Consider the following 72,089-nt stretch of genomic DNA (forward strand, 5'->3'; position numbering starts at 1 on the left):
GCAACCGATTGAAGATTATCAGCCTATGATGTTTGAGTTCCCTGACGAAGACATCATGTATCTTAAGATGAAAGATTGCGAAGAGCCTCTTGTCGAGGAGGGACCGGATCCGGATGACAAATGGACACTGATGTTTGATGGGGCCGTGAATATGAATGGTAACGGTGTTGGGGCAGTATTGATCAATTCTAAAGGTGCTCATATACCTTTTTCTGCCAGATTGACGTTTGACGTCACCAACAACGAAGCTGAGTATGAGGCTTGTATCATGGGGATAGAAGAAGCCATTGATCTGAGGATTAAAACTCTTGATATATTTGGAGATTCCGCTCTAGTGGTCAATCAAGTCAATGGAGATTGGAATACGAATCAGCCGCATTTGATTCCGTATAGAGATTACACCAGAAGAATACTGACGTTCTTCAAGAAGGTGAAGTTGTATCATGTCCCCCGGGATGAGAATCAGATGGCTGATGCCTTGGCTACTTTGTCGTCAATGATCAAAGTTCATTGGTGGAATCATGTGCCACATGTTGCGGTGAATCGACTTGAGAGGCCTGCGTATGTGTTTGCAGCCGAGTCTGTTGTGATTGATGAGAAGCCGTGGTATTATGACATCAAGAACTTCCTCAAGACTCAGGAGTATCCTGAAGGTGCGTCGAAGAATGACAAGAAAACCCTGAGAAGGCTAGCTGGAAGCTTCTATTTGAATCAGGATGATGTGCTGTATAAGAGAAACTTTGACATGGTCTTGCTCAGATGCGTGGACAGACCCGAGGCGGACATGTTAATGCAGGAAGTTCATGAAGGTTCCTTCGGTACTCATGCCGGCGGACATGCAATGGCTAAGAAATTGTTGAGAGCGGGTTACTACTGGATGACTATGGAATCCGATTGTTTCAAGTATGCTCGGAAGTGCCATAAGTGTCAAATTTATGCTGATAAGGTGCATGTACCACCAAGCCCTCTGAATGTCATGAATTCGCCTTGGCCGTTTGCCATGTGGGGCATTGATATGATTGGGAAGATTGAGCCTACTGCTTCGAATGGACATCGCTTCATTTTGGTAGCGATTGACTATTTCACCAAATGGGTGGAAGCAGCTTCCTATGCTAACGTTACCAAACAAGTGGTTACCTGGTTCATCAAGAAAGAAATTATCTGTCGTTATGGAGTTCCTGAGAGAATCATCACTGACAATGGTTCGAATCTCAACAACAAGATGATGAAAGAGCTTTGTAAAGATTTCAAGATTGAACATCACAATTCTTCTCCTTACAGACCGAAGATGAATGGTGTTGTAGAAGCGGCGAACAAGAATATCAAGAAGATTGTGCAGAAGATGGTCGTTATGTACAAGGATTGGCATGAGATGCTGCCTTTCGCTTTGCATGGGTACCGTACCTCAGTACGTACGTCGACCGGGGCAACCCCTTACTCCCTTGTGTATGGTATGGAAGCTGTCCTACCTGTTGAAATGGAGATTCCTTCTCTGAGAGTTTTATTGGATGTCAAGCTGGACGAAGCCGAGTGGATTCGAACAAGGTTTAACGAGTTGAGCCTTATCGAAGAGAGACGGCTAGCAGCTGTATGCCATGGACAGTTGTATCAGAGAAGGATGAAGCGAGCCTTTGATCAGAAAGTGCGTCCTCGAAGCTATCAGATCGGTGATCTAGTTTTGAAGAGGATCCTCTCTCCCGGTGTAGATAACAGGGGCAAGTGGACTCCTAATTATGAAGGTCCGTATGTTGTGAAGAAGGTCTTCTCCGGTGGAGCCTTGATGCTTACAACTATGGATGGTGAAGATTTTCCGTCTCCTGTTAACTCAGATGTAGTCAAAAAATACTTCGCATAAATTGACCCGCTGGACAAAAAGGAAAAAAAGAGTCCAGGCAAAAAATGGGCATCCCGACGAACCAAAAAACAGAAAGGAAAGGTTCGGGCAAAAATTAGGGATAAAAATGAAAAGATCGTACACCCGGTAAGTCGAAAACCCGCAAGGGCGGCTTAGGCAAAAATGGGTATCCCGGTGGATTGAAAACCCGAAAGGACGATCCAGCCAAAAGAGGGATTAAAGCGAAGACTACAGTCTGAGTTGTCTGTACTTCATCGAGCTTTGTCGTTTGCCATCTCGAAAGATGTGATCCGTCCAGTCATTCTTCCCTGAAAGCAAGGAGTTGGGAGGAAAACTGATGATCTGTGAGTTATAACAGAATTGGGAAATAGTGGATGCCGTGTTCACATTGCCATTAGGATAGATTTTTCCTTTTACGCGCAATTACCTCTTTCTAGGAATTGCTTCCCAATGTATTTGCCTTTTCAGGCGCATTTTCAATCAATAAAAGTCGTTATTCAGATAAATGGCTCTTTTGCTTTTATTTTTTACTGTTTTGTTTGCAAAAATGTCCGAATTTTTGATAAGCATTGCATATAAAAACATGGAGGCTGCACAATAACGTGCAAAAAGATGAAACATTTGAAAATCATTTTGAATGTTGAGGACACTTGAGCGTATCTTGTCCATGTATCCCCTGGGGGCATTTTGTTGTGCTGTTTTTCAGGTTGGCATCTGTGAGGACGTTTCCTCAGCAGATATTTTCCCCAAGCAAGTTTGGAAGCTATCAGAGCTATGTTCCCCTGCGGAGACGTCTGTGGATAGTGCCTTCTATTCCCCAACAGATCTAAGGATTGCCTATCCCCAGCAGGCCTGTATTTGTCGATTTCCTCCTCGAGTGAGGCATGTTCATTGAAATTTATCTCCAACATTTATCCTATCTGTGGACTGAAGGATATCCCCAGCTGAGTTTACCTTCCCCAGCAGCAGTGCTATTCTCCAACATGAGTGAGAAGTCGTTGCTCTCCTTGCAGAGTCTCCCCGCAGAGTTGGAGTACCCGATCAGTTTTGGCTCCCCAGCCGGAGTTTTTCATCATTTTTGCATTCTTGCATTTTGGTGATCTTTGCATCCTCAAACTGCGTAGCATTCCCATTCAATATGGAGCATTACGCCATAGAAAAATTCAAACATATGCATTCATGTGTTAACCTCACCAGACCGTATCCCCGGCAGAGGCGGATCATTTCATTCAACATCAGCACAGCAAGTCTGCTACAGTTGCTCTTGACAGCATTCAGGATTGATATCCCCACAGAAGTTTATTACCTCACCCGTTGGTGACAGGAAGTTTGTTTCTCCCCAGTGAGACCCCCAGCAAGTGGTCAACCTTGTCTTGACATATCTAAAAAGTCGTTCTTGTGATACCGGTAAGTGTCATACTAGCACCCGCGTGTGTTTCTTTGTTCGGTGTCGGTAAACACCATTGTTTCGGTGTCTGTAAACATCGGTTATTCTCCCCAGTCATCAGTAAATGTCTGGTCATCATTCTTGGTGTCGGTAAACACCATTGTTTCGGTGTCTGTAAGCATCGGGTTTTCTCCCCAGTCATCGGTAAATGTCTGGTCATCATTTTTTTGATGTCGGTAAACATCATCTTTCGATGTCGGTAAACAATCGAGTCCTTCCCTCAGTCATCGGTAAATGTCTGATAACTCCCCAGCTAGAAATCCCCAGTAGAGTCATCTGTAAATGTCCTGTCTGGTTTCCGGTTGCGAATATTTGTTTTTCTCTTCCCAATAAATTTCTCATCCCAGTCATCGGTAAATGTCTGGTCGTTTTTGGATGTCGGTAAACATCATCTTTCGATGTCGGTAAACGTCGAGTCTCATCCCAGTCATCGGTAAATGTCTGGTCGTTTGTTTTGATGTCGGTAAACATCGAGTCTCATCCCAGTCATCGGTAAATGTCTGGTCATGCTTTGTTTCCTTGTTGATAAAATCAAGATCCCCAGAAGTCGTCGGTAAACGTCTTGTCTGATTACACCACAAAGATTTTGTTCCTCCCCAAGTGGAGACGCCATCGGTAAATGGCCCCGTATGCTTCGATATCGGTAAATATCAGATCCCCAGTTGCAGTAGCCATCGGTAAATGGTCAAGTTGAAGTTGATATCGGTAAATGTCAAGTTTCTTTGAAGCCACCATCGGTAAATGGTCTTGCTTCCTTTTACGTCAGAATTGTTTCCCAACAGCCATCGGTAAATGGTCTTGCCGAAGTTGATGTCGGTAAATATCAAGTTACCAGTTTCTAACCATCGGTAAATGGTTTCGCTTTTCTGAAGTTGTCAATTGCAGGCGTCATCAGTAAATGACGTGGTTCTTCTTGTATCATATCCGGCAGAGTGCAAATTTCTACGGTTCTTGGTATTCAATCCCTGCTTACCCTGAAAGTCTGACAGCCGTTGCTATCATCCATTCGGGTTCCCAGCTGATTGAATAGGGGCAGCTGTAACACCTCAAATTTGCACCTATCATTGTACATACATTCTCATATTAGGTCATAGCATAACATGGTCCACTGCATAGCATTGCATTGTCCCATTTGCCTCAAGTGCAAGCCAATCAAGAAATTAGGTCAAACTGGTCAGGAGGTCAGTCAGTTAAGCAAGCAAGGGTGATTCTCAAGGAGCCAAGGCCCTAGGGTTGGTCCAACATGTTCACATGACTTGGGGATCCATTTGAAGTGTTTAGGTCAAAGATTGGATGTTCAGAAGTCATCAGTCAATGCACAATCAGTCAGAAACCCTAAAAAGTCAAACTTGGTCAACTGTGTTTGATTTTATGGTTTTGATGGTTGGATTTGGTTTGAGAGAACTCATTCATGTCCATATAGGCCTCATATATCATGTCAAACACCATCATGGAAGAATTTGAAGCCAGATCAGAAATTTCCAAAAATGGAAACTGGACCTGTAATTGAAACCTGCCCAAAATGGAAAGTCTTGATCCTCAAACTTACATCATGATACAAGCTTCAAATGAATTTTTGCCCAACATGAAAGTTGAAGATCTTGTTCTCCCATTTCCAAAAAGTCCAAGAACTCTCAATTCCCATGTATGGTTGGCAAGTTATGATCAATTCATTTTCAAAAGTTCTTGAACTTCAAAAGGCCATATCTCTCAAACCATTTGGCCAATTTGGGTGGGGTTTTTTCCTACAAGTCACATTTGATGCCCTCTTTCCAAAAATGTAACTTTCATGTACCAAAACTTTATGGATCAAAATGGCATTTTTGAACTTGCCTTAATTAATTTCAAGTGAGTTGAATTTTGACTTTTCAAAATAATCATTCCCAACCATTTCTACCATTCAAATATGTTCTGAAATGTTGATTAAAACTTGTTGGAGGCCCATTCTTGTGCAGTACATACACACATTACCAACTTGCTTGAAAATGGGACAAAAGTACACTTTTTCAACAACTACATCCCACATTTTCATGAACCATCATTTGTACCCTTAAACAGCAGATATATTCATCATTTTCTGTCACTTGGAAACCCTAGTAGCAGCCATCTAACCACAGAAATCCACTCTCTCTCAAATTCCATCTTGCTTGCATTTTCCAAAATCAGTCAAAAAGCTCCAAAGAACTCGAGCAAGCCATTGTTTATTCACCATCCAAGCATCATTGTGGACACTTTGCAACCATATTTCCCCAACTGAAAGCTCCTTTCCTAGCACTGTTTTCAAAGAGCTCATCCATGGCAGATTGGATTTCGAGTAAAAGCAAGCATCCATGAGCCAAGTTCCTTTTATCATCCAACTGTAGGAAGCTTCATGGTCATCTGTTTCAACCATTGGAAGCCAGAAAACCATCGAATCTCATCTGCTCTTCAGAACTGGTAAGAAATCGACCTCTCAATTTCTCAAATCCATGCCTTGCTTAGTGTAGATCTCTCCATGCTGAGTCTCATGATATGTTTGTTTTTGAAAATGGTTGACTATTGCTCGAGTTATGCTGAAAATAAGTTTGATGTTGATTTATATTTCTGCTCGATTCATGATGTATATGATGTTTTGATGAAAATCAATGCTGGATTCTTGTTGTTGGTTGTTAGATGATCATGTCTGTGTATTTGATTTTGATTTCTGGGATTTTTTTGTGAAACATGATTTGGGGACGATGAACATTGTCCCTGTTCCCAGAAAACCCTAAATATCTTCATCCATGCCCAGAATTCTGGAACTGAACGCGTGCATGGCACTGTTGCACCATGCCAACCAATCATAACATTCCCTTTCCGCGTCCAAAACGCGGTCGTTTGGTTTAATGAAGGCCATATTTACACAAATGCCATTCTCGTTCATTTATTCAAAATTAATCCATTTAATTTCACATATTATTTCACTTTGATCATCAATTTTGCAAAATTCATAACTTGTTCATTTCAATTCCAAATCCAGTGGGAATTTTTGCATCATGTTCATATGATTGTCTAGTTTTTTATCATCATTTTTCCAGATTTTTTTTGATCAGTGAATTTTAAATGGCCTTAGGGTTTGTAACATGTGACCAAATATTATACACTTTGCCAAATCTCTTGTGAAATTGTGATAATACATCCATTTGATCTGAAATTTTTTGTGCTTAATCTACACTCATCCATGTTTGTTTTGATGTAGATTTCTTGAATTTATCTTATCTGGTCATTGAGTTATGAATTTTGGAAGTAGGGTGTGATAACTTGTGTCACACCATGGATGTGCAATTTCATGAATTTTGATGACATGCTCCCTGACCTCCAATTAATGGGAAATTTTGCATGAATCTTCTCTCATATGTCTAGTTTATGTGTGAATTTTCTTGGATTTAATTGTGCCATTTCCTATTTGTTTGAGATTTTTCTTCCCTGCCTAGTCAAATGTTGACTTTGTGTGACACATCTTGCCATTTCATTTGTGAAATTCTCATACTTTATTAGATGGACATGAAATTTTACATGAGATAACTAGACATCCTCATATTGGCCATGGTTTTAGTCCCATTCATTTATCATACACCATCTCTGACTTATGATTTTTCTAAGTTGATGCATGTTTGGTTGACTTCTTTGAGCATGTTCAAAATTGCCTTGCCTTTCTGATTTTCATTGACTGCCTTCCACTTGTCCAAATGAGATGAAATTTGACATGCTTACCATGCTATGTATTAGGATTGATCATGATTTATTTGGTGATTTTTGGAAATGTTTGAGTTGACTTTTGAGTTAAGTCTTGCTGTTGACTTCTATGAGCTTCTGTTTGCAACACTTTGACCTAAATTGTTCATGAAATGATGATGATGATTGATATGAATGTGAACCCAATTGGTTGTGTTTCTTAATTGTTTGAACATGATTTTGGATGCTTGCCCTTTGCTGTTTTGACTTTTTCATTCCTTTTTGACCCTGGGCTTGTCCTAGTGGTCCTGTTACTCACCTTTGAGCTCATGTTTTCAGGTTGACCAACAAATGACCAATGAGACCAATTCTTTTTGATTGAGCTTGCTTAAATATCATTGTCTAACTTGTTTGTTTTGTAGGTGGCTTGGCTCACATGCCTTAAGCCTTGTGCCTTGCACATCCATTTGCTTCTGATTAACTGTTAATGTCTGTTTCCTTTTGCTTTGATTTGAGTTGCATACTAACATCTGCTTGACTATTTCAGGTGCTTTTAGTTGCTTAGTTCCTTGTGAACTTTTGCTTTGCTTTGCCTATATAAGCAATTTGCATTGAGGTATATTTCTAATCTTCATGTAGTCTGGAAGACCTGGCCTGTTACTTGGCCAGGCAACTGTCTGAAGCCCTCCTTAAGAGGCAATGTTTGTGACTGTTTACATTTGTCCTTGTATAGAGTCAAAGACCTCCTAAGTGAAGAGGCAATTGGCAGAACCCAAGGGATAAGCAACCTATCCCCTACTATTCTGTGTGTCATCTGCTTTGCTCACACCACTGTGTTGAAGCATTGCAGATACGAACCCAAGATCTTGTGCAATTGTACAGTTGAGTCAGTATCAAATGTGTAGAAGGGTTCCCACTTTCTGAACCCACACATTCTTGTCTTAAGCTCTCCCAGGCCAGGGATAAGAGCTGTGAAGTCTCATCTTCACTCACCTTTCATCTGCTTCACCTGGGCTCTCAATGTCAAGGTTAAGAGCACATTCACCCAGTTCCAGAGGTTTGTTTGTTGAGGTTGATATGACCCCTCGACTAAAACCTAACCCTTGTTTGAGCCACTTGCTTGTGTATAGTGTGTGCTATCTGTGCTTGTATGTTTGTTTGACTTGCTTCCTGTGCAAGTTAGGGTTAGTTTAGACTTGCTTCCTGTGCAAGTTAGGTTTTGCTTGGCTTGCTTCCTGTGCAAGTTAAGTGTGTGTGTGGCTTGCTTCCTGTGCAAGTCATGACTAGGATAGGCTGGCTCCCTGTGCCAGTTAGCTAGAAACCTTAACTTAGGGATGATTTTGCATGATAACATCTAGGCTCGAGTCGTAGTCTCCCTAGTTGTGTCTCCCTCTGTCATCTGGTTAGGCTAGTCCTGTATCCCTCCGTAGGGGAACTACGTCGCCCTGATCCTCATACCAGATGAGGTACGTAGGCAGGAGATGAGCTGATCTCTCCGGGCGCCTGTGTCTTTGTTTTGTCTTGTTGTGTGCTTGGAAGCTGATGTAAGTCCATCGAGTGGCATTCGGGTTCCAGTGTGGGTTTGTTGGTTCGGATGCTGATGTAAGTCCAGTGATTGGCGTTCAGGCTCCACGTTTGCCTCTTTGTGTGTGTTTTGGTTCGGATGCTGATGTAAGTCCAGTGATTGGTATTCAGGCTCCATGTTTGCCTTCTTGTGTGTGTTTTCTGGTTCGGATGCTGATATAAGTCCAGTGATTGGCATTCAGGCTCCACGTTTGCCTTTGCCTGTGTTTGTTTGTGTGCGTGTCAGCCGAGCTACGAATGCTCTGATTCTTCTTCGTCCAAGAAGATACGTATGCATAGGATGCGATATCCTAGCGAGCATGTGTCGTTTCCCCAGTCCGAACTACTTCGACTCTGATGTCTATGCCTGATAGACTAAGTAGGCCCAGGATGCGATATCCTGCCGAGTCAGTTTCAGTTTTGTTTTCTTGTGTCTCTTTCAGCCAGTGTGTGTGTGTTTGAGTAGTGTTTAGCAACCATTTTCCTTTCTATTGTGCGTGGATCCCGTCGAGTACGACGGATGCGTAGGGGTGCTAATACCTTCCCTTCGCATAACCGACTCCCGAACCCATTCTCTTTGGTCGCGAAACCATGTTCTTTCCTAGGTTTACTCTGAGCGTTTCCTTTCCCTCTTTTGGGATAAATAACGCACGGTGGCGGCTCTGTTGTTCTTGTTTTCCCGCCGGTTTTTCGCGTGATGCGACAGCTGGAAAATCATTAATTGTGCCAAACAACATCGCCCTCAAGTTGAAACTTTCTTTCCTATATCCATCATAAACCTCCACACCGGTCTCCCACAAAATCTTTAAATCTTCGATTAAGGGCTTCAAGTACACGTCTATGTCATTCCCTGGTTGTTTAGGTCCAGAAATCAACATAGACAACATCATGTACTTACGCTTCATACATAGCCATGGAGGTAGGTTATAAATCATAATAATCACAGGCCATGTACTGTGTGAGATACTCTGGATACCGTGTGGGTTCATTCCATCAGTAGATAATGCCAAGCGAAGGTTTCTTGATTCTTCTCCAAATTCAGGATAATCATTATCAATTTTCAACCACTGTGGTGAATCTGCCGGATGTCGATACTTTCCATCTATAATTCTTTCATCTGCATGCCAGGTCAAGTGTCTTGAATCGGTTTCACTACGAAACATGCGTCTAAATCTCGGAATAACAGGAAAATACCACAAGACTTTTGCTGGAGACAACTTGTTCTTATATCGCGAGACACCGCATTTAGGACACTCATTTAACGATGCATACTCATTTCGAAACAAAACGCAATCGTTTGGACATGCATGTATCTTATCATAGCTCATGCCAATAGAGCACAACATCTTTTTGGTCTCATATGTTCGATTGGGAAGAACATTATCCTCAGGAAGCATATCTTTCAAAAGGGCTAATAACTCTGTGAAACTTTTATCCGACCATCCATTGCCCGCCTTTAAGTTGTACAACTTTAATACCGCAGACAATCTTGTGAATTTAGTGCAACCATCATACAAAGGTTTCTCTGCATCACTTACCAACCTCTCAAACATTTCGGGACAATCCTTAAGATCTTCTTCAAGTGCTTCTGCAATCTCTTCAACTCGATCACAATCGTATGTATCTGCGCCACTATAGTTTGAGGCATAGGTCGTACTATCCCCCGGTTCAACATTCTCGTTACTTTTCTCACCATGCAAATTCCAACATGTATAACTTCGATCAATTCCATGCCTCATTAGATGCGATGTCAACTGAACTGCGTCAACCCGTTTCCCATAACAACAACCCAAGCAAGGACATATCATTCTACTGGGGTCTTCGGCGTGCGCAACGGCAAACTTAACGAATTCTGATACCCCATTCTCGTACTCTCTCGACAATCGATTGGAAGACATCCATGTATTATCCATTACTAATTAGAATAAACAAAAAACAATTTCAGAAGAGTTCAAACACATCCGGACCTAGGTTTCTAATGATACTGGTGTTGACACAAAATCATATGTTCATAGGTCGTATAACCCTAACTACTGGGTAATGTAGTCCCATTGCATGCGCTATCATGGTCACTAAAAACCAACCGTCAATTTCCTATTGCATGCGCTATCATGGTCGAAACAAACGTAGCATAGACAACAATAACATAAAACAGAAATTGGGCAAAGCTAAAACAAAGCAATAACATAAAACAGAAATTGGGCAAAGCGTGTACCTTTGATTGGTAGAAGGAGGAAACGCGCAGTAATAATGTAGATCTAACAGAGGTGGAAGGAAAACGCCTTAGAACCCTAACGTGAAAAAGAACGAAAATAACAGATAGTGAAATAACAAAACGCGCAGTATGTTATAATTTTAATGTTTACTAAAGGGGACATTAGAGGGCGCTTGTGGAAAAAAAGCGCCCTCTAAAGGGGGCCTAAGAGGGCGCTTATGAAAGCGCTCTCTAAGGCTTTCCAGAAGCGCTTTATAAGCTGGAAATGCACATGGACTTATAACAGCGCTTTATTAAAAGCGCCCTCTAAGGGTAACCTTAGAGGGCGCTTTCAAAAAAGCGCCATGTATTGTTGTCCCTCTATCTCCTCCTTATTTTTTCGTTTCACCTTAGAGGGCGCTTGTGGAAAAAAAAGCGCCCTCTAAAGGGGGCCTAAGAGGGCGCTTATGGAAGCGCTCTCTAAGGCTTTCCAGAAGCGCTTTATAAGCTGGAAATGCACATGGACTTATAACAGCGCTTTAGTAAAAGCGCCCTCTAAGGATAACCTTAGAGGGCGCTTTCTAAAAAGCGCCATGTATTGTTGTCCCTCTATCTCCTCCTTATTTTTTCGCTTCACCTTAGAGGGCGCTTTATTACAAAAGCGCCCTCTAAAGTGCGCTGTCTATTGCTCCTTATTTTTCGCTTCACTTTAGAGAGCGCTTTTGTAATAAAGCGCCCTCTAAGGTGCGCTGTCTATTCCAGTTTTTGGCGTAGTGTTTTTTCGCACCAATAAAGGCATAAGACTCACAATAGCACCTAGATCGCATATGACATGCTCATAACTCATATTCTCGATGTCACATGGAATCAAGAAATTTCTTTTATCTTTCAATTGGGAGGTGGTTTCTTTTAAATTATTCCACTACATTCTTTAGTTAAGGCTATTGTGTCATTGTCATCCAACTTTCTCTTATTTGATAAAAAAAATTATTTTATATATGATAGAATTTGGGATAGAGCTTCTATGAATGGAATGTTGATTTATGATTCTTCAATATTTCTATAAACGTTTCAAGTTGCTTATCTATCTTGTCTTTTGTAATTCTTTGTGGAAATGGAATGGGTGGTTCGTATGGAGGATAAGGTACATAAGATTTTTATTTCTCTTCCTCATCAATGTCATTGGATGATTGTACTTTTTCAGTCTCCTCATTCATATCTTTCACTTTTTTTCTCATCAATTTGCTTTCCATTTCTCAAGGTAACAATATTTACACGTCCTTTCAGATTTTGTTCAGTTTGCCTTGGAAATATTCTTGAAGTTTTTGATGATGAAACTTGTTTTTGTGCCACTCTGGAGATTTGGGTCTCTAACATTTTGTTGTGGGTGGCTATTGAGAGTACCTTATATGCTAGTTTTCTAAGTATTTTGTTCGCTTGTAAATTCTAATTTTTAAATTTTTATTTTGTTTACTTTGGGCCATGATAAAGTTTTCCATCATGATTTCGAGGTTTGACTTTATTGAAGCATTAACACCCATTTATCCTTGAAAGCTAGGTGGATCAACTGCTTGTTGGGGATGATTTTCTCTAAAATGAGGAGAGTTGTTATTTTAGGAAAAAATTAGGTTGCCTCTCCATCCAGGATTATAAGTGTTGTAGTAAGGATTTCCTCTCTGATCATTGTTAATATAATTAAGATTTTTCTTGGATAGGGTCCTCCAACTTACATAAATTGGAAATTAATACTAGTATGGTCAATGATTCCAAATATTTCATATGGTGGAGCAACATAGGCATCCTCTATGTTTTTATTCATGAGTGTCTCACCATCAACATTGTCTACTGTCATTCTCGTTGTGCATATAAGACCTTTATAAAAACGTATTGTAGAGTAATGAGGACATAATCTTAACATTTCTTAAATCTCTCACATGCTTCGTAGAGCGATTCCTCATCATTTTGATTAAAATTGGTAATTTAATTTATTAGTTGAGTTGTTTTACTCGGTGGGAAATATCTTGCTAGGATGCACAATACCAGAATGAGTTTTTTTTTATTGTTCGGGGATGCATAATCCCTTAAAGTGTGATTTTAATCTATCGCTTCTTGTTGTTGTGGTTGTCTATGTCTCATATCCAAAAATTATTCGATCTAAGAAATTGGTTGAACAAGATACCCCACAAATGCGATTCTTTCCATTTAACCAAAAACGAGAAAATTTTAAAAGTAAATAATATAATTTTTTATCTTAGTCTATTCGATGAAAGCATAAAGATAAATATCTAAAATAGTCATTGACAATGGCGCCAAAAACATGATAAGCCGCAAGCACACATTTATATCAAAGTAGTTAAATATCGTTCCACTAAGGACTATTTGGATTACTCATTCATAATTGTTCGATGATTAGCTAAATTGTGTTTTGGTTGATTAGAGATATTGTGATTAACTAAAATTATGATAAGAGGTAGACGTAGGATTACGATTATCTATTTATGACTAATCATGCAAACCTATATTTCCACTATATTATGAGAACTTTGCAGATTTCAATAGATAAATTCAAATCATATCTTCATGCAGAGTTTATGATCATATCTTCAAAATAATTAATCTCCTATTTTTGTTGAGTGATCTATTTGTTTAAGACCCTTTAAGAAAACATGTCTTTACAAACATAGAATTTTCTTAGTTGAACTAGAGACACTTTCATGTATTGGTTTAACCGTCAAGCTTTTTAGCTCGGAGAGCGGTGCTCGGTTTTTAGTGTATCAACCAGTATCTGAAGCATTCTCTATTTTCATAGAGACATATGTGAAAAATATAAAAATTCAGAGCAATATTATATATTCTCATAACGATGTTTACATTAAGGGTTTATGTGAGATCTGTCATTTTAAACAATCTTCATAATCTTAAGCATATTAGGAAACAACACACTCATAAAACAAGATAATAGAACCTCTTATTAAAAATTAAAAAAAAATAGAAACACCTGAGTTTTCTTCTTCAAAGTGCAGATATAAAAATGAAATTGTAAAATTTGTAGAGTGTATAATGTATATGAGAGCCTTTAATAGATGTTTGCAACATGTTTATATAGACTTAAACCCATTATAGTGGGTAATAATTTGCAGTTCAGCCTTAGATCATCAGTTTATAACAAATGGAAATAAGAAAGGTATGAAAAGGAAACAACAACAAAAAATAAAATCCAAGAGTCATTGGGGCCATTACAGACGTTATGCCCATTATAGGTTGGTCTTAATTGCCTCTGCATTACTCTAATTTTTTATTTTTGGAAACTTGAAAATCCCGGGGTCATTGTGGTTGTAATGCCCATTATAGGTTGTTCGTAAGGCCCTGTTGAGTGTAGTTTTGAGTGTCGGGTTTTTGTTATCGTCTCCACAGGGATTGTGAGATATCACCGTCGTTCGACAGTTGTTTTAATTCTTAACTCGTAGTAATAAGGGGTTTTGATTTTAGTCACGGTAGCTTGCATAAAAGTGTAAGAAAATGCGGTAAAAGTTTTGGTTTTTCTATTTGAGAAAGATTGTCAAAGTTAGGGTTCGACGATCACTTTGCATGTATATGTTCGATCAACAAAACTTATAAACTCCTTTAGATGATAAACTATTTCACAAAGTCCTCCCAATGTGTTTATCTCTAACACACATTATGGGTTTTCCCATTTTGATCCATTGTTTATCTCTAACACAATCTATCAAAATGACAACTTTTTGGTTCAACTTTATGGTGAACAAAATCATTCATTACTATCTCTAGCTAACAAACAAGATTGGATGAAAACCTAGGTAAAGATTTGGTAAACATCTCTCAATCATAAACCAACACAAAGAGTTATCAATAAAATAAAGTTTTCACCATATATTCATCATTAAAGAGTTTACAAATGAAGATCATCCCATTTACACACAAAGCTAATGATCCTCTGCATCTAACCTTGACAAAATGAAGGACTTAGCTAGTCATTTTCATGGTAGCTTGGTCAACAAGTTTCAGAAGAAGGTTGATCAACATCTGAGTCGAAGAATCGAGATTGGATGGGAATCCACCTTCTTTTTGTAAAATATTGCTAAGAGAAGATCAAAGATGAAAAATGGGTTTCTAGGTTACAAAATATCTCTAGAACAATGCTGGAAAATATCTAAAAAATGCTAAGTTATGAAAGTACAAAAGTATAAAGTATGGCTTCCAAAAAGTAGCCCCTGCTACTTTAGTACTGCAGTCTGAGTTGTCATGCTCGCTAGGCGAGCAGAATGGTTCGCCTAGCGAGCCCCAAAATAGGCACCAGAGGCACCTGCGCCCAGAGAAAATATCTTGGCCAGATTTCACCTGTTCGCTAAGCGAAGAAACCTTCGCTAGGCGAAGCCCACGCTTCCACCTTCGCTCCAGCGAGTTTAGGTGGTTTTGCTACTGGTATTGTTCGCTGGGAGCTCGCTAGTGGCTCGCCTAGCGAGCAAGTGCTGGCTGTGCTTTTGACCAAGTCTGGGCGTGTTCGCTACCACCTTCGCTGGCTGCTCGCCTAGCGAGTTTGCTGACTTTTGCTACTGTAAAATTCTGGGAATGCTCGCTAGCAGCTCGTTGGGTGCTCGCCTAGCGAGCACTTCGCTACAGCACTCGCCTAGCGAGCATGCTGATGAATGCATTCTTTTCTTGGTCCCTTTGCCAACTTTCTTGTGCCTTCATTTTCTATTATTTCATGCCTAATTCCTGCACAATAACGCACAAATTAAAGGTACCAAGATCGTTTATCATTATATTGCAATTCATCTAAAACAAAGGCGGTTTCGAACACTTTAGCAACAAAAAGGAGTGAAAGATGCCCACATTTGATAGCTCAAATAAGCACTTTTAGGCATCTAACAACTCTCCCCAACTAGATTCTTGCTTGTCCTCAAGCAAAGTATGCCTCTTGAAGGACAAGAGGATTTGCTTAAAGAAAAAGGTTTCTCCGAAGTCGGATAAAACGACTCAAACACAAGCGAATCAACCAGATACAAATTCCCAATGGTTAGAATAACATAATACACAAGAACTAAAACTTAATAGCAATGCAAAATATGTATTTATCCACAACAATATTATCTTGAATGAATCACCCTATCTCTCCTCTTCGAATAAGGATTGAAGAAATTACGCGTTTGCAACCGCGGGAATAATCTCACTCTCCAACAAACAATGAAGAAATCAATTCAATTCATACAATGTCTAACAATTATAAATGGAAATGCGGAAGCACGAAGATCACTAAGGACTTTTCGGTTGTAGCTTGGTTAGGTTTACAAACAAGGGTCATTTCTAAGGCCATTGAAAACGAACTTGCCGATGCAAAAGAGACATTCACTGTACATGTTATTTACACATCTCAACTTCGTTCCCTTTGTTTCTCATTTGAAACCTTCACAACTCTTATTTCACAACTCAATTTTTGTTTTTCACTATTTTTCTTCCAAGCAAGCATTCATTTTCATTTTCTCTATTTTTTTCTTTTCTTTTCACATCGTATTCACAAAACAGATGTTTCTCTTTTCTAATTTTTTATTTTTTTCAATGCTTGCTCGGTTTTTCAAGAGTTGTGGCACTTACCGATTCTCTTTTTCGTTCTCCCCAACTTATTTCTTACTCACCCTAAGTGAATGCTCTTGACTTTTTACGGCAAAAGAACAATTATCAAAAATTTCTGGGTTTTAAGAAAAAAAGATTTTTGACATCTCGCTTTATTTCAAGCTGAGATTCAACTGTTTAAGCTCAAAGGGGTTAACGAATACTCTCTCTGCTCACAGGTAAGTTGTATTTGGAACTGGTTGTGCTCATAAGAAAACAAGCGCCTTGATCATTTCTAATTGCTTCCACAAATTCACAATAATAAAAGACCAAGCATGAATCAAATGAATCAACAAAGTTTGTTAGAGTCCAGCATTTAAGTGTACAATGGAGGTTTCCTCATAATTTGTGGTTTTAAGTCCTAGATGAAACATTCATTCAATTATGTTGCAAAAAGAACAATATTCAATTACAAAAAAAAGTAAAGTTCTTAATGCATTCTAAAATTCTAACCGGAGGTAACCATGTACCTTAGCATTATTCACTTGTTTATTTTTATCATTTCCATCCAAGCTCGGATGCACCTTCATTGGATACTTCTTTTGAGGAGCAACCAATCTAGAAGGTTTGACACTCAATCAACCAAAAATTTATTAAAACAAAAGAAATTTAAACCAAACACACATATTAAAAACATAAACAATAACTATTACTTAAAAATTTTAAAAATGTGCATGGGGGACAAATCACCCAAAAAGTACATAACTAATACCAAAATATTACATATCTGAAAATACAATGAAATAAAACAAATCATGAAAAATAAAACAAACTTAGCCCTCAAAGGACTCAGAACCCTCATCACTACCGGCTTCAGAACCGGTAGCATCATCACTATCATCATCATCGTCATCACCATCCTCAGCACCACCAGAAGCACCAGCACCAGATGCACCGGCACCCGCCCCCTCTCCGAAAATAGGCTTGTCCACAGGCCAGCTAGCGTGCTGCAGAAACTACTCACGCGTCATCATCGAGTGCTCACCGGAGGGGTCACGCACCTGCAATTGTAACAGCTACATAGAATCATGAATATCAAGCATGGCGCGCTGAGTTGCCGCCATCCAATCCCAATTATAGTTGCAGACAGCCTGCTGGAAAGGATCGGATCCCTGAGCAAAAGTACCAGGACCATCAGAAGTCCCGGTAACATCAGCAGCTGAACTACTCCTTAAGTTCTTCGGTTTGCAGTACTTGGCCACGTATCTGTCATCAATAGCTGGCGGGATCCTCACTTGACTCCGGGAGGGTAGCTTTACCCTCGCATGTTGGCACAAAGCCATGATGAGACACGGGAAAGCAAGTGGACAGTTAACTCGTGCGCTCGACTTTAGCCCGCTCTCAATCACGGACTTCAACTCTAAAGCAATTATCCTCGTCACATCAATCTGGATATTCGTGAGAATGCAATGAACCAAGTGTGCCACTGGGATCGGTACGGTTGAGGTGTGAGACTTGGGTTTTATATTTGTCAGAACCAACATAAGGATCAGTTGAGCCAAGGGAATCATGTCTTCCCTATGGTATCTCATCGGAACCCCAGATGGGTTTAACTTAACTGATTTCCCTTCAAATAGCAGGGCAGCAGAAATTGAATCGGTATCTCTGTGTAGCCTCAAATCCCGATGGTATGTGTCTCTCTCATTCGCTCCCAGATGGAGCGGTTCACCCAAGACACGGTTAATTGTGTCCCGGTCGAAAGCAACAGTACGACCGGAGACTCTAGTCGTCCATGTGAATGGCTCGTCATCGTTAGGCAGCGCGTTCGCGTAGAACTCACACACTATTTCGATGTCATAATGCTCAAGGGGAGAAATCAACCGGTCCCACCTCTTACTATGAATCAACCCGGCAAATGTACGGTAGGTGCCTTCGGGGTTGATTATAAATCTTTTCTCCGGCAAAATCTTTCTCTTCTCCAAAGCCACATATCTAGCCGCTTGCTTTGCCCCGACAAATTTGTCGGTGTCGAACTGTATGGACACGGTACGGGAAGTGCTCCCGGCCTTTCTTTTTTTCGAAATGCTGGACTTGGATGCCATCTGCAAAGACATAGAGAAGAAACAACACAAACACAAAACAGATTAGAAAGCAAAACAGAATTCCAACTACAGTCATGGTCGCTGCTGCTTCGCCTAGCGCGGACCTAGCGAATGCTCGCTACAGGTTCGCCTAGCGAAGTGGCAGCGAATGCTCGCCACTGATTCACCTAGCGAGATACTAGCGAATCTTACAGGTTTAGGGTTCTGCAATGTTTAACAACCACATTCCAGAAAAACATAAGTCTCATGGTATCCCTGTTATGCTCGCTAGGCGAGCAGAATGGTTCGCCTAGCGAGCCCCAAAATAGGCACCAGAGGCACCTCCGCCCAGAGAAAATATCTTGGCCAGATTTCACCTATTCGCTTAGCGAAGAAACCTTCGCTAGGCGAAGCCCACGCTTCCACCTTCGCTCCAGCGAGTTTAGGTGGTTTTGCTACTGGAATTGTTCGCTGGGAGCTTGCTAGTGGCTCGCCTAGCGAGCAAGTGTTGGTTGTGCTTTTGACCAAGTCTGGGCGTGTTCGCTACCACCTTCGTTGGTTGCTCGCCTTGCGAGTTTGCTGACTTTTGCTACTATAAAATTCTGGGAATGCTCGCTAGCAGCTCGTTGGGTGCTCGCCTAGCGAGCACTTCTCTACAGCACTCGCCTAGCGAGCATGCTGATGAATGCATGCTTTTCTTGGTCCCTTTGCCAACTTTCTTGTGCCTTCATTTTCTATTATTTCATGCCTAATTCCTGCACAATAACGCACAAATTAAAGGTACCAAGATCGTTTATCATTATATTGCAATTCATCTAAAACAAAGACGGTTTCGAACACTTTAGCAACAAAAAGGAGTGAAAGATGCCCACATTTGATAGCTCAAATAAGCACTTTTGGGCATCTAACAAGCCCCTTATATTTTCTTGATTTCACTTCTTTATGTGAGAATAAAATTTGGTTCTGCATCTAGCCTTGTGTTTTGATCATAACTATTTATAGACTCTTAGAGAACAATTTTGTATCCAAATCATTTTGTTTAGTATGCAGATACTGGATACAAGTTCTGACTTTGAGTGAATGACATGTGATGTCATCAAGTTCAGTGTTGAGAATACCTAGGAGATTCCCATAGGCCTTCTCGAAATCTTCTCTATGATCCAGAACCAGATGAGTTCCCAATCCCTTCAAAGCCTTCAACTGGGTTCTACAAACTTATAACTAAAACCACCTCTTCTTCTAGGATTCATGCTATCTCTGAGTACTCGACAACAAACTAGGCACTCGGATTCCCTGGAAATTCATATGAAAAAGGGTTATATGATGTAATGATGATTTATGATATGCAAATGATAAGCAACAACATGGCACATTCTGGATGATCAGAACATTTTGCTTGATGTAGGTTCAGAGGTTCTACGTTACATGAGAACCAGGGTATGTAGGAGTCTGGTTTCTTCCAAAAACCCAATATCCCACTCACAGGTGTGTAATAGTGTCCAAGGGTGATCCCTAAAAGGCTTTCCAGAGTCATGGATACAAGTGAAAATACTTTGTTGTAATGACACAAGTCAAGACGACTATCCACGAGTCTTTCTTGTGTGTATACTCAAGTTCGGGTGTAGAGCTTCTCTCAAGTAACATCGGCCCAACCCAACAATAGCAAAATACAAATATCCAGAATGGGCTAGCAAATGAATATCTAAAGCAATAAAATAAATGCAACAAACAAACATGACGATAAAAGCAGACAAACATAAAAATAAACACACAAACAAATAAGAAAGCAAACGAAACTAGGCTCGACTCCTTCTTGCAACTAGGTTGCATTCCATAGCAGAGTCGCTAGTTAAAGCTAGTCGGAATATACCCGAACACGTCGCATGATCGAACATACAACAGAGTCGTCACCGAACTTTATTTATCCCAAAAGAGGGAAGGGAAAATATCGATAAAACCCAAGGGAAAAAAGAGAAATGGGTAAGGAAGTAGGTTATGCAAGGGAGAGGTATTAGCCCCCTTCAAATCCATGGTACTCCATGGGAACTATTTTGATTGCTCTTGCTTGGATGGGTCTTGCTATCTTCATGTACCTGCAAAAATAGAAAATGGATTAGAGAGAGTGCTCGAGGAGGATTAGGGCCCTCATGCCTATGTATTCTCATAGTGCAATGAGAAAGTTAGAGTCTCGTAGTTCGTGGAACCAGAGAGATAAATGAGGGAAAAGAAAGAAAAATGCTCGCCAAGGATTCAGATCCTCGTGCCTACGTATCCCCATAGTGAAATAAGAAAGTCAAAGCTTCGTAGTTCGGATGACTAAGACTGAAAGAAAGATAGATTAGGGGTGGTGTTTAAACGGGAAAAAACTAGAAATTGACTGAAGTGGTGTTTAAACCAAGGCAAAAAAGAGAGTAGAGAAATGATGTCAAAATCAAGAAAAGGGTGTTAACCATGAAGGTGATTAACCCAAAAAATGAAAGAAAATGATGCTGTCAAAACCAAGAACAGAAAGATAAAAGTGGTGTCAAACAAAGAAAGGGGTGTATTAAGCATGAAGGTGATTAACCTAAATTCTGGTGTCAAAACCAAGAACAAAAAGATAAAAGTGGTGTCAAAACCAAGAAATGAGTGTATAACCATGAAGGTGTCAACCCAAATTGTGGTGTCAAAACCAAGAACAAAAAGATAAAAGTGATATCAAAACCATGAAATGGATGTATAACCATGAAGGTGTCGACCCAAATTGTGGTGTCAAAACCAAGAACATAAAGATAAAAGTGGTGTCAAAACCAAGAAATGGTGTATAACCATGAAGGTGTCAACCCAAATTATGGTGTCAAAACCAAGAACAAAAAGATAAAAGTGGTGTTAAAACCAAGAAAAATGGGGTGTTAACCATTAAGGTGATTAACCCAAATTGTGGTGTCAAAACCAAGAACAGAAAGATAAAAGTGGTGTCAAAACCAAGAAAAGTTGTTAATCATGAAGGTGTCAACCCAAATTATGCTGTCATAACCAAGAACAAAAAGATAAAAGTAGTGTCAAAACCAAGAAAGGGGTGTATAACCATGAAGGTGATTAACCCAAATTGTGGTGTCAAAACCAAGAGCTGAAAGATAAAAGTGGTGTCAAAACCAAGAAAAAAGGGTGTATTAACCATGAAGGTGATTAACCAGAATTTTGGTATCATAACCAAGAACGAAAAGATAAAAATGGTGTCAAACCAAGAAAGGGGTGTATTAACCACGAAGGTGATTAACACAAATTGTGGTGTCATAACCAAGAACAGAAAGATAAAAGTGGTGTCAAAACTAAGAAAATGGGGTGTTAACCATAAAGGTGTTAACCATAAAGGTGTTAACCCAAATTATGGTGTCATAACCAAGAATCGAAAGATAAAAGTTGTGTCAAAACCAAGAAAGGGGTGTCTAACCATGAAGGTGAGTAACCCAAATTGTGGTGTCAAAACCAAGAAAAGAACTTGAGATGGTGAGCCACAGGGCTAGCTGCAGACTTGATAGTGAATTGACTTGAACGACACTAAAGTATATGAATAAAGATAAATACTCTAAGCAACTGGGTCATTCGTCATGTACCCAAAATATTCAGAATGAGGATATGAATTCTCCCTCTCACCCATTCTCTATTGCTTAAGGCTCATGGCATCCAATCCTTGCCAATGTCTGACAAGTTCTTAAAACAGGTTCTCAGATATGCTCTATGGGGATGAGGTAGATGGCTGATGCCTTGACTTGAGCTTGAGGTCTTGTACTTTTTAGGAAACTTGAGTTCTAAGGTAACAAAGACAAGTCCCATCAAGTGACTAAGAGACTTATGGTCACTTGACAAAGACAGAGGGAATATGTGCAAATCAAAGGATCTGGTTGATAAAATGGGATTTGATCAAGCTAAACCAAAGGGAAAAGATGGATAGAACACAATGCATGATCATACAAAGACTATGCTAGGGTCTCATTGTCTCATTGTTAGGTAGCCCAAGAGTAAACCATATGTGTACTAATGTGTGTTAAGCCTAAGTCTCATTGTTAGGTAGCCCAAGAGTAAGCCATGCGTGTGCTAATGTCTGCTAACCTAAACAAATGAATGTGATAAGCAGAGGTATAAGGCAATGAACAATAAAGAAGATCACAAGATCACAAGTTCAAAAGTTTAACAGGTAAACAAGGTGTAATTGATCAAGAGGTCAATGAGTCCAAGGTCACTCCAAATCAAGCATAGGCCCAAGTCCTAAGTCCAAAGTCTAAAGTCTTTAACATCACTCCAAGTCAAGCATGGGTCTTAAGGATCAAGTCTATCCATTTTATCATATTTTGATTCATTGATATTGTCAAGCAAACCAAACACAAGATAAGAAGTATAAGATTAATAAGACAAGATGAGTAATGTATGAAGTGAGATGATGAATCAGTCATAAAAGTAAATGGAATAAAGTAAAGGCATAAAAGTAAATTGTATAAGGGAAATGTTAGGACGTTAGATATAACAAGTTAGTTATCATGAGATAAGCAATCTACGTGGCAATCATGTTAAAGAGTTGATACAAAATACAACTATCAAGACATGAAGTACAATTGTTCAAAACTTAAAGAAGAGAGGAGAGAACAAAATGAAAAAAGAAAGTAAGCTTAAGTGTTTGACTTAAGATCCACTATCAAACAAGTCAAGGGGCCCAAACATATGGAACAACTTAGGCATGACCTATCACTAACTCAAAGTGTCAAAAATATGATCAGATGATCACCTATCAACATATTAAAGTAGAGAAGGTTGAATCAACCTAAGAGACCATATATGGATGACTTGAAATGTAGAAGCATGGATTAACCAAGTCAAAGGCATGACAAAACTTGAATTAAAAATGAAGTAAAAAGGATTTAAAATGATTAAAAATGGGAAATTAAAGAGAAAATTCCAAACCATAAACAAAATAATGAATAAATGGCCAATAAAAATACACAGAGTCCCAAACATTACACATGAATAGATCTTATAAGTTGGATGCAAAAATGTTTGAAAATGATTTAAAAATAAATTGCAAAAGTATATAAAAATAAAAATGAAATAAAAATGACCAAAATGCAAAAATGATTTAAAAAAAGTGAGAAAAATGTATGATGCAAATTATTTTTAGAGACCTTGTGTAAAAAAAATGGATCAAATTGAATTAAAATTGAGGAAGAAATTAAATGGAAAAGAAATGAAATAAAATAAAATAAAATAAAATAAAATGAAAATAGAATTAGGGCACCAACGGTCAAGAGATTTGAAAAAACACGCTGACACAATTGGATGGGTATGATTTGAATCTTGGCACCAAAACACGCTTCAACTTCATCTTCAACCTTCAACTCAATTTATGCAAATCATAAACTCGTGTTTTAAGCAACACCCAAGCATGGAGTTAGCTTCGCAACACATCATCGTTCATGTCTCCCTGCATCAGAGTCATTGATTGGCTCTGAGCAGGGAGAATTTTGCTCAAGAACACGAAGAACCCTAGGTGTTCAAAGTAAAATTAAATGACTAGTATAAATAATAAATGAATGGTAATTGAGGGCTTTTGATCAGCGGAACAATACGAAGAGAGTGGTAACTTGTTTGCTAAAGGATTTAACTTGTAACTACCTTTCCAGTTGAAACTTCGAAGGCCAATAATGGCATAAATGGGGAGCACAATGCAAGAGGCTCCAAGGCAAAATGATGATGCAGTTAGCTTCATAGGATGCCGATGAAGTTTTTCTGGGCAAAGATTTGAGGTTGAAAGCGCTTGAATTGAAGAAACCACAAACTGGTTTTAGAGTGTTATTAGGTTCAAGTGAGGCTGGGTTTTTCTGACTGTTCAAGCTTGCAAATGAAGGAAAATCAATCCTCTATTTATAGGAAATGAAATAGCTCACACATGTCAAACAAATCTCAAATCGTGTGAGCTAGGGTTGGAAAATTGCAAATGGTGCTCGTGTGAAAACAGATGAGCAAAGCATGAATTAATGATGAAGTATGGTTGTTTTCGCCTTGTTTGCACGCGTTTTGGTGTCACGAGTAAGTTGCACATGTGTAACTGGTCCCAAAATGAAGAATGACCTATAATTGCAAAATCTAGGCTTTATGCAAAACAGAGTTCAAAGTGCTAAGTTTGAAGCTAGGCCAAATGGAATTTACTCGTGCATTTTATGATTTTCTTTGTGCCTTTTATTCACTTAAATGCCATGAATCTAATGTAAAAAGGACCAACTTAAAAGGAGGACTCAAGTGAAAATGGCAAGTGTTGAAAGTTGAGGTCATGATATGCCTTCTAGGTCATAAGTTTGGTCAAACAGTCTTGGCATGTTTTGGGCATCTTCAGACTCCATGTTCATGACACCATAACTTTTGATTACCTCGTTCATTTTGAGCCAAACTTAGGCCAAATGATCTTTGTTATGAGCTTCATAAAATGCATAAAGAAGTTTACCAATTGGGTGCTTGAGCTAGAAATGGCACATGTGTAAAGTAGGGTTCATGACAAGGTTTTGGCTCAATTTGGCAACTTAGCCCTTATCAAGATTGAGGTCCTTAGGGGTTGAATTGATGTTCGGGCCTTGAAGCAAAGTTGTAGAGGAACTCATTAGGAACATTTGGCTCAAAAAACTTGTCAGTTGATTGAAAATTGAAGAAGTTATGGGGTTTGAACCAAAAGTGAACCATACTTGTAAGTTAGGTCAACGAAACTTGTGTCAACTTGTGCAAACTTGAAGTTTTCTTGCATACCAAGCTAAAATTATGATGGAATGTGCATCCTTTGAAGAAAACTTGATTATGGTTTAAATGATCTTAAGGATGGCTTGAAGGTTGGATGAAATGGCATGAAAATAAACATATGAACCACTATTGAATCAAAGAACCAACCTTGAATGCTTCTTGACCAAAATTACTTTTGTTTTGTCTTGAATTGAAGCATGGTCGCCTATATGAACAAAGGAACAAACAAGTACCATCTCTTATTGATGATTTGGTCAGTTGATAAGTAAATCAAAATGAAAAGACTCTAATGTTAAGATTAAACAAAGAGTGTGGCCATGCTTGTGAGCCAATGACCTAATGCAAATGCCAAGATAAAGTTATGATGATGCATGATATGATTCCATGTATGCAAATGAAACTAAGCAAAAGATAGAAAAAATGAGGGTAAGTTTTCGGGTATGAAACATCCTACATGTATTCTTGAGAAGGATGAGGTAACCACAAAGGTTAAGAAAAAGGTATACAGAGGTATGATAAGTTCTCTCTTATACTTACTACTTCTAGACCTGTCATTTTATTTAGTGTCTGTTTTGTGCTAGTTTCCAATCAGATCCTAGAGAATCCAATTTAACAGTTGTTAAAAGGATCTTCAGGTATCTGAAAGATACTATTAACCTTAGCTTGTGTTATAGAAAATCAAAAGAGTACAAGCTAGTAGGTTATTGTGATGTTGACTACGCTGGAGATAGACTTGAAAGAAAAAGCACTTCTAGAAGTTGTCAACTTCTGGGAGACAACTTGGTATGATGATCTAGTAAGAGACAATCAACTATAGCACTATCAACAACAGAAGATGAATACATTGCAACTTCTGGGTGCAACACTCAGATGCTTTCGATGAAAAGTCGGCTAGAAGACTTTCAGATACATGATAGTAACATTCATATTCTATGTGATAATACTTTTGCTATCTGTTTATCTAAGAATCTCATTTTACATTCTAGAACTAAACATATTTAGATTAAACATCCCTTTATTCGTGATTATGTTCAAAAGGGAATTTAAACATGAAAGTTTAGGCAACACTGAAAAATTATGGTCTAAAAAGGAAATTTAAACATCTTATAGGTAAATTATTCGGTGGCTAATACAAATGTGAGTTTAGGTAACACTGAAAAACCGTGGTCTAAAAAGTAAAAAAAAATGTTGTATATTCTACTAAGTTCTTTGGAAGTCTTTTTACTAAGCTATCCAGTTTATAATATATATGAAGAAAAAAATTGAAAAAATTGCATTGTGGGTAATATATATATGTAAGTTATATTTGATGGTTAAAATAAAAAATGAGTTTAGGCAATCCGTTGTGGTTGCTTTACTTGTCTGTGTATAGTTTTCTTATCAAACAAATTCAATTTGGGCAAATTGGTCTTTTCACTTTTGGCAACAGTTTTTAAACGAGGTATGTCTATTTTTGACATTGACGGTCTATTAAGTAAACAAAAACTATAAAAAAAAACTTATAATCATGTTATCCAATGAAACAAAAAACTCACTAGAAAATTTATAATTAAGTTATTCAGTGAACAACATGATAACTATCGAAAAAATTTATGACCAAATTATTTTATAAAGGTTTTAATATCGAATAACTTTTATGTAAGTTATTTATTCGGTGAACATATAATTTTTTTGAAATACTTGATTGTAAGTTATCTTGTAAAGAGAAACTACGTATTGGAACTCTTTAAGTAATATTTCATCGTACACTATTATAGAAGTATAAAATTTTCTAATTAAAAAAAAATTAAGAATAAAAAAATATATAATTGAAATATTTTGAAAAATACAAGAGTGATGAGATAATTGTTGGGTATAAGGTAACGGTTTTTCAAATATAAGTGTAAAGTTATGGAAAATTTTACCCTATACCCCTACAATTGTACCCATACCCCTACATTTAAATTTTTTTGACCAAAATACCCTCATATAAATAGGGTATATTTTCCGTTTCAAAATTTTTTTACCATTTTCGTTGAAGACTTCCGGAGAAGAAAATTTTTTGGCGTTTTTGCATTGTATACCGGAACACTTAAGAGTAAGTCTTCCAGTTTGAAAAGTGTATACCGGAACACTTCTCTAAAGTGTTCCGGTTTGTTGTTTTTATGGACACTGAACCGGAAGTCTTCTAGAAAGTCTTCCGGTTTGTATACTTGTATACCGGAACACTTTCTTCAAGTCTTCCGGTTTGGATGATGTGTACCGGAACTCTTCTTTGAAGTGTTCCGGTACGTAATTTTTTTTTTTTTTTTTTTTAAATTTTAATTTTTTTTTTTTTTTACATTATTTTTGCAGTGGTTCGAAGAAGAGGTGCAGATGGCCGGATTCCAGTCCGCACGTTAGACCGGGGTGCATCTTCATCTGCAGCTGCAGCTGAGCCGACTGGATATCCAGGAGGGCCGTACGATACATCGCTTTTGGTGAAGTACGAGCATCATGTTGCTCGACATATATGGTTCGGTGAGGTAAGTAAACGGACTATATTTGAAAATGAATAATAGTTGAATATTTTATAATTTGTTTTCTAATATGTGTTTTAATTGTTTTTAGGAAAGAGGACCAAAGAAAGAGTTGAAGGTTGCCGGACATGGACTGAAGGTTAACTACATCTTCAATGTATGACCTAATATGATTAGGAAATTGAACAATGAATTGTGGTTGCTTCTTTGATAATTTGATCTTCTTCGAAGTCTGTGATGGTTGAGATTGCCTTTGTGAAGATTGAGATGCCTTATCAACATACTCATGATACGAAGGGTCCCTATAAACATCATAATCTGCTGGTTTTTTCCCTTTCTTCTTCACTCCTCCTTTGGTTTTTATTTTCTCAGGTGGTGGACACAATGTTGTCATTGTTGGGTATGCTAGTTCACATACCCTACTCCTTAATGCCCTTTTCCCAACAACATCTAATGACCTAAATCGTCTCCACAACTCATCCATTGCAGCTGTCATATCCACCTCTGATCCATCATCTTCACCTATCTCTAACTCAACTTCCATAGTTAGTTTCCTCCAATGAACATGAACAGCATCAATGGGTATCGGTATACCACCTACTTTGTATCTTCCTAACTCACAAGCACAAGGTAACCCATAAGATGTTCTAAGAGTACAACCACATATTTGCCTGTTAGTTCCAACATAATCAACTCTCAATAACTCTTCAGCAATACGTCTCAAAGCAGCTCGAGATACGGAACCACGCAAATAACCATAAAAGGGACTTACGTGCGCGTTCTCAACTTCGTAAAAACTCTTTTGAAATGAAGCTCTAATGTTTCCCAGTTGTAACCTCGAGTTGTTATTCATGGCTTCCCAACATTTGACCATGTCACTTATACTGTTTCCTAACATCTGCTTTAACTTCCAATGAGCAGATTCAACCCTAAAAATATCAGATATAAAAAATACCATTAGATATTGAAAATATCAAGTATTAAAAATATCAGATATTGAAAATAACACATCAAAAAACATAAAAAAAAATATCAAATATAAAATTATAAGACGTACCGATTAGTCGTTGTGTTACCCAAATGTAGGACTCGATTAATCCATGCTCCAACAAATCTATGCCTATGTGGAGTCAACCATGTGTCTTTCACATAATTAATAAATCCACTATAATCAACACATGCTTGCTCAAGTTGATGCAACCGCTGACCATACTCAACCTCATCACTAGCCCAGACAACTTCCATCCATAATGTGTCTATCGTCTTTTGCAGGTCATTCACCACATGTTGTTTGCATTTGGCACCAACGTTTTTGTTAATGTGAAATCTACATAGCAAATTAATCGAGTTGGGAAACACAACTTCAATTGCTTTCATCAAAGCAAGATCTCTATCTGTCAAAATCACTTGTGGGCACATGTCTTTCTTCACAAACAACTCTTTTAATTTCTCCAATACCCAGCAAAAATTCTCTGTTTGCTCAGACTCCATATATGCAAATCCAACAGCAAAAGTCAACTCAGTCGATGTCATGCCAACAATTTCAAACAAAGGTTGTCTATATTTGTTTGTCTTGTAGGTGCTATCCATAACTAACACAATCGGAAATATATTCAACAACTTCACTGAATCAGGATATGCCCAAAATATCTCTCTCACCACTTCCGAGTCATCCTTTTTTCTACTCCAATACACATATCCTGCATCCTCAATAAGCTTAAACAGATGTTGTATCTCACTCCTTGGACCTCTTATCTCTTTTTCTATCACACTCTTATGCTTGTATACTTGCGTAATACGAGTGACATTCTCAGGAAACTTGTCTTGCAAGGAAAGCAAAATGTTTCTAGGTGCTACATGTCTCTTTGCCAAATCAGCGACATGTTGCTTCTCATCTGTGGTCAACCTACCAATAAACGAATGACCTTCTAATCTATCAGGTAAACCATGATTATGTAACCCACATTTTACATCAATCTTCCAACCAGATCCATCTTTCGCCGGAGTCGACCTGATTTTAAATGGACATCCACATTTCTTGGACGCACTTTGGGTACCACTATCACTAATCTTGTGTTTCCCACCTTTATCACAGCCAAATATTATTTTGTTACTTCTCCCTCTCTTCCCCGTTTCAGTATCTGAACGACTGATAATAACAGTTACTTTATTGTCGATTCCAACCTCTTTAATCCATCTGATAACCTCTTCTCGTGTACCAAATCTTTCCGTCGTCATAAACGCATCAGTAGTATCTACACATATTTTGGGAAGATTTTCCATTTCTGTAAAAAAAAAAAAAAAAAAAAAAAAACACGTACCGGAAGACTTAAAGAAAGACTTCCGGTACACAAAAAAAAGCAAACCGGAACACTTCTCCAAAGAGTTCCGGTATGCAAATTTTTTTTGAAATTTTTTTTATGTGAACCGGAACTCTTTCCTTAAGTGTTCCGGTTTGCTTTTTTTGTGTTCCGGAAGTCTTCCCAAAAGTCTTCCGGTTTGGAAAAATACATACCGGAAGTCTTTTTGCAGGTGTTCCGGTGCGAGGGGTGTGAAAGTGTAATTTTTGTAATTTTCAGCTGAATGGTAAAAATGAAATGGTAAATTGGTTAAAACCAATTAAGGGTAAAATGGGAATTTTTAAATTTTTGTAGGGGTATGAGATTAAATGACACTAACATATTTGGGCCGGTAACATATTTGGGCAAAACTAAAGTCCATAATATATCTTTAGTATATTTGTGGAAGCAATTTAATTCGTACCCCATTCATATACTCTCCACCTCCTTCTCTGAAATCATTTGTTTATTATGCTATTTTAATCTTGAAAGTAAAAATGATACTCTATAAGTGTTTTTGGTAATTTCTATACATATTTACATGAAATGTGCGGTAAAATGATAAGTTTGAAAAATATGGACACGTTCATAAAATAAGATAAAAATATATTGTTTTCATGTAAATATGCAACAACAACAAAAAATTCATGTTTTTAGAGTTTAATGGATATATATTAATAATGTAAAATAATTTTAAATGATCATTTAATAGAAAATTATCATTTATTATATTATATCAGTATTTTAAAAATATATACATAATTTGATGAAAATATTGTCGTTTATTATTTGATAATGTTAAATTATTTTATATTATCAACGCACCATCCATTTTCTCATGTTTTTAACTCTTCGAGGAATATATTTCAGAAATTTCAAAATATTTTTTCATTTTATAAAAAATTATGTAATTTTTTTAATAAAAATAGAAATTTCCACGATTAAATCCAATCTTTTTAAAATTCTTCTTCTTTTTAACATAAAAACTTTCAAACATTTATGAAAAATATGCAGAAATGTGACATGCGTATTTTTCAAAATATGCTTTATTTTTTATTTTTTACTACATGTTTATGTTAAGTATTTTAAAAATATGTGAAAAATAAAGATTTTTTTTTGAGATCATTTTACTTAAAGTTTTTAAAGAATATAATAGTTAATTCATTCGAAATCTGAAGATAGAGATATAAGGTAGAGGAAAACAAATCAATTCTTGTTCCCTTTCTCATGTTTCTAATGTTGTTTTGATCTTAGTTGTTTATCTATTAATTAATATGGATTTAATTGAAATATACTGTCAGTGTAAAAGGATTTTACACTGTCACTTAATCATAATCGTTGGATGTTGAAATAAGTTTGACTTTTATTTTAAAAATCTAAAAAGTAATGCAAACGGGTGATGATGATGAATCGATTGTGTAAAATATTTTATACTGAGAGTGTATACTAATTAATCTCAATTAATATTATTGTCAACGTGCATTATACCAAGATGAGTGAATGAAATTGAGCAAAATCGTCCAGCTATTACGTAGAATTAGTATTCAAGGATATAAAGTGTAAGGTAAACTTGGTAATATTTGTGTTCTAGTGAATTGATTTTTAATTACGATTTGTTAATATATGGCCATGTATCATATTAATTCTCTCATTGAGAGAGACAAAAATAAAATAAAAATATTTTTATTAATCTAAAAAATTAAAATGTACTATATAAATCATCCTCTATATATAGACTACAAACTATAATTAATTAGAGATTAAATCTCTAACAAACTTACACATAAGCAAAATAAAATTAGACAAAAAAAAACTAAAATTAAACGCTAACAACCCCCATAAATTAGATTTATTGATGTTAAGTAATCCTAGTTTGTCAATAAGTTCAAAGGTCAATGTGCAGAGCTTTCGAAAACACATCAATTACTTGATTGGCAAAATCAACGGGCATGAGGTTGATGGTTCTTGCCAGCAGTTTGTCTTGTATGAGGTGACAATCTAATTCAATAACGTTCGTGGGAGACTGATTTGTGGCTATGTAGATAGCGTTGTAGTTATCGTATAATAGTGTGGCAGGTGCATGGGGTTTTATATTGAAATCCTATCGAAAATAAGTTAGCCATTGTGCCTCAGAGGCAGTGTTTGCAAGCGCCCTGTATTCAGCTTCTAAGGATGAGTGAGATATAACATGTTGTTTCTTGCTCTTCTAGCTAATAAGGGATGATCCTAAGTAGAAACAAAATCTAATTTGATATCCTTGTAGTGGGGGCAGGTACTCCGATCTGAGTTAGAAAAACCGGTTAAGTTTGTAGTAGAATTCATGCTAGATAATAGGCCAAACCCAAGTTCTTCAAGTATCTCAGAATGTGCATAATTGCCTGCAAATGTATTTCAGTGGGACTGGCCAAGTGTTGGCTTAATCTGCATACAACAAGCAAATATTAGGCCTAGAATAAATTAAGTATAAGAGTTTTCCTATTAAGCTTCTAAAGATTGTGGGATCAGATAAGACAATGCTAGTGTATTAAATATAAGAGTTTACCTATTAAGCATCCTTTGAAGAAAACTTGATTAAGGTTTGAATGATCTTAAGGATGGCTTGAAGATTGGATGAAATGACATGAAAATAAACACATAAACACATGAACACATGGCTTGAGTATTAAATATAGGTTTAAGTGTGGTTTGGGTTATGAATGATAGCTGAAGGATATGGGAATATATTTTCAAATAAAAGATGTGTTTCTAGATACAAAGATGTTTCTATGATGAATGTCCAAAAGGATGTGTCCCTTGACACCAGACTTGGTTCCTATATAAAGGAATTTTCTTGGTCTTGTATCAAGTTTTCTCCTATTTCTAGTGGATGTGGATGCATAAAATAGGAAACCGAACACTTTTAGGTTGGAATAGTCAAGGGGACAGTTATAAAGAATGTGATAAGGGGATATAAAAGAAAAAAATACTAGAGGGTAACCTATTAATAAGGAATACATCATAGGAAAGGAAATAAGCCCAGAAAATATTGGGGGAGATGAGATTAGCACTCAATCCCTTAAGCTAGAAGCAGATTGGTCCAAGGAGGAAGATGATGAATCTTAATTAAATTCCTGTGCTCCCAATGCCATATTCAATGGATTTTACAAAATTGTCTTTCACCTCACCAACACTTGTAATACAGCCAAATAAGCTTGGGAGATTCTTTAAAATGCACATGAAGGCACCTCAAAAGTTTGTATGTCAAGACTTCAACTTCTTACCACCAAGTTTGAGAACCTGAGAATTAAATAAGATGAAACCATAATTGACTTCTACGTTCGTGTTCGTGACATAACAAATAACTTGTTTGCTTTAGGTGAGAAAATGTCTGAAGAAAAACTGGCAAAAACTGATGTAGAAGATGATAAGGAGAAAGACATAAAAGATAATGATGAGAACCTTCCCAACTCTATTGCATTACCTGCAATAAGGTTTGGAAAAGTAATGAGAAGATTTGACAGATAATATAGGAATAATATCATGAAAAATGTCAAAGACAAAGTTCTTGAAAAACTAAGAGGCTTCAACTCCCAATGGAGGAACAAAGAAGGATACAATCTAAACAAAGGCAAGGGGATACAATGTTATGAATGTGAAGGATTTGGGCATATTCAGATGAAGCGTACCAAATTTCTTCAAAATCAAAATAAGGGATACACTACTACGTTTTATGATGACGAATATGAATAGGAGAATGATGAAGATAAGTCTAACAGTGTAATGGTGTTAGTGATGAAGAACTATTGGATGAAGATGTTGTTGAAGCATATAGATTGATGTATGTCAAATGAAAAGAATAATGCATGTCTGGTGAGAAACAAAAATCTCAAATAAATATCTTACTTCAAGAGAAAACTAATGTCACATAAATCACTTATGATATAAAGGAATAAGTCACACTTATGAACTCAAAGTTGGATGGTATGCCCAAGTCAGTTTGCATGCTAAACTGTGGATATGAGGTTCTTTTCCTCACTCAATTTTGGTTTCTAAGTTACCGCTCTACTCCTCAACTCAATGACTTTGAAACTTTCATTTTTTGGGTTATCTACAATGTTACCAATAAATCCCTCACTTGAACTAGCTTGTGCTACCATTTTTTGAGACAATTGACTGATTTGCATTTCCAAATTTTATATAAATGCTTTGGTGTTTTTGTTCACGGTGATTTGATTGTGTGTCACCACCTGTTGAGTCTTTAACATGTCATCTTGAATTCTTCTAACTCGTTCAAAACTTGTATGAGTTGCTTTCATGAAGTTGAACAAGGTTTCGTCTAGAGGTGATGGTTTTTGTTGACGTTCTTGAGGAATCTATTGAATTCCTTAATTAGCATTCAAGGTTTGATTATATCTTCAATCGAAATTCATATGATCCTTCCAACTAGGATTGTAGGTGTTGGAATAAGGATTATTCTTTTGAAAGTTTGCCTATTGGGCTTTAGCATTATCAATCTCTTGTGTGTCATTTCCATTTGCATGTCCCTTTGCATAAAAATCACACATGAGTGTCTGAATTTGACTCACATTCACTTGGGCTAATTGAGACGTCGCTAGCTGTTTAGAAAGTGCCTCCATTTGAGCTAATAATTTTGTGTTCGAATCAAATACGAGAATAACTTTTTGTTTAACCGCTATATCACTTGAGCAATATTCATTATGGCACAAGTTTTCAATCAACATTTTTTACCTCATCTTCATTCTTCGTTCTCAATGTATTTCTGACTTAGGCATCAAGAAGCATTCTCGTTGGTGTTTGTAGCCCACTAATAAAGTGTGTCATCTTTTCCATATCACTCATATTATTATTATTATGACACTTATGGAGTAACAACTTGAACCTCTCCCACGCATCAGACGATGACTCATACTCGTCTTGGTCAATATTGGAAATTGCAACATTCCTTTCTACGAATTGAGAATTTGAGTAATACCTCTCTAAATATTTGTCCTCCAGTTCTTTCCAGATGTGAATAGTACAATTTGGTATGCATTGGAACCAATCTTTAGCGCGACCTATCAAAGAAAAACCAAACAAACATAATTTTACCTGATCGTAAGTTACCTCTGTCAGTTTCCACATTGAGCACGTCTCGTAGAATTTAGCAAGATGTTGTCAACGGCCTCTGATTGCTTGCCCATTGAACGAGTTATCCTTCAAACTTTAAAGTACATAATTCTTAATATCAAAAGTTACAGGGTTAGATGGTTGAAATCCTAAGGGTATCTGTCTAACATCTATTCTCCTGCAATAATCCCTCAATGTTTGTTGTGGTGGATATGACATTTCCTCTTTTTCTTATTTCATTTCATCTGTAACTTGCAGTGCTTTTAGTTTCGCTTTACGAATTACACACATCGTTCTTTCTATTTTTGGGTCTATCAGTATCAATATCGAATCTGAACCTCACATAAACAAACAAATAATACCTTAGTAGCATTGCACCAAACTGAATAAAATAAGAGTAGAAACTAAAAATAAAATAAAAAATTTGAAGCTAAATAATAAAAAAAAACTACAATTAAAATTCAAAATAAAAAACGTTACACAAAGATTGTCTTGTTGAAATTATAAACAATCCCCAAAAATGGCGCCAAAAACTTGACGACTTTCTTAGCAGGTGTACTAATACGGTCTGAGTAATAAAATAATTCGTCTCCACAGAGATTGAAAATTCGAATAAGGTAATCAAAATCTGATTTAAAAGAAATAGCAGGGGGTTTCAATTATGATCGGTACAAAAAATAAGCACGATAATACTTTCGGAGTAAAAGTTCGATAAAGAAGAGCGATTAGATCTCTATTTCAAGTCCCTTAAGTATATCTGTTGATGAATGTGTATTACATGAATAACAATTGCGCTACAATTTTACGACGAATTAACAAGACCACTGCACTCAATTCCTTGGTGTACAATTCACTAATTTATACGGTAATTCCCTAATTCCTTAGGCAAATTCGAAGTTAAACTAGGTGTTTCTAAGTTCGTTAGCTCTAAAGCCATAACTTATAATTAACTATTCCTAGTTAATTACTAAGTTGAACAATTTCCCTAATAAAGATTGGTAGACTTACGATTAATAATCCCTACTCATCTAAAATTAATTTGTGCACTTGTCAACACACAAAGAAAGTAAGAACAAGAACAATTGAATAAAAATTATAACATAAAAGTATTCAAATAATCTCAAACATTCATATGATCCAACAAAGTACACTTAGCTTCGTCTCTAAAGACCTAATCCAGAACATCTTAGCTACTCATAATGAAATTAACAAGTACCATGAGTTGATAATAAGAATTCATGAAAATTAATGAAAAATAGGCTCTCAAATGGCTTCAATGCTCTCCTAAATTGCTGCAAAATGCTCCAAGCTATCACTTTTCTGCCTAGAATTTGTCATAAAAATACATCATTTCGATTGTGTTATTTCATATCACGACCGTGATATTGCTGCATCGCGCCCACATCGACAGCATCGCGGTCGTGAGAAAACCAAAGGCGAAAATTTCTTTTTTCCCTTACATTTTCTTTTGAATTTTTTCTAAGTCCCACTTTCTACCAGTTTTACATTTTTTCTTAATTATTCTTCATATTTGCTTGGCTTTTCCTCATAATTCCATCGATTCTATAAAAAATACTCACAAATATTACGTAATGATAGAGTGTCATCAATATTAAAAATATTTTGAATAAAAATCCTATTGAAGCTCTTGTTGTTAGTGTTACTGTTATATACACTTTCATAAATGATATTTTGAATGACAATCATGTGGAGACTGAGAACTCTAGTGATGAAGATCCTATAGCAAGCCAAGTTGATGATGGGAACGATGTTGTCAACAATGATGTTGACATGCCTCATTCAAAGAAAGAAATTTTTTGAAGATTTAAATCTTGTTGTTGATCAAAATAAATGATCTGTTAATGAAGAAACTAATGATGAAAGCGATCATATGAAGGAAGAGAACAAGAATGAAAATGAGATTCCTGTTGAGGAAAAAGCCCAAAAGTAGTATGGAAAATATTAACGCTGATAAAGATATGTCGAACAACCAGTCTGACATGTTGGAGATAGAGTCTCCAACTCAGAGGGAGAATGATTATAGAATCTATATGAATAATGTTGAAGAAGATGATGAAAACAATGTTGAACAAGACGATGAGAAAATTGTTACTAACAAACTTGAAGACAATGCTGAGAATTCTGCAAGTGATAATGATCATGTAACCAAGGGTGAGCCCCTATGTTTTGTGAGGTTATATCCTAGGGAACATCACTCTTAGGCAAGGGCCCCTGAGTCACCCTTATTTAGGACTCACAAATATAATACTACAAGGTTCTTTTGCATTAGTTGTCTAACATTGAGGATATTGTTTTTCAAGCCCAACAGGTAATACATATCAGTGACCACTTGAATGATGTCATTCATGTGGAGCTTCAAATTTTCCTTTCCTATCACTTGCATTTTGGATTCATCTCCCAACTATACAGATTCTCAAAAAATTTCATCAAAATTTAAGAGCAATTATTTTGCTCCCACCATGTGATTGCTACACCCCGAGTCTAGAAACCAAATTTGACTATTAGTTTTTGTGATTCCTCGATGTTGTGCCATAAGAAGAAACTCTTCACTCTCATCGTATTCAACAAAGTTGGCATCACATTCATGCCTTGGGCACTCACTTTAATATTGTCCTAATTTGTGAAATTTGTATCACTCAATTTGGTTTCTACTTTGTCTTCCTCTTCCACGACCACGAAAACTACCGTGTCCCATTGCTCTATTTCTGCCACCACCACTACCATAATTTGCAACCTTCAATACCAGACGACTGCTCTGAAGTTCAATGGAGAGAGTTGTAACATCATTTGATTCTTCAATGGAACCACACGGCATAATTGAACTTTGTGGTCATTGACCTCAATACCTTTTCAAGAATTGTGGTTTTCTCCAATATTTCACCTTGAGAAGTCATTTTGTTTGCTATGGCCAAGATTCTTGCAAATTATCCATCAATATACTCAGCTATCTTTTATGCCAAGTCTTGCAACTGAGCTATCTTTACCTTCATAAAATGTTGATACTTCTTGCACATTGAATATCAGATATCCTTTATTGTGTTGCAAACCAAGATTATCTCAAGAATTATACTATCAATTGCTTGAAACAAGTGCTTCTTGGCTTTTAGATCTTTGAGTTTGCTCTCCTCCACAAGTTTTCGTTGTTCTGGTATTGCATCTGATGGGGCAACTGTCACTCCATGTTCGGCCAGATGCCAATATTATTTGAATCAAAGAAGATTTTCCATGAGTATGACCCAATGAATATAATCCATCAAATTTGGGAATTACAGGGGTTATGAATTTTGAAGAATCTGTCATGGAAGGAACTTGAATAGTGTAACACAAGGAAGATGAAGATCACCAAAATAATAAACGTTCATGCCTTTAATCAAGAAGTTAGGTTTGGTGATTGAAAGAAAACAACATGGCCCTTGAACTGAGCTCCTAATACCACTTGTATATGTAAAACAAAGCTCTATTAATTATTATCACAATATGGTTCTTAAATACATGATGGAGAGATATTACTTGTAAACCAAGTAACCACACTTGGTTGGATAATTAACTCTCAACTAACACAAATTAGTTACCAACAAATTCTAAAACTTGCTAATAACTTCCTAACAAGGTGGATAAGTGGTGAGTGACACAAAGTGAAAGAAAAAATATATACGAGGAAATGGTGGACGGCCGATGGTATGGGATTGAGAGACTGAAAATGACAAGAGATTGAGGGTTGAAGTGAGTTGAGAGGGAGAATAAGGCAAGGGAAAGTGAGAGTGAAGTATGTTTAGGCTTTCACTTGAGAGATAGTAAAGTTGATATATCTATGGACAACTAGTAATATGAAATGAAGATAGATATTTGAACTCGAACAAATTTGACTTTTTTTAAGGTTGAATAAACTCAATAGAATCGATAGACCCTAATATAACCCGACCGGCCTCATTCGGATAGCATGGCCAATGGCTTACTTTTATCCCGCCTATCCCTTATTTAAAACAACATAATATTGGGAAAAGAATGGTCCAAAAACTCATGCTAAACATTAGTCTACGTTTCATAGCAAAGTCGTGAATGTGTTTATTTGATCTATAAAAAAGGATTTACCCACCGCTTGTACTTTTGCCATAAAACAAGATAGCAAGATCTAGAAGTTAACAAAGCGATATACATAACATACCTCATTTCCCACACACATGGGATGGTCCCACTTCAACATTGTTTACACACCTCATTTCCCAACACACGGGATGGTCCCAATTCAACATTGTTTCCTACCAATCCATAATCATTTATCCAACGGCTGAAATTCAAATAGCATGAAAAACGAGTAATATCTTGTTTGTCCCTGGACTACTTATAAATTAGTAGAAGTTCTATTATTATATATTATCAATATATTTCCTCTTGTGGAGATCAAAACATCACAACACAAGACACAAAACTTTGTTCAAGCTAGATCAGTTCTATTTTCCAATGGAAGAGTTATGGGAAAATTTTCATCTTCATATGGTAAATTTATTAGTTTTATCATAGACAGAATAATAACAATTTGATTTATTTGTCACGCTTTTATGATGAAAAATAATTTAATTGTTGTAGGAATTGGATTGCGGTGATGATTACTTGATGGACAAGGTTAACATTGACGACGGTGATGACTTTCTTAGAGAGATTCTGTTAGAAACACCACAAAGTGATGTTAACGGCGGCGTTGTGGTTGTTAATAACATGATAAAAAGCAAGAGTTCAGATTCAATAATGTGTGAACAACAACAACAACACCAACAAGAACAATCTAAAAAAGTTGGTGGTCGATGTTGTTTGCCAAAGACATTCATTCTGTCGTTTGATAACTCAACTATGATACCTGCTACTACACCTGAACCTTGTCTCCATTTGAAAGCTAAACGTGGTTCTAAAAACAAACGGAACCGTGAAAGTAGTGAAAACAGTGAAATGATGAAAAGAAATGAACAAAAAGTATCGAAGAAAGGTAGAAGCGGTTCTCAGTGTATTGATCATATAATAGCAGAGAGAAAACGGAGACAAGAATTGACCGAAAGATTCATCGCACTTTCAGCAACCATCCCTGGTTTGAGCAAGGTAAGTAAATTGCTTAATACACTTCCCAAATGCGCAAAACAAAATTTAGTAAAAGCCAAATTAATTAATAAAAAAGTTCTGAAATTAAATATTCCTTTTTATAGACAGACAAAGCTTCCATACTTCGAGCAGCAATTGATTATGTGAAACATCTTCAAGAACGTGTTCATGAGCTAGAGAAACAAGACAAAAACGTTGGTGTCGCATCGATGATGGTCCTCAAAAAACCGAATGTATGTCAAATTATTAACAATAATGAAGAAGATAAAAATTCTGGTGAGACAAGCAGTGGTGATGATGATGATTATTATTTTAACAAAAATAATATTCTCCCAGAGGTTGAAGCAAGAGTTATGGGAAAGGAAGTGCTTATTGAAATTCATTGTGAGAAACAAATTGGAATTGAGCTTAAAGTACTAAAACACATTGAAAATCTTGAGCTTTTTGTTACTGGTAACAGTGTCTTGCCATTTGGGAAATCAGATATTTCCATTACTATTATTGGTCAGGTAAATTAATTAATCACATACTTAAAATTGTATTTTCAATGAAAATATAATATGAAATCTTGAATTGATGTATTGCTGTATTTATATTGCAGATGGGCGAGGGATACAAAGTGAGAGTGGATGATCTTGTGAAAAGCCTTAGGCGAGTGATTTTGAAATCGGAAATGGGATGTGAAAGTGATCTGTTCTAGTGTATCAATAAACAACAAGTTTTTTAAGTGAACAAAAAATAACAATTGTTGTTTTGTAGGGAATTGCAAGTTTTCTGTGTTTGTTTTAGTAATAATATTTGTATGAAAGGGACAATGCCTACTATTGAGGTTTCATCCTTTATAAATTGGCGAGAGGGTTGGTTCTCTTTAATAAAGACTTGAATTTGAGTTTTGTCAATATAATTGCAGAAAAAGTTTTGTTTCCGTTTCTATTGCACTGTTTTTTACCATTAAAAAAGGGCATTGCTAAACAGTAATACATAAAGTCCGTGGTATTTTGAATCAAACTCCAATCTCAATAAAGATAGTTTCATGTTTTGACAGACTTGTGTATGTTATAATCTAAAAAAGGATATTGTTATAAAATAAGACACAATATATTAGTCAAATTCATAAAAACTAATGTGTTTAACCAGCTACTGACTTTTTTAGAGATAGAGGATAAATAAAAAAAGAAATTGATTCCTAATACAAAATTGAATAATTAATTTTGAATTTTTTTCTTTTGTTTCATATATATATATAGAAAGAGGAGAATATCATTGATCAGACTCAAAGAAAAGAATAGTGTACGTGGTTGCGGTGGCGTTGCAATAATTGGTGCGTGGGAGGCGAAGATTCTATTGAAAATCCATCAAAATCTATGGAGAATTTCAATCAATCTTGATGAACAAGATTGTTATAACTCACACTATAGCAATGAAAAGAAAAGAACAATGGAAAAAGAAAGTAAAGAACGATGGAGAAGAAGAAGAATTAGAATTCTGCAGAGTTTCCCTCTGCCCACAAACTGTGGAAAACTTCCGATTCACTTTGCAACTGCAAAATACTATGAATTACAAGTGTTATGAATACTTTATTCACCTCTATTACAAAATAAGGGTTACTCACTCTATTTATAGATTTAGGTTAACTTGGACCTCATGCCAAATCCCAAAACTATAAAAGCCCAAAATAGCTAACATTACTAAAATAGGCATAAGTCGAAATCTTATGCGAAGCAACATGCTTCGACACTTCGACACTAACACAACTCAACATACTAGGTGGTTGGACACTTCCTTGCTCTATCGAGAAACCTGCTTCGACACAAGGAATTACAATTCAACACACCACCTAATTCATTGTGTCTAAGCTATCTACATTCATCATAGCTCTTAGTCTTCTGAACACTTTGACCTGCACTCCATTTGTCATGGTGTCTGAAATCCGATTCTCAGTTCTGCAGTGTTCCACATTCATCTTCCCATCTGCCACCTGCTCTCGAAGATAATGGAATCTCATTTTGCTGTGCTTGCTTCGACCATGTGCTATCGGATTCTTCGTCAAATTGATAGTTGACATGATGTCGATCTTCATGGTAATTGCTCCATGATTCTTTGTTTTTATCTCTTCGACCAGATTCATCATCCACGTTGCATGACGTGCACAAAGAGAAGCAACTATGTATTCTGCTTCGCATGACAATAATGTCATTACTGGCTCTTTCTCGAACTCCAAGCAACTGGTGCACCACCTAGCATAAACACATAGTTAGCTATGGATTTTAGATCCTCAACATCACTACACCGACTTGAGTCAGTGTATCTCATTAATTTGCATTCTTTTCCTTCATCAGTTGCTGGAAACAAAATACCATAGTCAATAGTTCCTTTCAGATACCTTAGTATCCTCTTCAGTGCTGCTAGATGTGATACCTTTGGCTTCTGAATGAATCTACTCACCATACCTACATTGTATGCTAAGTCAGGCCTTGTATGACAAAGGTATCGAAGTGACCTAATAAGTCTTCTATATTGGGTTGGATCGACATCATCTTTATCTGAATCTTTCAACAGTTGTAATATGGGCTCAGCTGGAGTCGAAGTTGGGTTGCAATCTTGCATCTCAAATCTCTTGAGTATTTCGCCTGCATACATTCTTTGGTGCATCATCAAACCTCTACCACTCTTGTAGAATTCGATGCCAAGGAAATATGAAATGTCACCCAGATCTGACATTTTGAATTCCTTGTTGAGATCACCTTTGAAGTCTTCGATCTCCTTCTTACAGCTACTTGTTATCAACAAGTCATCGACATAGATACATAGTATAAGCAAATCACTCTTGCTTCTTCTTACATATACTCCATGTTTAGATTTGCACTTCACAAATTCTTTCTCCCTTAGAAATCCATGCTCTTGGAGCTTGTTTAAGTCCATACAGGGCTTTATGCAGCTTATACACCTTTCTTTCTTCGCCTTGTTTCACAAACCCACTTGGTTGTGCAACATAAACTTCTTCTTCTATGGTAGCATTAAGGAATGGACATTTCACATCCATATGGAACATCTATAAATGTAACAAAGTATTTGTTACCTCCAGTCGAATCCACCTGAAGAGGACCACATACATCAGAGTATATGACTTCAAGAATTGCCTTCGACCTACTTCCTCCATCCTTACTGAAGTTGTTCTTATGCTACTTCACTTTCACACATTCTTCACATACTTCGTTTGGAATATCAATTTCTGGTAATCCTGAAATCATGTTTCTTCTCTTCAGATCTCTTATGTCTTTGAAATTGAGATGACCAAGTCTATAATGTCATATCCATTCATCTCTGTTGGCTGCTGTTACAAGGCACTTATGCTCCATCACATTTAGTTCAATCTTGAAGGTTCTGTTCTGAGACATCAGAGCCTTCAAGATAAACCTTCCAAACAAAGATCAATCTTGAAGGTTCTATTCAGCTTTCAAACAATTTGCAAGATTATCCCAAAAAAAGATGAATTTGAAAATTGTTGCTTTCCGAAGCAATCATGAAGGAGAATTTAAAAACCTCCTCTTTAAGAAGTATTGTGATAAACATGGCATTATGCATAACTTCTCCGCTCCAAGAAGCCCACAACAAAATGGTGTTGTGGAGCGCAAAAATCGTGTTTTGGAGGAGTTGGCTAGAACTATGCTCAATGAGGGTGATCTACCCAAGTATTTCTGGGCCAATGCCATTATCACAGAATGTTATATCTTAAATAGGACAATAATATGTCATATTTTAGGCAAAACTCCCTATGAACTACTAAAGGGATGAAAACCTAATTTATCACATCTTCACATTTTTGGATGTAAATATTTTGTTTTAAATCATGAAAAGGATAATCTCGGTAAGTTTGATGTGAAATCCGATGAAGGTATATTCCTTGGATACTGCCAATCTAGAAAAACTTATAGGGTCTATAACAAAAGATTACTTATTGTTGAAGAGTCGATACACGTCACTTTTAATGAACCTTATTCGAGAAATGTTGGGAAAGGTGCTTCTTTTCATGATGTAGGTATATCTTCAAAAGATATTCACAAAGAACCCGGAGAAGGAATTGATCAACCTAAAGCGGTGTAACATGAGAAAGAATAAGATAATGATTATGAAGAGGAGAAGTTTGAAAGTCCAACTGCAGTGGACGATCTACCTTTATCTTGGAGAACCTCCAAAGATCATCCTACCGACAAAATACTTGGAGACATCATCAAAGGCGTGACAACACACTCAAAGATAAGTAATTTTTGTTATCACTTTTCATTTGTTTCACAAGTTGAACCTAAAAATGCAAAAGATGCCTTACTTGATGAGCATTTGCATATGGCCATGCAAGATGAACTAAACCAGTTTAAAAGAAATAATATTTGGGACTTTGTCCCTCATCCGAGAAATCATCAAGTTATTGGCACCAAATGCTTTTTTAGAGATAAACTCGACGAAAACAGAGTGATAACTATGAACAAATCCCGACTAGTGGCTCAAGATTATAACCAAGAGGAGGGTATTAACTATGAGGAAACTTATGCTCCGGTTGCTTGCCTCGAGGCTATACGCCTTTTAATAGCTTATGCTTGCTCCAATGATTTCACGTTATTTCAAATGGACGTGAAAAGTGATTTCCTTAATGGATAAATTAATGAGTAAGTGTGTGTGGCTCAACCTCCCAGTTTTGAAGATCATGAGTATCCTAATCATGTTTATAAACTAAAACGAGCTTTGTATGGTCTTAAACAAGCACCTAGGGCTTGGTATGAGCGACTTAGTAAGTTTTTAATCGATCAAGGATACTCTAGCGGGAAGGTAGATACTACATTATTCATTAAGCGTCAAGGAAAACATATTATTCTAGTTCAAGTTTATATAGATGATATCATTTTTGGTTCCATTAACATGTAACTTGTTAAGGAATTTTATACACTTATGCAGGGTGAGTTTGAGATGAGTCTCATGGGGGAGTTGAATTAATTCCTTGGTCTTCAAATCAAGCAACTCAATGAAGGGATATTCATGTGAAAACAAAATATTACAACGAATTGCTAAAGAGATTTGGTATGGAAGATGCAAAATCAATTGACACTCCAATGACCACAAATGGAAACTTGGAAAGAAATGAGAATGGTAAGGATGTTGATGTCAAGAAATATAGAGGTATGATTGGCTCTCTTCTATATCTTACTGCATCTAGGTTGGACATTATATTTAGCGTGTGTATGTGTGCTCGTTGTTAATCGGATCCTAAGGAATCACATTTAAAAGTCGTAAAACACATTCTTAGATATCTGTATGGTACATCTAAGTATGGGCTTTGGTATTCCAAGGGAAGTGGTTGTAGTTTAGTTGGTTATACTGATTCTGATTTTGCTGATTTCAAATCGGATAGGAAGAGTACTAGTGGAACTTGAGACATGTTTTCAAACTGCTTAGTAAGTTGGCATTGCAAGAAACAAGTTTTTGTTTCTTTGTCAACCACCGAGGCGGAATACGTAGTATCCAGTAGTTGTTGTGCTCAAATTTTATGGCTCAAACAACAAGTACTTGATTTTGATATTAAACTACAACGTATTCCTATTATGTGTGACAACACTAGTGCTATTAATCTAACCAAAAATCTAGTGTTACACTGTCTTACTAAACATATTGAGATACATCATCACTTCCTACTTGACCATGTTAAAAAAGGAGACGTCGTATTTGAGCATGTTGATAGCAAAAATCAACTTGTGGATATCTTTACAAAACCTCTTGCGACTGAACCATGGTGATGATGCTCAATAACCCTAGGTAAATGACAAAACCTTAGGGAGGAATTCCTTGTACACAAATGATCGTAGATTGGATAACGTCTACCGATAAGTAGGTCCTACTTCAGATTGGCGAGTGCTTCATCTTGGAAGTAACAAACAATTATGCAACTAGTACGGCGTGCACGATTTTCATGTGTATGAATGTTTATCCTACAAGATGGGGTTCACACTCCCCTTTAATCACTTCAAATTTGAAGTTATGAATCACTTGGGGATTACCCACTCACAATTATGTTGATAACATAACTTCAAATACAAGAGGCGGTGAATTGTGATATTCAAACTTATTTTTCAACAAATTATTAGTAGAAAAATAAACTCAACGAATATGAAATAATTAAACACTTGTTATAAGAATGAGTGGATTTTTCCAAGTTCATTTTTTTCCAAGTGAATTACCTCTTTTACCAATACACTTTAGAGGTATTCTCCCCCTTGGTTCTTTTGGAACAAGCTTAATTTTATTTCTTTTTCATCTCTATATATCTTTTGATTTGAGCAACAACTTTTGAATCCATTTCTTCCTTAATGATATTATTTCCGAAGATTTATAAACCGGAACTATATCTTTCCATAGACACAAAATCTTGGGATAAATGTTTTGGAAAACTTCTCATGATCATACCGTTTTTCCTTGAAGCCGCAAGGCATTGTTGCAGAAGAAATTAGCTTTTTACTTTTGGTACCTAAATCTATTTAGGTCCTCTAGTGTTACTTGATTTAAGATGGTTGAAATCATTAGAGTTGAATCTTTTAGGCAACTTTAAATCATGCATTTTGTTGAAGCAATACGGCTCATATAATGAAGAGATTTATGACAATAATTGTATTTATAAATAGTCTGATTCTTTTTTCTTTATAGAAATTCATATACTCATAAAAAGTTGGAATTACAATCTGGTTAATAAACCATGCATGATTTATTATAATTAGTTTTTTGAATAGATAAGATCATGTCAAGGTTATTGTTAGGGACCAATTAGCATTACTTTTCATATATTTTTATTGGTCCCTTTTACCATTTTCTTATTGAATTACACACTTTTATCCTCACAATTTAGTAAAAATGCAATTAAGTTTAATTGATTATGTTTTGAGTAGATATTTCACGTATTTGTTAGTTTTGTAGAGTTTTTGGACAAGAGAACATTGGAGTGCATAAGCATAATTTGGAAGAAGTTTCAATGGCATTTTGGAAGCATTTGAAGAACAAAAATTTGGGAGAAATATTTAAATGAAGCTTGCAAGGCAAAGAAGCTGAAATTGCTTCAGTTCGCGCCGCGAACCTTGCGAAAACACCAAGCATTTGGTTTGGGCCAAATGTTCTGTTTTCAACCCAACTTTAGTGTGACAGTTCTGTATCATTTTTAGAGTGCTTTTCAGTTTTAGACCAAAATGAACATTTAAGGAAAGGATGAACTCTTTAAGAAAAATAGAATGGAAAAAAAAAGGAAAAATCATTCACAAGTTGTAGAAGAAAAACAAAGCTGAGTTTGGTATTTCATATTGCTGTCAAGAATGATGATGGGGAGCTAAACCCCACTTTGTCAAGATTGGAGGTAGTAGCTATTCCTATTTGTTTATGTATTCCATTTGACTCTTGTATGTGACAAAAGGTTATTGATGTAATGAATGATATTTTTGCCTTATTTTGAATATTCAGATTTGAGTTGTTGTTGAGAAAGATTATTCAAGTCTTGACTTAAAATATGTTTTCAAGTAGTGAATGAGTTGTAGAAATAGATTTATACACTACTATTCTTTTGTATCAAACATTAAAGATTGCTATATTGATAGTTAGGTAGAGAAATCATTTAACCATTAATATAGTGATTATCACAATATCATTTAGAAATAAATGATATTGAGAGGATACTTGAATATCATCAATAATTTTAAGTCCATCTAGTTGTCATTAAGGAAACATAAGAAATTTGGATAGTGAACTCCAATCTTGCCAAGCCTTTTATATTTGATTAAAACTATTTTTATTGTCTTAGTGTCATTTTACTCAAAAGATAACTATTCAAACAAAACAACTTGGTTATATTTTAAACTTATAACAATTTGAATTATAGAACGGCGGTAATAACAACCAATCTCTGTGGATACGATATTAAAATATTTGCCGGAAAAATACTTTTCAACAGTTATCCATGCCTTTAGTGAACTTACTTAATGTTTCATGTAAATCTTCAATTATATATCTTAAGAATCTCATGTTTCACATTTACTAGAATCCATAACACATTTTTTAGTTGATTCAATTTATCTACGATTCTTTTATTTCCATCTTGAAGAGATTTTATGTGATTCCTATAAGTCACAATACATTTTTCTAACTTAACAATTTCTTTTCACATTATTACACTTGTTTAAAAAAATATGCTTACCTAATCATCATCTTCACTAGTAGTTTTAAAACATACACTCACCTTTCCATTTGGTTCTCTAGATGATACTTCAGATGATACTTTAGATGATGCTTCATATGATTCTTTAGATAATTCTATAAATAATTCTTCCTCTGATTCATATGATGATACTTCAGATTTTTCTGATGATATTTTAAATAATTCTCCTGATGATGCTTCAGATACATCTAAATTTCCCTCTTTGATATTTTCCTTATCTTGAAGTAGTTGTATTAACTCTTTTAGTTTCTTGATAATCTTTGGCTATTCGACTTACCATGTAAATCATTAACAATATTTGTATCTCCAATTTCTAGTATTATATCAGATTTTCAATACCACTTATTGAATCTTAGATACTTGTTAAAAATACACTTTTTGAAATCATTCCCAGGATTTTTAATACTAGAGAACCATTTTTGAATAAATTCTTGGAATAATAGTCATTCCCTTTTGATCTCATTCGAAACTTCATAGAATCAATTGAAATTATGTTCTTCACAGGACAAATGTCGGGCACAATGTATGAGACAATGTGTACAACGTGCTTATAGCAGGTTAACAAATTACAGAAATTAAGTCATAAAGCAGTAAAGACCACAAGGATTGATAACTCAGTTTGTTGCAACGTCATTTACGTCTGGGGGCTTCTAACCCAATAAAGGAAATCCACTCTTAATAGTATTAATACAAATAATCTTAGATGAACAAGCCTTGTTCAATGACTCTCTTCCTAATACTAACTATGTCTTTCTATTTAGGACTCCCCCTAAATATGATAACCTCTCTCACTTTCTCTCAATCACTAACCCTAATGATCAATACATAAAATAGATTTCAAGAATATTGAATTACAAATCAACTAACAAAATAACTTATATGCCTTTGATGTGGAACTTAGGTGCTATAGAGGTGCACAAATAACAAAACAAAGACTCAAATAACAAACCCTAACACACTAGCTCTTCAATTATTGCACCACGTTCCTGTTAGGAATGAGTCTTCTCATATAGAAAATTATCTTTTCATCATGTGCATCTAATTTGAAAAGAAACAGATTTGATATTGGTGCAAATTTAATTTTAACGCAGGTTTGATTTTCTATTCATTTAATTTTGATGTAGATTTGATTTGTTATTCATTAAAGTACACCGAGAGAGTTGATCTTATTTAATTTGATTTGGTCTTGGATAATATTTTTAGCCAATCTTCCTTAAAAACATATTGGTAAAAGATACAACTCATAAATGCCAAATCTTCATAGAAACAAACACATTCAAGCTCTTATTTACTCACGAAATATAGCTAGCAGACTGAGGCCAGATGTTGCTCCTCATGCTGGAACATCATGTCCCACATGATGCCTCTTCATAATTTACATCTTGATGCTCATGTTGTTTTACCTAAAGCAGCCAATCAAAAGAAAAATAATCCCCCATTTGGAAAATTTTGGCTAAAATAACTTAATATCTACAAGATGTGCAAAAGTAAATCTTCAATAAAAAACACTAATAAGCACAAAATTAGCACACCACATCAAAGAATACATCGATGTAGGTAAAACATATACCAGAGAACATGCAAAGCGAAGGTAATAGGAGCTCACATCCACACGGAGATGCACACAAGCATACAAGCATGAACACAATATTACTCCCCCCTTTTGCCACAATTTGGCAAAGGTTTTAAAATGAAAACTGGAGAAATACCAAAAAGCATCAACAAAACCAAATACCATATCTAGATTGTCATAGTGCAAAAACACCTCAAGGTAGTAGCATACACACAAAGTTATAAATCCATTACAGAGTATCAACAAAAAGAACTTCACATTCCCATATACAAGGGAAAAAAACACAAAAACTAAAAAATCTAGAATCGAACAAAACATCAAACTTCAATTTCCAAAACAACCAATTGACAATAGCGAACTAAGTCATTCTTCATTAACATATGTGTCAGAATCACTTGATTGTACATGCTTTATCTTCAAGTACTTCTTCTCAGCAACTTCCCCTTCTACCTTTCTTTTATTTGTCATAAACTTCATTTTTGGATTTTTCTCCTTCCCATTCACAAATGGTTCACCAGATGTTTCAATAAATGATTTAACATGTGGTTCAACCTTTGTCATTCTTCTTCAAGCCACCCTTCTTTGCTCTTTTCTTTGAGACATCAGCTGGGACAATCATTTGAAGAGGTACAACATCTTGTTCGTGAAGCTTGCTACTTGACTCAGGAACCCTATATTTCTTTGTTGTTGCTTTCATCCATAACTTGACTCAATCATTCTTACCCCATTAGCATTTGTAACAGATTTAGTAGTCTTAGATTCTTAAGATCTTTGACTCATTTTTGTAAGCGATTGAAGAACTTGGGAAAAAAATGAATGAACAGTTTTGTGAGAACAATAGTGAGAGAGAGAGAGAGAGAGTGAGAGAAATGAATATTATTCTTATTTCTTGTAAAAATGTGCCAGTTGTGAGGAAAATTTGAAATAGGAATAATCAGCCTTATTTCACGTGTGACAATGATCATAAGAGAGAGAAAATATTTCTTTATTCTTGCACATCTTCCCTGCATTAATTGCTATAAATGATCACATATGCAAATACCAAGAGATCCCTTGAGATTTTAAAACTTAAATAACATCAAAGGCTTTAGTAAAAATGTCTCCTAGTTTCTTTTTCAGTTGCTACATGCTCAAGGTTTACAATTTTATCTTCCACAAATTCCCTGATGAAATGATGACAAATGGCAATGTGCTTGGTTGACTGTGTTGAAAAAGATTTTTTGAAATATTAATAGCACTTGAATTGTCGCGGTATAATGTCATGACATCTTGTTTGACATTGTACTCCTTCAACATCTGTTTCATCCATAACAATTGGGTGCAACTGCTCCGTGCATCAATGTACTCCACTTCTATAGTAGAAAGAGAGACATGATTTTGCTTCTTACTGAACCAAGATATTAAGTTGTTTCCAAGATATAAGCATACACCATATGTGCTTTTTCTATCATCAACACTCTCATCCCAATCAACATCACAATATGCTACTAGTATTGAGTTAGTATCATGAGAATAAAGATTCCCATAGTGACAAGTCTCATTTATGTATTTCATGATTCTCTTCACTTGAGTGATATGACTAGCCTTAGGTTTAGCTTGGTATCTATCACAAACACCTACAAAAAATGCAATGCCAAGTTTGCTTATTGTGAGATATACCAGACTACCAATCATGTTTCTATATAAACTTTGATAAACATTAACACCATTATCATCTCTGGATAATTTCACATGTGTTACAACACGAGTTCTCTCATAACTTTCCTTATCAAGCCCAAAATTCTTCACTATATTCTTTGCATACTTTCTTTTAGAAATAAAGATGTTGTGTCCCATTTGATTTACTTGTAGACCAAGAAAGTAGGTGAGTTCCCTTACAAGGCTCATCTTAAATTCAGACTAAATTTGTTGGACAAAATGTTCCACCATCTTTTTTGACATTCCACCAAAGAAAATGTCATGAACATAAATTTGGAATATCATGAGTTTTCCTCTATTATTCTTCACAAATAAGGATTTATCTATTCCATCTCTATTGTATCCATTGCTGATTAGGAACTCAGTTAATCTTTCATACCAAGCTCTTGGAGCTTGCTTTAATCCTTAGAGATCTTTCTTCAACTTGTACACATGATTTGGAAAGCTAGGATCAATGAATCCCTTTGGTTTCTATACATATACTTCCTAATTAAGATACCTATTCAAGACTTCACTTTAACATCAATTTGGTATAATCTGAACTTAAACATGCACGAGACTCCTAGTAACAATCTAATAGATTCAAGGAGAGCAACTGGAGAAAATGTATCATCAAAGTCTACTCCTTCTATTTATGTGTACTCTTGAGCAACTAAACGAACATTGTTCCTTGTTACATTACCACTTTCATCAAATTTGTTCTATAAATCCACTTGATACTAATGACATTCATATCTTTTAGTGTTGGAACTATTTCACATACTTTGTTTCTTTTGAATCGACACAGTTCCTCTTACATAACATTTATCCATAATTCACCAGTCAAAGCTTCATTGATGTTCTTAGGTTCAATCTTGGAAATCATGTCTCTGGATCTGGTGATGACTCATTCATTCAAATTTCCTATGACATTTTCAATAGGGTGATAATTGTGAATTTTGATTTATGATCCCTTGTTGGTTTGAAAATTTTCAGAATTTATACTTCTAAATTGAATGTCAGACTCCTTGAATGAGACATTTGCTGGGACATATATCTGTTGAAGGGATACATCATTTCATTTTCAACTTCCTTCTTATCTTCAATAGTATCATCAATGAGAATGTGTATTGATTCCATCACTGTCTTGGCACTAGTGTTATATACCCTGTAAGATTTACTGTTGTTAGAGTAGCCTAGGAATATTCCTTCCAAGATATATCACTTTCTACCAAAGACATGAAAGTGTTTGACATTTGGTTTTCTCCATTTCCTAAGCTCATACCGAGTTTCTTTGGTTCCAGATCTTATGGTCACACGATTTTAAATGTTATAGGCTCTGTTCACGACTTCAACCTCAAAAATATTATGGTAGATTCTTGGCATGCAACATGACTCTAGCTAACTCTTGCAAGGTTCTATTTTTGTGTTCCACCTTTCCATTTTGTTGAGGTGTGATAGATGCTGAAAATTCATGACTAATCCCTTCAAAGAAGAAAAATCAGAGAACTTGGAGTTCCCAAATTCTTTTCCATGGCCACTCCTCATTATAACTATCTAACTCACTTTTTATCTTTGGAGACGTTGACATAGCTCTTTGAAAATATCAAAAGTATTAGATTTTTCTTTAATAAAGTTGATCCAAGTGTATCTTGCAAAATCATCCACATACATGAAACTAAGAATGAGTAACTAAGAACAATAGTCTAGGGAAGTGACACTCGAGTATCGTATCACAAGGACTCTTGAAAAATTAACCAAATAAGAAAACAAAATAGGGGGTTTTGATTCGATTTAGAATAAGTGATTATAAAAAATGGTTATTAAAAGTGATTATAAAAAGTGATTATGAAATAAGCTGATCTACCGTTTTAGTTTCTTAACTTATCATTGGTTAATATAATTTCCATGGCCTAAGAGAATTCTAGTCCCTTTTCGATTACAGTAACAATAACAAACACATTGATACTAACATATGATATGTGTTCCTAATTTCTGAATTAAGCAAACAAATTCCGAATTAAGCAAACGGGTTAAGCACGTGCAAATTAGGCAAACGCGATTATGGAACATATATCATATGATATGTGGTCTTCTTTTTGTCCTCTGGTACAATATAGATCTCATATTTCAAAACATCCAAGATCAAGGGGTTAACCGCCTTTGGGGATGCCTCACTACTTTTGCTCCATCTTCAAGTAAGACATGATTCATACACATTGATGAACTAATACCAGGAATGTCAGCCAAGGTCCATCCAATTGCCTTATGATGTTCCCTCAATACTTGTAACAACTTTTGTTCCTGTTCAGATTCAAATTTAAATGAAATTATTACAGGAAAACTTCCATTAAATTTTAAAAATGTAGAGAGTGACTTTAGCTCTAAAGTAGATGGTTGCTTAATGGATGGTAAAATTTTGGCAGCAGGAACTACATTTACATCTGTAACATCAACTTTGTCAGTAGAAATCTCATAAGAAATATCGATATGTAAAACAGCTTCAATTTCAGCATAAACCGAACATAAATGAGTATCAATACAAACATCACAAGTATAAGTGTCATCCAAATCAGACAAAGAAGAAAAATCAGCAAAAAGTGAATCACCTACAAAAAGTTCTCTTAAGATTCTATTTTGGTCAGTCATGATATGATTATTAAATTTAAAGTCAGAATCAAATCAATATAGAATCAAATCACTATCAAATCGGACTGATAAAATCACTAATAAAATCTAATGAAAAAAATGATTAAAATAAAAATCTAAAAATTATGAAAATTTGACTAAAAATAAAATAAAATAAAATAACGAATCTACAATTTTTTTGAGAATATAAAAACAGAAAATAAATCAAATAAAATAGAAAAATAAGGAATTTGCGATTTTAAGGGTCAAAATCCCTTTGAAGTTGATTTTTTTCTGATTTTCTAGAAAAATTTGGAGCAATTCAGAACAGTAGCTTATAGAGTCACCTGATAGGCTTCTGGGATAGTTATAGTATTATACTACAATCCTGAAAATCAACTAACAAACAAAAAACAAAACAAAACAAAACAAAATGCTAACAAGACTCTAATATAAGATTCTAAAATTAGCTAATATTATCAAAGAGTCCCCGACAACGGCGACAATTTGATCCGCAGTCGCACACAGGTAAAAAACGAGTAACTAAGAACGATAGTCTAGGGAAGCGGCACTCGAGTATCGTATTGCAAGGAATCTTGAAATATTAACCAAATAAGAAAACAAAATAGGGGGTTTTTATTCGATTTAAAATAAGTGATTATAAAAAGTTATTAGGAAAAGTGATTATAAAAAGTGATTATGAAATAAGCTGATCTACTATTTTAGTTTCTTAACTTATCATTGGTTAATATAACTTTTATGCCCTAAGCGGATTCTAATCCCTTTTCGATTACAGTAACAATAACAAGCGCATTGATACTAACATATGATATGTGTTCCTAATTTCTGAATTAAGCAAACAAATTCCAAATTAAGCAAATGGGTTAAGCAAACGTGATTATGGAACATATATCAATCGAAATTAATCAACGCATATTCTATAAAAATTGAATAAAGCATACAAGAAATAAAACAAAATACTGAAAGAGAAAAGACATTTGATTGAAAGCTAAGAAACCTCAAAGTATTGGCGGAAACCAATTACAACAGATCAACCTTGTGAACTTTAGTTCTCCATGCAATCGTCTAAGCAATATTGAATCGTGAAAATTCAGAATAGATCTACTGTAGAAGCGACAATCCTAATATAACAAAAGGGAAATTCAGGCCCCTATGGAATCCGACCCGAAAATTATTAAAACCGGCACAAATTAATTAATTTAATTAAGTCTAGAACTTCAACTAATTATTCGACCCCCTTTCACTCTGAATAAGCTTTTGACTTCAATACAAAACTTGTATAACTTTCTCTTAGCTTTCCAACGCATATCAGAATGCGTCAAATCTGATTCACGTAGCTTAAGTTATGGCCTGCATAGTGATAAGGTATCAAATAACTATTTATGCTGAAAATAAAGTACGAAAATAAAATAAAGCCAAAAATAAACTTAAATATAAAAATACACTAAAATATTAAAGTTAATAGAATAAACTATAGATTTGTCTAAGTATAATAGTAGAAGAAGGTGTATCAAAATGCACTGATCAGAGACGTTGGCATAGCTTTTTGAAAACATCAAAAGTATTAGATTTTTCTTTAATAAAGTTGATCCAAGTGTATCTTGCAAAATTATCCACACACATGAAGACATATCTTTTTCCACCAAAGCTTTCCACTTGCATAAGCCCTATGAGGTCAATATGTAGTAACTGAAGAACATTATAGGTTGTAAGATGTTGGAGCTTCTTATGAGACATCTTGGTTTGCTTACCTATTTGGCAGTCTCCATATATTTTTCCTTCTTCAATCTTGAGTCTTCTTAATCCCTTGATGGCTTCTTCAAAAATGATATACTTCATGCTCTTGAGGGTGACAATGCTGATCTTGTTTTGAGATATCCACATATAACAGTTGTCTTTGGACCTTGAACCTTTCATTAACACTTATTTATCTTTGCTGGTAACAATGCATTCTGATTTGTTAAAGTTCACATTCATACCTTGATCACACAACTCACTAATATTGATCAAGTTAGCAATTAGTCCTTCTACCAGTAGTACATCATCAAGGCAAGGGAAACCCAGACATACTAGTTTTCCTATTCCTTGATTTTTCCTCTAACTCTATCACCAAAAGTAACATAACTATTGGAGTAAGGTTTTAACTCTTCTGATAATTCCTTTCTCCAGTCATGTGCCTGGAGTATCCAATATCACATTACCAATCTTCCCTTGAGTAAAATCTAGGATATGTATGAGCTTTGAGACTTGTGACCATTTCTTTGAGTTTCCACATTTTCGTTGCTTGAATGTTCTTTCCTATTTTATGTTGAATCTTGATTGACTATATGGTTGAGGATATCCATACAGTATATAGCAATAAGGCCTTATATGGCCATATCTTCCACAGTGATGACATTTCCAATACGAGTTCTTGTTTCATATGTATTGAGGGTGCATATGTCGAGTTGGTTGTTGAGACATATGGTCCACCATCAGAAACTTATTTTTCTTCTCGGAGGGACAAACTTCTTAGTGGGAACTTTTGTTTCTTTGCTCACGAAGTTGTAGTCAAATCCTATTTCCTTCACATTCCTAGACATATTCTCAACCTCCAGGATTTCATTCAGTATATTTGAACCATTTTTTAACATACGAACAAATTTTGTCATATTTCCTAGTTTGGAATTTAACAGGGTGATCTCCTTTTGTAGACATGATGGTTGAAACAATTTTATCTTTTTCCTAAAGGAAAGTACTTATTTTCTTTTTTTTTCTATCCTACCATGCATGCTTCCTCCCACTTGATGTACAAAAGTTTGCATGTTTCAGCTAACTCTTCATCAGAGATCTCTTCATCACTAGACTCACTATCAGATTCATATTTTCTAGTGAATGTCATCATGCCATTAGTTGTTTCTTCTTCTCTCTCATCTTAAGAACCTTCATCAGACTAAGTAGTTGACATTCCTTTTTTCAGTTTCTTTAAAAACACGGGTCACTCGGCTTTAATGTGATCAAAACCTTCACATTCATAACATTGTATTCATTTTCTTTTACTGGGTTTATCTTCATCTTTGCTCCTTCACTAGGGATAGATGTTCTTGAAGTTGTCTGATACTTTTCCTTCTACATTTGTCTTCTGTCCAGTCTCTTGAAGGCTTGGTCAGACTTTCTACCAAGGAGAGTTATATCATTTGAGATAGTTTCTTCAATGTCCTTCTCACATTGATCTTCATTTTCTTCAGTGTTGGATACAAAGGGTATACTTTTTTCCTTCTTTTTAGACCTATCATTTAGAGCCATCTCATAGGTTTGTAGAGAACCAATGAGTTCATCAACTTTGATGTTGCTTAAGTCTTTGGCTTCTTCAATAGCCATAACCTTCATATCAAACTTCTTAGGTAGTGATCATAGGATTTTTCTGACCAACTTTTCTTCAGACATCTTCTCTTCTAAGGCAAAAGAAGTGTTGGCCATGTTAGGAAGGTGAATTTTAAAGTTAGAGATGGATTCATCTTCCTTCCTTCTAAGATTCTCAAATTTGGTTGTGAGAAGCTGCAACCTTGACATACGAACTTTGGATGTGCTTTCATGAGTGGTTTTTGGTTCTCCCAAGCCTCTTTGGCTTCATTACATGTGTTTATTAATCTAAATATGTTCTTATACACACCATTGGAAATAGAGTTCAAGGCTTTGGATTTTCCAAGAGCTTTTCCATCTTCAACACTAAACCACTCAACTTTTGACTTTAAGATTGATGTTCCACTTGAGAGACACATGGTGTTTCCAACCTTTTATTATAGCCTTCCATGTTTTTTAGTCCATGGATTTAAGGAAAACAATCATTTAGCTTTCCAATAATCTTAGTTGGTTCCATCCAAGACATGTGATCTATTAACTGATCCTCCTTCCTTAATATTTTCTGTTTGAATAGAATATACTTTCCCTGGAGCTCACCCAAACAGAACATGGTTCCTGCTCTAATACCAATTGAAATTCTGTTCTTCGCGGGATAGATGTTAGACACAATGTTTGATACATTGTGTACATCGTGCTTATAGAAGATTAACAGATTACATGAATTAAATCATAAAGCAGTAAAGAACGTAAGGATAGATAACCCAGTTCGCGTCATTATGCATTTAACATAACATCATATGGCACAAGCAATAGTCTTAATGTGAGATCATGCATATTAGGTGTCTCAACACTTTATCAATATATGTACGTAGTCTAAGGTCAAGTTGCATCAACAATATATTTCTGTCGATTTTGATTCCTAATATTTTAGGAAATGTTAACAAAGTATTTCATTAAAAAAATCCTTAACCATGTACTACATTTATGGTGTAGGGATTTTATTTTGGTGATTAATATTTAACTCACATACTATATAAGAGTAATGAAAATATTCTCATTAGCTTCCTTGCGTGTACAAGATTTAAACTTGACGTTTATTAATCCAAGTTTTTATAAAACTTCCTTGATAAAATGATTTAACTCCAAGAATTTTTCTCTAATCCATTCATCGATTTAGGAAAAAAAAATTATACTCAATCTAAATCTTATTTCTATACTCTTCATGCACACTCAAGTGAATACTCTGACTTTTAAGCTTTTAACAAATATCTCTAAGAAAGTAGAGATGATATCTGATATCAATTGATGGATTGAAAGGTTAAGACTAATATCTGATACATAAAAGTCACATAGTTGAACAAAAACATGAAAATAATGGTGGTTCAACTAAGAAAATTTTTCCAAAAAAAAAAAGATTGCTTAATAGGTCTTATCATTGAACCAACCATGACAATAGGGGGGGGGGGGGGGGGGGGGGACGTACATCGGTCTCAGATACAACTACATACTCTAAAAGGATATGTAATTTACATTTAGCTGATTAATATTCTATAAAAGCTATAACCCCCAGGACATAGAATGAATGATGACATATAAGATTTGTTTTATATAAGATTCATAATCTTAGGACTAGTTTTTATTTAAATTAGACCCTTCAAAATACCTGCCACTCAAATATCATGTTGCTTATTATTTCTTACTTAGTATGTATGTCGTTTCGCTCAAGGAATGAGAGATAAGTGATGCACTTATGGAGTATGGATCAGACGTGTTGTATTAGACTTTTGGTATGGTGGATCATACTTTCGGTGCGGTGGAGAGTGGGCTGACTTGCAAGGTTAGCTCTCCAAGCCCAATTTAGTGACCGAGTGAAAAATAGTTTGAGAATGAGAATGAATTGAATACATGAAGTGACGCAATTTATTCTTTATACAGTATGAGCAATTAAAACTACCCGCGTGTGATTTTGCGCCTTGTGTGGGATGCTGTTTGATTATTTCCATTAGTGAGAAAGGTGGTAGAGTGTGTGAACATATCTATTTGTTAGGGATGACGATCCACATGTTATGTGCGCCGTCTTGAGCCTTTGGTAGAATAAAATGGAAGAGCCTTGATGAGACATTGATGTATTTGAGAAGAGATGCATTAAATATCTCCTGCGTGATTAGCAATCATTTATAGGGACATCTTAACATGTGTCCCTACATATGAAGATAATGATTCTTTCTAGTACTAGATCATTTGAGTGTTCTTGAATAGTGTGCGATGAGATATCAAATGTTGGAGGTTTAGTTCACGCTTCTTAATACCATAAATAAAATCGTTCATCTTCCTCGAGGGATATATAAGGAGTTATAGGGTTACCATGCTCCTCTTTTTGCCATTTATGAATATTTAAGATCTCTTTTCTCACATCTACAAACTCCTTTATCTTCGCCAATCTCATCCCACCAATAATTAATTTTGAGGTAGTAACATGTGGGTCACTAAGTTTATCTTTTTCAGTGTAACTTCTGAACCTGGACCTTTATTTTCTTTTCATACTTGCTTTCTTTATTATGGTTTCTATAGAGGATGACTATATTTTTTTAATCTTTTTTGTTTCATACCTTGGTGTATTTTCTCGCACATGTGAACTTTTATGGGGGCACAAATTTCCTCTATACATCGACCATGTGGTTCAACTTATGGTTATTTATTTTATGTGTTGGCATCTTCTTTTGAAATGGACAACTCTTAAATCAGAGCCCGGGGGCGGTCAGAGATAACTATGTCATTTGGGTGGATCAAGTGACTATATACATCATTTTTGCCTTCTTTGGTGAAGACAGTCTAGACCATCCATTGAGTGAAGTGGGTTACTCCTCAGACACGGGAGCGCTTCCTCCCAAACGGAATACAAGGATTTGTATAAATTTTGATAGATGTGTCATCCATCTCCATGAATGCTTATTTTATTTGATAGGTTTCCGCCTCCTTTTTAATGCCATTGAGGTAAGTGTTCTAAACCATCTAGTAATTGGTCATTCACAATTGCGCCTAATAACCTGGGCGTATATCAAAGTCTTTTAATATCGATGCAAATACAAGAAATGAGTGACATCTTTGACACTCTACTATGACACTCCATTGTAAAGCCCATTAGAGTTCTATTGATTCAACCTAGGGTCAAGGTATGATCTCTATTATGCATAGTACCAAGATATTTAGGGTCTGTTTGAAATGCATCTTAAAAACTCTTTTTTAGTTTTTGAAAATTTAAAATTTAAAAACTTGTTTGAATATAATGTTTTGCAAAAGTGTTTTTAAAAACTCTTTTCTATTTTTCAGTTTTTAAAAGCAAAAAAGTGAAACAGTTTAGTTATGTTTTGCTTCTTACTTTTTAGTTTTTAGTATTATAAAACTTGAAGAAAAAACATAAAAATTTATAATTTTCATTAATAGCATTAATGAAATTTTAATAATTTTTATATTTTAAAAATAAAATAGAAAAACGTATTTGAAAGAGTATGTTATTTCTTTTATTTATGCTCTTTTTATGTATAAGTAACCTTTTCAAATATGTTTATTTATTTTACTTAATTTTTTTTTGTGTTTCTTAATTATTTTCATTATATAATTTTTTTTCTATTAAACGTGGAATCCCATTTTTTACTTGTTTTTTTCTTATTATTATTACAAACAAGTGTTATGTGATTTGTAAAATTAAAAACTGATTTAACCCAATTATTTGTATTCGACCAAATATCAATTGATTTTTTTAAGTTTGTAATATTTTATACAATAAAATAGATTTTAAAAGTAAATGATAAAATATATATTTTTATTCTCTTATTAAAATACTATTAAAAGATTAAATTATCAAACAAGTTTTTTCATTTTCATATTTTCAAAACAGTTTTTAAAAATTAGTTTATCAAACAAATTTTTTGTTAATTTTCTTTTTAAAAATAATTTTTTAAAATAGATTTGAAAAACAAAATTTAAGAACTAAAATTGAAAAGTGTTTCAAACAGACCCTTAGTGTTTAGTCAAAAAGTGTATAGAACTTCAAGGACTCATATTACCTGGTTATCCCCCTTACTGATGAGGCTCATGCTAACATGTGTAACATACACTTATATCCTCCTTATAAATGTTTGGAAAAATTCTCCAAGTTCTAACGCAAGGACTCATACTACCTGGTTCAAAATGAAAAAAAAAATATGTTCTTTCTTTTGAAAAAAAAAACAAGAATTTTTTTAAAAAATTTTCTGTTTTCAAAAACAAAAAAATACTCCCTCCGTCCCATATTATAAGCAAATTTCACCTTTCTAGATTCATTAAATAATTAATGTATCTGGTCTATATATAAATTACATACATTCGTTATTTAATGAATCTAGAAAGATGAAATTTGCTTATAATATGGGACGGAGGGAATACTAAATAAAATTAAAATATCTTTTTTAGAAAAAAATTGAAGTCATTATAGTTATTCCTCAATTTTTAAAAGTTCCACAAATTAACAACTCTACAAACTATTAATTGAGTTTCAAATATTAATTCATCACATTGTAATAATTTAGTATCTCCTACTATTCTTAATTTTGCCGATCATATCAAATTTATTAATAAACTTACTTATATGGAAATATACCGACATTCGTTACTACTAGTACATATTTGATTAACTTTAAAAATAAGTTAAAGTGAATATCAACATGAAGACAAGTCTGATGCACAGCGCTGCAATGAATGCACACATCACCAAAGTTTCAATCATTCAATGCATAAGCACAAAACTTTTTACAAAATGATTGCACACCTTTTGAGTTATTAAACCGAATAATTGCTACTTTTTACGAAATGTTCAACTAAGAAAAGGAAGAAAAGAACTAAAAATCTTTGTAAAGATACCAAATGTTTTTTTTTCTTCTTCAATAAATTATAAGCCAACAGTGACACTGAAAAGAGTAAATAAGTTTCTCTAATTCATTGAAAAAATATCCTTGTTCTTAACTTATGATGTAAGGGAACATGTTAAAATATTCAAAGACTCATTGGGGAATTATTCACAAAGAACATGAACCTCTTCTCCGGGAAACTATCCGACATATGCCATACTTAACGATAGTCCATAGTCTGCACAACTTTATTTTAAACCTTTCGCTCTCAGCACTAAGATAATGCATACGGTACAAAATAATTTATATAATATGAATGAGTGAGAAAGAAGGATAGTAAATCAGATTTCCGTACTTTGAAAGAGTATACAAGACTCCTTTATATAATAAAAAATATTTCACTCAAAAAGAAAATAATTCATTGGTTCGAGTTGCTCTCTAATCAATTAGCGTGCAACCTAATCAGTTAAACTTAGAAAATATGGAAACATTTAAGCAAATATCATTCTCTAATTGATTAAAATGGTTCATAATAAATTAGGTAGAGAATTCTCTCCTTAATAAATTAGATAGAAGTTCTATTCGATTAGAGAGTGAAATTTCATGTGTGTATTGTCTCAGTATCTTGAGAGCTACTATTGTTTAATTACAAACTATTGATCCAAAAACACATTAATAAAAAATAAAACACAAGATTGGGTTGGCTTTCAAAACTTTAGTTCCTTTCAATGTTGGTCCTAGTATTTGACTATTTTTTCTCTCAACAGCAGAACCTTCTTAGCTTCTCTTTTTAATAACTTCTAGATTGATGATGCTTGTGATTATTTTAGCTTCATTATTTTGTTATCATCAAAATCATAAATGGTAACATCATAACATGCACAACACATAAAACTAAATTCTCCTCCTTCTTTTTATGATAACACGCATCTTTCAGGGAGGTGTAAATAAAAACAATTAAAATAAATATATTAGATTTGTTAACTCCTACTCACAGATAAAGAAAATATACTCTACTTCTACTAAAACTATACTTCTCCCTTTTTAGGTTTATTAAAAAGCAATAAAAAGGGAATAATAAACAAGTCAACAACACGTAGAACATATATTTCATATTAGTACAAACAGAAATGAACTTCATATAGTTATAGAAATGGATGATTACAATAAATACTAGCATAACAACAAAAATAAGCAGATATAAAGAACAAGAAAATAACACAAGATAACTACTGGTTGTCACCACCATCATCATCATAAAAAAATCCTGGAGGAACACGTACACCGGTGTTGGCTAGGTGCTTAGACAAGAAAGCTATTTGGGCAAACATCTGATGAAACTTCTTGTTGTTATCTTGAGTTACTACTACAAAAAACACATTTGACCTCGGATGCGAAGTTGATTTAACTTTGGATATAGAGGCGAGGTAACGAAAGATGTCATAAAAATTCTCCATTATACCCCTCGATTTTATAATAACCAATGAGATAGTTGAAATGATAATTGGTTTTCATGAAGAAACCTAATGTGTTATGCCTCTTAATGGGTCAGATAATATGTTCTCTGCTAATGTTTTATGTCCATGTGTGGAGGAATATTTCATGCCTATGTGTGTCTGACAATGGTGTCCTCCCTTTGTTCTTTTTGAGGAAAATAAGGGGAGAACAAGACCATTATAAATTTTGTCTAATGTTATGTGGTTTCTGTAATCTATGACGTGATCTTTCATGATGTTGAATGCATGATCCATTTATGTTCCGCCGTGATCTGATGTTGTTGTCTTGATTGCCTTGATTGCCTTGATTTTATTTTGATGTAATCTATAAAGATGTTAATATCTTGAGATCTATTTTGGAATATTGTAAGAATATGCTTAAGATCTTGCATGTGGTTGATTTGCCTAAAAAATATCCATAGGGGAAGTTTTATATTACATTTGATTGACAATTTTTTTAGGGAACATGTTAAGAAAGATGCTCTGACTTAGTGTGAGACATTGTGTCTCAGTCTAGTTCTAGCGTGCATACCTTATCTAATCGAATATCTCTTCAGCAAGATTTATTTCCTTTTTGTTTCAATTATGGATTTGATTTATAGCGTTTCTTTTATTTGAAAAATATTTTATTCTAAATCTAGTTGATAAAGATATTGGAATTCTAATTTATGTCAGATAAATATTTAATTAGATTTGATTTATTCAAGATTCAAAATAGATTTTAATGAAGAAAGATTCATCTTGCACTTTTTGGCAACCAACTACTTTTTATGTCAACCCCCTTTTGGGTTTTTCTCAGATGTTATTGCTATTTAAGAAAAGGTTTCACCTCGTTTGAAGAATCACACCTAGAAGAATTTAGTTAGTTGTTTTTCTTGTCTTCATTGAGTCTTATATTTTTGGTTATAATACTCTATTGTTGGATATCTTTCTTAAGTTAGAAGGATAAAATATTTGATTGTAATTGTGATTTATCATGCCTCATATTATTGAAATAGTTAAAACACCCGGGGGAATATTTTAGTGAAAGTGAGAGGGATCACAAATTCAAAGGGAGTCTAGATAAAAATTGACACTACGCCAAATAAGGGAAAAGAGGGCGCTTATTTTGGCCTATAACAGCGCTTTTAAGCGCCCTCTAATCTGGCGCTGGCATAGGTAAAGACAGCGCTTTGTTCTCCTGGAGAAAGCGCTGTCTAAAGTGGCCACATTATAGTGCGCTTTAAGAAAAAAGCGCCCTCTGGAGTGGTCCATACAGGGACACCTTAGAGGGCGCTTTCTGGAAAAAGCGCCCTCTAAAGTTGTCAGTGTAAAGTGTTTAGAGGACGCTTTCAGGAAAAAGCGCCCTCTAAAGTTGTCATTGTAAAGTGTTTAGAGGGCGCTTTCAGGAAAAAGCGCCCTCTAAAGTTGTCAATGTAAAGTGTTTAGAGGGCGCTTTCAGGAAAAAGCGCCCTCTAAAGTTGTCAATGTAAAGTGTTTAGAGGGCGCTTTCTGGACAAAGCGCTCTCTAAAGTGTTAGTTATTTTAAAAAAATTTGTTTGAAAAACAGTGGATATATATTTAATTGGTAACCTGTTCGCATGCTGCAAAAGTGTAAAATTCATATTGATTTCATCCTTTAATCCAATGTTATACACCATTAATCCATTGATATATACAACATGAATCCATTTATATACAACATTAATCCTCCATATATACAACATTAATATATGATTCTTTGATCAACAATATACAACAACATATTCTCAAAGTACTACAATTAAGAGAATAAAACATAGCAACCAACACCCAGTGACCACTGTATCCAAAAGCTGTCTAGTAGTTCTAACCAATACTAAACAAAAACGCCCATCCACCCATGGTGGCAAACATGTTCTGTATATCCAAAAGCTGTCTAGTAGTTCTATCGCACATCCATACAAAATAAGGCTCAACCAAAACAACAGATGGCAGCATAAGTAGTCCCCTGCAAAAAGAACACGTCCAAATGCAAATAACACAGAACTGTCAAAAGGCGATTGAGCAACAAATAGTAAACAATGGCATAAAGTTAAATGACATAGCTAATATTACCTGAATTCCTGCATGGCTGTTAAGGTAAAAATCAAATTCCCTAGGGTGACAAATGTCGGTGTCTACCACGGTTCCTTTGACAATTTAGAACAACAAAATCAGCAAAAAGTGATAAATTCAAATGATAATATATACCAGCTGCGTTGAGAAATATATTGAAAAAACCTGGCATAATTTTTCCACTTCTATCGGTCTCTTTGGGGTTGACAGGAAAGAGACGGATGTGATGTCTCTTTTGGACCACTACAAAAGTAACTTTAGGTAGATACCCATCCTCTATTGAGACACAAGCCTGATGAAAAAAAATTAAAAATTAAACGCAGAGAATTTAGTGGTGTATTTTATGAACGACAAAGTAACAAGAAATCAACTTTGAGAAGTCCTAAATTCTGCCTACAATACAGGGCTGCAAAGTTGATGCAACAAAAAACATATAACAATATATGGTAAGTACCTGTATCTCCGACCATATTTTTTCTTTGCCAACCTTCAAGTCCGGACTTCTCCAATTATCACATGTAATCGGAATATGTTGTCGAACAAGGAAACCAATGTAACTTGCCAACATTGAACCCTTATCTTTTGAAGATAGAATTGATATATGTTTAGATGGACATGTTCCATTGTCGTAGAGGGATACTTTCAAATATCCAACATCATCATCTACGCGAATGAGGCTTGACGATAATAGAGCATCTCCATCTAAACAAATATCAATTGATACTTTCGAGCATCCCTTGCCCCTTGCACGAATGATTGACTTCATAATAGCCATTTTACCTGTAAAAAAGAAAACAATTAAAATCAGATGACAAATGTAAAAACAATTAAAATCATAAAAGTCATTTTACCTGTAATAAAGAAAACAATTAAAATCATTTGACCTGTACCTTTTTCACTAAGTTCTCTTTCTTTTCTTGGTTGGAATATGTTCTACATGTCTCTTAACAACACGGACGGTTGGATTGATCCAAATACCCTCATTATGATCATTTCTAATATATGAATCATTTGATATATTATTCTCATCTTGATCATTTCTGGTAAACGATTCAATCTCAACATCAATATCACCTTGATCTCCAGTGTTTTCATCAATTACTTTGTTGGAAAAAAGAACTATAGACCATTTCGTACTTTTCGATTGGAAGACATCCATGTATTATCCATTACTAATTAGAATAAACAAAAAATAATTTCAGAAGAGTTCAAACACATTCGGACCTAGGTTTCTAATGATACTGGTGTTGACACAAAATCAGATATTCATAGGTCGTATAACCCTAACTACTGGGTAATGTAGTCCCATTGCATGCGCTATCATGGTCACTAAAAACCAACCGTCAATTGCCTAATAAACCCAAACAAACGTAGGGCTTGAAATTTAACGCATGCGCTATCAAATTTAAAATGACTATGAATATTGAAACTTTACAGGTTGAAACAAACGTAGCATAGACAACAATAACATAAAACTGAAATGGGGCAAAGCTAAAACAAAGCAAGAAATAGGGCAAAGCTAAAACGAAACAAACGTACCTTTGGTGCCAGAAGGAGGAAACGTCGTAGATCTAACAGAGGTGGAAGGAGAACGCCTTAGAACCCTAACGTGAAAAAGAACGAAAATAACAGAGAGTGAAATAACAAAACGCGCAGTATGTTATAATTTTAATGTTTACTAAAGGGGACCTTAGAGGGCGCTTGTGGAAAAAAAGCGCCCTCTAAGGTGCGCTGTCTATTGCTCCTTATTTTTTCGCTTCACTTTAGACAACGCTTTTGTAATAAAGCGCCCTCTAAAGTGCGCTGTTGTACATGGACTTAGAGAGCGCTTTCTTAGAAGCGCCCTCTAAGGGTATCCTTAGAGGGCGCTTTCATAAACGCGCCCTCTATTGTTGTCCCTCCATTTCCTCATTATTTTTTTGCTTCACTTTAGAGGGCGCTTTGTTACAAAAGCGCTCTCTAAAGTGCGCTGTTGTACATGGACTTAGAGAGCGCTTTCTTAGAAGCGCCCTCTAAGGGTATCCTTAGAGGGCGCTTTCATAAACGCGCCCTCTATTGGTGTCCCTCCATTTCCTCATTATTTTTTTGCTTCACTTTAGAGGGCGCTTTGTTTCAAAAGCGCCCTCTAAAGTGCGCTGTCTATTCCTCTTTATTTTTCTCTTCACTTTAGAGTGCGCTTCTTTAAGAAAGCACCCTCTAAGGTGCGCTGTCTATTCCAGTTTTTGGCGTAGTGTGAGCATTGGACTGAGAGAGTTCATATGGGATTGTTGTGTAATATTGACTATTGATTAGTGAATTTACATGCATTAGACCAAAGCCCTCCAAACATACGTGACTTTGAACCAAACTTGGTTAACAATTACCTATGTTATTGTCTCGTACATTGTTTCAACATTGTGTGTGTCATCTTGTTACTGATAGAATAGAATTTCAGGTATGTCCTTTCTCAAATTTTTTTCTTCTATAAATACATCTTGGGACATATGCAAAAAGTCATCATGTTATAATATATTTACCCATCAAATTTTGAGAAAGAATGAGAGAAAGATTATATCTTACATAATTGGCTTTGAATATCGTTAAAGAGCATACAACACATATTGACAATCAATGGCTTCAAGAGGTAAGTTCTAAACCCTCTAATTTAATATTAATGATGTCCTAATTCATAGAACTATGATCAAAGTTTATTATTCATGAAATGTAAATTAGGTTTCATGATGTCTTTTTAACAATAATTTATTGTTTTAAAAATTCAATCTTTTTTAAAATACAGTTATTTTTAGTAATACAAATAAAATAATTAATAAATATTATACTTATTTCATAAAAGTTGATTTTTAATGATATGATTGTTTTTTGTTATAAGGCTAAAAGAAACAGAAAAGTAACTAAAGAAAAACTAAATTCATAAAAATTAAGTTTTTATCACATCCATTGCGAGGATGCTACTCAGCTCTTGAGAATGGGGTGAGTGGATAAGAAGATCAATGTTAGCAGAGGTTTTGAGCTTTGACATGAAATCAACACTTTGGTTGCCTTCTCTAAAAGTGTGGTTGAATCTAAACATAATTTTTCGAGGATAATATCCTTAATACTTTGGATCAACACCATATATTTATGATACTTATTTAAGGGATTCATAATGAGGCTAAAATTGAGGGATGAATTAGAGTAGCAAGTTAATTCAGTAGTGTCCATACCTTTGGTTAGTGAAATGCATTTGTAAATTGCCTAAAGTTTTGCATGGAGGATATCTCAAGAATTGGGTATGAATCCAAAGAAACCATATTGCAAAGTTCTAGTAGATGTTCGAAAGGTACCTCAAAAGCCAATATGAATTAGACTGCCATTATAACATCCATCTACATTAATAATAGTGCATGAGTACATTTGGGAATTCCAACTGACGAAGTGGTTGTCTCATTGTCCTGTTTGAGGTTTGCAAACAAAAAAGAATAATAATCCATCATGGAGTGACCAACCATGGTGAGTTTATACTTGAGATTTATTTCATTAGAAACAATTATTTAGGAAATATGGAATCTATACAATCGCGAACAATGGAGGAAAGTTTCCTCTTCAAGGTCACATCTAGGGAACATAGCCAAGGGGACATGTTTCAATGGTGAAGTAGAGAGATTGGAACAAAGTTGTGACAGGCATGCTTAAAGAGAAAATTATTTTTTCTAGGAGGCATAATTTCCATATCCAATTACAAGATTGAGTTGCATTGATAGAATCATGAAACTCTTATTGGTTGTGGAGGATCAATGAGTATCCACTCTTATTAGTGTAACTACCATTTATGTGATCAGATCAAATGAAAAAACCTTATGTGTTGGGGTTGAAGCTGAGACTTTTATGGTAATTAAGCTCATTGGCGACACGAGGAGGTAACTGATTTTAGAAGTGTTGGGTGTGGGGATGGGATGTAGAGTAAAGATCTTTGACAGTTAGAGAAATATCATGTATGTGAGCATAATCAACAAGAGTAGTCAAAGGGCCAAGAGAAGATCAATGACTGTACCAGAAAGTTGAGGATCCTGATCCCGACCTCCATTCAAAACCATCTTCTAACACATTCTTTGCATTGATAATAGAATTCTAGGTGGAAGAACCTGTTGAAACATAAAGGGAGAGTAAATGGACACTCAAAAAATACTAATGAGGGAGAAGGCGTACCCAAAATTTATCACTACTTTGAAGCATATATTTGAGAATTACATGATACTCATATGGACCATAACTTATTCTTAAAGAAGTTTTTTGAATATCACTCCAAGTTTGATGGTACTCAGTCTTCAGATTAATGTTTAAGAATACACTTATTCCATTCATGGATCATCAAATCATTAATTATTCGCAAAAGGTAATAGTTCTTGATCATTACTTTATTCAATTGGATATAGTCTACACCAAATCTTATTGACCTACCTTTCTTCTTAACCAAAAACACGTGTTCCCCAAGGCAATATGCTTTGTCGATTTAGCTTATTTTGTGTGTAACACCAGGCCTGACATTTGTTATGCAATTGAAACAGTAAGTAGGTTTATGAGTAAACCAAAGTGGTCACATCACCAAGCTGCACTCAGGATTCCGAGGTATGTAAAAGGGACGCTGAAACATGGAATTTTATTTTCCATCTAGAGTGTCAGATGATTGTGAGCTAATATGTTATTCAGACTCTGACTAGTATGGTTGTCTCAGTGTCCTCTTTGAGGTTTGAAAAAGCAAATAATAAAATAATCCACCATGGGGTGGCCAACCACGGTGAGTCTATACTTGAGATTTATTTCATTAGAAATACAAACAATGTTAGGATTTCTCCGAGCCCATCAAATTCTCAAAGCTTTAAGTTTATGATGGGTACCATGTATCTCATTTTTTATCCAAGAATGACCATTTTGGGTCAATAGGAAATATGGAATACATACAATCGCGAACAATGGATGAGAGTTTCCTCTTCAAGGTCACATCCAAGGAACATAGCTAAAGAGACATGTTTTAGTGGTGAAGTAGAGAGATTGGGAACAAAGTTGTGAAAAGCATGTTTAAAGAGAAAATTAATTTTTCTAGGAGGCATAATTTCCATATCCAATTACAAGATTGAGTTGTATTGATAGAATTATGAACCTCTTATTTGTTGCGGAGGATCAAAGAGTATTCACTCTTAGTAGTGTAACTACCATTTATGTGATCAGATCAAATTAAAAAACCTTATGTATTGGGGTTAAAGCTGAGACTTTTTATGGTAATTAAGCTCAGTGGTGACACGATGAGGTAGCTGTTTTTACAAGTTTTGGGTGTGGGGATGGGATGTATAGTAAATATCTTTGACAGATAGAGAAATATCATGTATGTGAGCATAATCAACAAGAGTAGTCAAAGGGCCAAGAGAAGATCAGTGACTGTACCAGAAAGTTAAGGATCTTGATGCTGACCTCCATTTGAAATCATATTTTAACAAATTCTCTGCTTTGATAATAAAATTCTAGGTTTAGGAACCTGTTGAAAAACAAAGGGAAAGTAAATGGACACCTAAAAAATATTAATGAAGGAGAAGGCGTACCCAAATTTTATCACTACTTTGAAGCATATATTTGAGAATTACATGATACTCATATGAACCATAACTAATTCTTAAAGAAGTTTTTTGAATATCACTCCAAGTTTAATGGTACCCAGTCTTCAAATTAATGTTTAAGATTACATTTATTCCATTCATGGATCATCAAATCATTACTTATTCGCAAAATGTAATAGTTATTGATCATTACTTTATTCAATTGCCTATAGTCTACACCCAATCTTGTTGACCTACCTTTCTTCTTGACAAAAAACATGTGTTCCCCAAGGCAATATGCTTTGTCGATTTAGCTCATTTTGTGTGTAAAACCAGGCCTGACATATTTTATGCAGTTGGAAT

At 35.2% G+C, this 72,089-nt stretch overlaps 2 protein-coding genes, 1 long non-coding RNA gene and 1 other non-coding gene across 4 annotated transcripts; 3 read left to right on the top strand and 1 right to left on the bottom strand.

Moving 5' to 3' along the window:
• Positions 1-12,644: 12,644 nt before the first annotated feature.
• Positions 12,645-12,747, top strand: LOC127109212 (small nucleolar RNA R71). Its single transcript, XR_007796551.1, has one exon. It is a non-coding gene; the product is annotated as a small nucleolar RNA R71 (small nucleolar RNA).
• A 14,315-nt stretch (positions 12,748-27,062) lies between these two features.
• On the top strand, positions 27,063-27,800 carry LOC127105378 (uncharacterized). The gene is made up of 3 exons (XR_007794992.1): positions 27,063-27,240; positions 27,498-27,667; positions 27,753-27,800. It is a non-coding gene; the product is annotated as an uncharacterized LOC127105378 (long non-coding RNA).
• An 11,708-nt stretch (positions 27,801-39,508) lies between these two features.
• On the top strand, positions 39,509-41,149 carry LOC127105379 (transcription factor bHLH18). The gene is made up of 4 exons (XM_051042555.1): positions 39,509-39,624; positions 39,715-40,218; positions 40,323-40,727; positions 40,820-41,149. The coding sequence occupies exons 1-4, from the start codon at positions 39,589-39,591 to the stop codon at positions 40,916-40,918; spliced, it is 1,044 nt and encodes a 347-aa protein (XP_050898512.1). The 5' UTR covers positions 39,509-39,588; the 3' UTR covers positions 40,919-41,149.
• Positions 41,150-51,170: 10,021 nt separating this feature from the next.
• LOC127104906 (secreted RxLR effector protein 161-like) lies at positions 51,171-51,920 on the bottom strand. Its single transcript, XM_051042046.1, has one exon. The coding sequence runs from the start codon at positions 51,918-51,920 to the stop codon at positions 51,171-51,173; it is 750 nt and encodes a 249-aa protein (XP_050898003.1).
• Positions 51,921-72,089: the final 20,169 nt, after the last annotated feature.

The sequence above is a fragment of the Lathyrus oleraceus genome, chromosome 7, assembly GCF_024323335.1.
Source record: "Lathyrus oleraceus cultivar Zhongwan6 chromosome 7, CAAS_Psat_ZW6_1.0, whole genome shotgun sequence".
Lineage (NCBI taxonomy): Eukaryota > Viridiplantae > Streptophyta > Magnoliopsida > Fabales > Fabaceae > Lathyrus > Lathyrus oleraceus.

Excerpts from the sequence above, each read along its gene's own strand:
- LOC127104906 (XM_051042046.1), bottom strand. The coding sequence starts at position 51,920 with ATGAGCCTTGTAAGGGAACTCACCTACTTTCTTGGTCTACAAGTAAAT.
- LOC127105379 (XM_051042555.1), top strand. The coding sequence starts at position 39,589 with ATGGAAGAGTTATGGGAAAATTTTCATCTTCATATG. Across the intron at positions 39,625-39,714 it reads AAAATTTTCATCTTCATATG|GAATTGGATTGCGGTGATGA; the intron begins GTAAATTTATTA and ends TAATTGTTGTAG. Across the intron at positions 40,219-40,322 it reads CCATCCCTGGTTTGAGCAAG|ACAGACAAAGCTTCCATACT; the intron begins GTAAGTAAATTG and ends TCCTTTTTATAG.